The sequence below is a fragment of the Mytilus californianus genome, unplaced genomic scaffold (genome assembly GCF_021869535.1).
Source record: "Mytilus californianus isolate M0D057914Y unplaced genomic scaffold, xbMytCali1.0.p SCAF_13, whole genome shotgun sequence".
Lineage (NCBI taxonomy): Eukaryota > Metazoa > Mollusca > Bivalvia > Mytilida > Mytilidae > Mytilus > Mytilus californianus.
The window spans coordinates 31,074,743-31,146,831 of NW_026262615.1; the positions used below are offsets into that span (position 1 = coordinate 31,074,743).

Sequence of the window (72,089 nt, forward strand, 5' to 3'; positions counted from 1 at the left end):
AAAAAATTCATACAATTTTTGTTCGTTGTATTGACCAAAGGGGAAGACGAAATATGGTTTGTGCATGAACCACTGTTTTCTTGTTTAATTCTATCTCATCTATTAGAATGGTTTGGATAAAGAACCACATTTTGTTTCCGAAATGACTTATATAATTGAGCACACCCTTATTAGTTAAATAACTTAGACTAAAGTGTTACATGCCTGGTAAATAAATCTAGTTGTATCATCATTTCATTTTTCTACATTAATATTTATCAAACGAAAAACACACATAATTCAGGAAAATATATGCATAAATATTTTATTGATATCTCTCCTGAGGTACACAATAAATATCCTTTATCCCGCCGCAAGAATGACGAGTGTGTCGAATGGTTTAAAAAAATAAATTTTGTAGATTTTTTGTCTGATTGTTGATTCAAGTCGAGAAAATTGATATTTTTGTTCCTGATTGCTGCTTCTAGTATAGAAGATCGAAATATTTTTTTCCTTCTACTTATTGCTTCAAGTAAAGAGGAACGATAGAATTTTTTTTCCCTGATTGTTGCTTCAAGTACAGAAAACTGATAGATGTTTTTCTTCTTCTGATTGTTGCTTCAAGAAATGGATTATTTGTTTGATTGTGCTTCAAGTAGAGAAGATCGATTGAATTATTTTTTTTACCTACCATTACCAAATAAGGTTTCTCATTAAAACCGACCCATCATATCAGTATATTGCAATCAGTTCATATTATCGACCTTAGTATGCATGTTCGATAAATTCTATGCATGGTTATCTGACGTCTGACAGTTCTTTTCAAGACTATCATGTTGAAAAAGCATCGTATGTAATTCCCAACAGTGGCCGATATTAGAGTGTTAGAATGCTTGTTTTCCATGGCAGCTTATATATCTACAAATTTATCTTATAAAAAGTTTTTTTATGGACCTTGATTGGTACTGTGGGACTTTTATTAACGACTTGTATAAACTATATGCACTTCTTAGAACTTGGTTTAGTGTTAATCAAAGTTAAACAGTATATATTATTTGGCATGAACATAATTATTATTTACCAAATTGAACTTAATTATAAGAATCTGGAAACAAACTACTTGTATATCTCATGTTTGTTGCTTAAGTTGTCATATCAATCCATTTCCTAATATTACCAAGCACATTTTATATGTTAAATACTCATGAATTAGAATGTATTGAAATAAAAAAAATATTCCACTAAATGTAAAAAAAAGTAATAAAAACCCCAATCAGATGCGGATCCAGGATTTTGAACCCTGAACAGTTGGGGCAGGTATGGACAAAAGGTTCAAGCTTGGTACAGCTCTGAATTTTGATTGTGATTAAATATTTGACATGCACAGCACAGGTTTCTGCCACAGAATGAATTAATGTGGTCAAAGAACTGAAAAATCTGAAATTGGATTTTACCTTTTATGGTCCAATATCCAAAATCTAAATCCATGGTTAGAATCAGCATATCCAAATGCACCAAGAATTTAATTTATCTATTTTGTAATGGACCATAATATCCAAGTATACCAAGAATTTAATTATAATTCATTAATGGACAATACATATTCACTTCATAAAAAAAATCGTAAGGGTTCGATGGAACCCAGTGTCTTGCCTTCTTTTGTGGATAACAACAGAAAGAAGGATCGCTATGTTTCGCTTTTGCAACAAAAGTCTCAGGCTCACCAATAATGGGGAAAAATTTTGTTAAAATTTTCCTCTAGATTTTATCTTTTGATTGTAAGAAGCTTCTGTCCAAGTTTGGTAAAAATCAAGGATTGTTTATGAATCTTATAAATGTTTTGAAAAATTTAACTGCAGACTGTATGTAATATTAACTGGAACAAAACTAAGTCCATTCATAAGTTATATAGGGAAAAATAGGAAATACATTTTTACAAAATTTCCTTCTAGATACTAGCTTTTGATTATAAATAAGCTTCTGTCCAAGTTTGGTACAAATCCATGATAGTTTAAGAAATTAATCAAAATTTTTAAAACTTTAACCACAGAGTGAATGTAATGTTAACTGGCAAAAAAACTAAGCCCATTTATAGGTAAAATACTGATAAACCGGATTTTTTTTTTACAAAATTTACTTCTGGATACTATCTTATGATCATAACCAAGCTTCTATCCAAGTTTGGTAGAAATCCAGGATATTTTAATAAAAAATATTAAAGTTTTAAAAACTTTAACCACAGAGTGAATGTAATGTTAGCTGGCAGAAAAACAAAGACCATTTATAAATAAAATACAGATAAACAGGTTTTTTTTTACAAAATTTACTTCTGGATACTATCTTATGATCATAAACAAGCTTCTGTCCAAGTTTGGTAGAAATCCAGGATAGTTTAAGAAAGTTATTAAAATTTGAAAAACTTTAACCACAGAGTGAATAATTGTGGACACCATCGACAACAGAATGTAGGATCGCTATGTCTCGCTTTTGTGACAAAAGTCGCAGGCTCAACAAAAATGTATATATAAATTAATGTGGATCTATTTGATAATGGGGCTAAAAATTCAATACACTACAAACTGCTCCGAGTCTGAAAAGACCAGTTTTTGTGCTCGACCAGTAAAGTCGAGCACACATTTTACTCGACTAGTCTCGACATTGTCTCGACAGTACTTAACTGTACTTAATTGTACTCGACTAGGTCTCCACTTTACTTAATTAGTCTGATTCAGTACTTGATGATCTTGGTGTAGTCTGAAATGGTCTCGACCAAGGCTCGACCAGTCTCGACCTATCTCAACCAGTCTCGACTAGTCTCGATTCAGTCTCAACCAGTCTCGACCTGTCTCGACTAGTCTGGACCTTCAAATTTAGTCTTCACTGGTGTAAATCAGCTCATCTTACTAAATTATACACTGTATATAGATCTTACAAAATACCAGTCTATTTGGTAGTTTGATTCATTACTGTGAAATGAAAGAATTTAATTAATAGGTAAAAAAAAAGATTAAATTCAGATAGGCATCTATAATTTTTTTTTATAACTTTTTCAAATCAACTTGGATTTTCATCAAACTATGAAGCTATCTTAGTAATATATTGATCTTACTGAATCCCAGGTCATTATGTAGTTTGATGTATTGCTGTCAAATTTAAGATTTAAATTAATCTAGGTTAAAAAAGCTAGGATTTGCAGTTCGGACAAAATTCAGACAGTACACTTTAATATTTTTTATAACTTTTTCTAATCAACTAGGATTTTCATCAAACTATACAGCTATCTTAGTAATATATTGATCTTACTGAATCACAGGTTGTTATGTAGTTTGGTGTATTGCTGTTAAATTTAAGATTCAAATTAACCTAGGTAAAAAAAGCTAGGATTTGCAATTTCTGACAAAATTCAGATAGTACACTTTAAATTTTTTTATAACTTTTTCTAATCAACTTGGATTTCATTAAACTATACAGCTACCTTGGTAATATATTGATCTTATTGAATCACAGGTCCATATGTAGTTTGGTGTATTGCTGTCAAATTTAAGAATTAAATTAATCTAGGTAAAAAAGCTAGAATTTGCAGTAAGGACTATATTCAGATAGTACACTTTAATTCTTTTAATTACTTTTTCAAATCAACTTGGATTTTCATCAAACTATACAACTATCTTAGTAATATATTGATCTTACTGAATCCCAGGTTGTTATGTAGTTTGGTGTATTAATTGCTGTTAAATTTAAGATTCAAATTAACCTAGGTAAAAAAAGCTAGGATTTGCAATTTTGGACAAAATTCAGATAGTACACTTTAATTTTTTTTATAACTTTTTCAAATCAACTATGATTTTCATCAAACTATACAGCTATCTTAGTAATATATCAATCTTACTGAATCATAGGTCATTATGTAGTTTGGTGTATTGCTGTCAAATTTAAGGATTAAATTAAATTAGGTAAAAAAGCTAGAATTTGGAGTTAGGACTATATTCAGATAGTACATTTTAATTCTTTTAATAACTTTTTCAAATCAACTTAGATTTTCATCAAACTATACAACTATCTTAGTAATATATTGATCTTACTGAATCCCAGATTGTTATGTAGTTTGGTGTATTGCTGTTAAATTTAAGATTCAAATTAATCTAGGTAAAAAAAGCAAGGATTTGCAAATTCACACAAAATTCAGATAGTATACACTTTATTTTTTTTATAGCTTTTTCAAATCAACTTGTTTTTTCATCAAACTATACAGCTATCTTAGTAATATATTGATCTTACTGAAACCCAGGTCATTGTATAGTTTGGTGTATTGCTGTCAAATTTAAGAATTTAATTAATCTAGATAAAAAAAGCTAGGATATTTGAAATATATCTTTTATTATAATTTGGGATAAAATATATATGATATAGTTATATAATTTCTTAAATGTTTTATCCCTTTTTTATATATATAATATGAATATATCAAAAAGGGATCAAACTTTAAAGAAATTATTAAAATATTTTTTCTGATTAGTGGTGATGTATAAAGCAATACCTCCTGCTTGGGGAAACTTATTAAAAAGATCACACCTACCAGAGAGTTTTAAATTCTAAATAACATTCATTCAAATTGCAACATCCTGTTAAACTTAAATTGCAGGGCTTTTTGAATTCACTAGATAAGTAGTACACAAGTTTAAGAAAAGTAGGGCTTTCTTTTTACCTGTAAAACTCACTTGTACTGAGGTAATTAAACCATATTAAAGTGGTTCTTGTATGCCATGTCTTTAAATTTGACAAAAATTATTTTTAGATATGATTAAAATACATTTTTACTGTAAATTTGGAACACATTTCCTTTTTCAAAAGGTTATCAAGGATTGTTATGAAAGTTAATGATATGAAATTCTTGTTTTAACAAAAAAAGGTGTCTTTTTTTAAAATTTCATAACCTTTTTCAAATCAGCTTGGTTTTTTATCAAACTTTTCAGCTATCTTTATTATATATTTATCATGCAAAAAAACAGGTTGTTTTGTATATTGGTGTATTACTGTCAAATTTAATGACCTAGTTAATAGGTAAAAAAAGGCCAAAATTTTCAGTTTTGACAAAATTCAGATAGATACCTATAATTTAGATATTTAAATTTGACAGCAATAAACCAAATTACCAAATAACCTGTTTTTTTGGAAGAATAATATATAATAAAGATAGTTAAGATTTGGATGAAAATCCAAGTTGCTTTGAAATAATCTAAAGTGTACTATCTGAATATAGTCAGAATTGCAAATTCTAGCTTTTTTGAACTAGATTAATTTAATCCTTAAATTTGACAGCAATACACCAAACTACATAATGACCTATGATTCATTAAGATCAATATATTACTAAGATAGCTGTATAGTTTGATGAAAATCCTAGTTGATTTGAAAAAGTTATGAAAAAAATTAAAGTGTACTATCTCTATTTTGTCTGAACTGCAAATCCTAGCTTTTTGGACCTAGATTAATTTAATTCTTAAATTTGACAGCAATACACCAAACTTCTTAACAACCTGGGATTCAGTAAGATTAATATATTGCCAAGGTAGCTGTATAGTTAGATGAAAATCTAAGTTGATTTGAAAAAGTTATAAAAAGAATTAAAGTGTACTAACTGAATATAGTCCGCACTGCAAATTCAAGCTTTTTTGACCTAGATTAATTTAATCCTTAAATTTGACAGCAATACACCAAACTACATAATGACCTATGATTCAGTAAGATCAATATATTACTAAGATAGCTGTATAGTTTGATGAAAATCCTAGTTGATTTGAAAAAGTTATAAAAAAAAATAAAGTGTACTATCTCTACTAATTTTGTTTGAACTGCAAATCCTAGCTTTTTGGACCTAGATTAATTTAATTCTTAAATTTGACAGCAATACACCAAACCTCTTAACAACCTGAGATTCAGTAAGATTAATATATTACCAAGGTAGCTGTATAGTTAGATGAAAATCTAAGTTGATTTGAAAAAGTTATAACAAGAATTAAAGTGTACTATCTGAATATAGTCCGAACTGCAAATTCAAGCTTTTTTGACCTAGATTAATATAATCCTTCAATTTGACAGCAATACACCAAACTACATAATGACCTATGATTCAGTAAGATCAATATATTGCTAAAATAGCTGTATAGTTTGATGAAAATCCTAGTTGATTTGAAAAAGTTATAAAAAAAAATAAAGTGTACTATCTCTACTAATTTTGTCTGAACTGCAAATCCTAGCTTATGGACCTAGATTAATTTAATTCTTAAATTTGACAGCAATACACCAAACTTCTTAACAATCTGGGATTCAGTAAGATTAATATATTACCAAGGTAGCTGTAAAGGTAGATGAAAATCTAAGTTGATTTGAAAAAGTTATAAAAAGAATTAAAGTGTACTATCTGAATATAGTCCGAACTGCAAATTCAAGCTTTTTTGACCTAGATTAATTTAATCCTTAAATTTGACAGCAATAAACCAAATTACCAAATAACCTGTTTTTTAAGTATAATAATATATAATAAAGATAGCTATAGATTTGGATGAAAATCCAAGTTGCTTTGAAATAATCTAAAGTGTACTATCTGAATATAGTCTGAATTGCAAATTCTAGCTTTTTTGACCTAGATTAATTTAATCCTTAAATTTGACAGCAATACACCAAACTACATAATGACCTTTGATTCAGTAAGAACAATATATTACCAAGATAGCTGTATAGTTTGATGAAAATCCTAGATGATTTGAAAAATTTATAAAAAAAATTACAGTGTACTATCTGAATATAGTCCGAAATGCAAATTCAAGCTTTTTTGACCTAGATTAATTTAATCCTTAAATTTGACAGCAATACACCAAACTACATAATGACCTGTGATTCAGAAAGATCAATATATTACTAATATAGCTGCATAGTTTGATGAAAATCCAAGTTGATTTGAAAAAGTAATAAAAAAAATTAAAGTGTACTATCTGAATTGTGTCCAAAATTGCAAATCCTAGCTTTTTTGACCTAGATTAAATTTGACAGCAATACACCAAACTAGATAATGACCTTTGATTCAGTAAGATCAATATATTACCAAGGTAGCTGTATAGTTTGATGAAAATCCAAGTTGATCTGAAAAAGTTATAAAAAGATTTAAAGTGTACTATCTGAATATAGTCCGAACTGCAAATTCTAGCTTTTTTTACCTAGATTGATTTAATCCTTAAATTTGACAGCAATACACCAAACTACATAATGACCTATGATTCAGGAAGATCAATATATTACTAAGATAGCTGTATAGTTTGATGAAAATCCTAGTTGATTTGAAAAAGTTATAAAAAAAATGAAAGTGTACTATCTCTATTTTGTCTTAACTGCAAATCCTAGCTTTTTTGACCTAGATTAAATTTGACAGCAATACACCAAACTACATAATGACCTTTGATTCAGTAAGAACAATATATTACCAAGATAGCTGTATAGTTTGATGAAAATCCTAGTTGATTTGAAAAAGTTATAAAAAAAATTAAAGTGTACTATCTGAATATAGTCCGAAATGCAAATTCAAGCTTTTTTGACCTAGATTAATTTAATCCTTAAATTTGACAGCAATACACCAAACTATATAATGACCTATGATTCAGTAAGATCAATATATTACTAAGATAGCTGTATAGTTTGATAAAAATCCTAGTTGATTTGAAAAAGTTATAAAAAAAATTAAAGTGTACTATCTCTATTTTGTCTGAACTGGAAATCCTAGCTTTTTGGACCTAGATTAATTTAATTCTTAAATTTGACAGCAATACACCAAACTTCCTAACAACCTGGGATTCAGTAAGATTAATATATTACCAAGGTAGCTGTATAGTTGGATGAAAATCCAAGTTGATTTTTTTTACCTATTAATTAAATTCTTTAATTTCACAGCAATGAATCAAACTAACAAATAAACTGGAATTTTGTAAGATCTTTATTTAATTTAGTTATATGTGCTGATTCATACCAGTGAAGACTAAATTTGAAGGTCCAGACAAGTTGACAGGTTGAGACTGGTAAAGACTGAGTCGAGACTGGTTGAGACAGGTCGAGACTGGTCGAGCCTTGGTTGAGACCATTTCAGACTACACCAAGATCATCAAGTACTGAATCAGACTAATTAAGTAAAGTCAAGACCTAGTCGAGTACAATTAAGTACAGTTAAGTACTGTCGAGACAATGTCGAGTAAAATGTGTGCTCGACTTTACTGGTCGAGCACAAAAACTGGTCTTTTCAGACTCTGAGCAGTTTGTAGTGATATATGACTACACAGTTAGATTTGTTATTCTCATCAGATTTTGTCAAATGTCTTATCGTTTGTAGTTGTAAATCTTGTTTTTTTCTGATGTATTCATGTGTTATGGTAAAGATAATTAATCACCCAGTTTATTTATTAGATTTTAGTTTGGGTCAACTAAATTTATACGATATATTTGGTTTACAGTTTGATTTAGAAGAAACACCTACATAGCTAGATAATACAATTATTTATCTAATTACTACCACAATTTTATATTAATTAGTATTGTAATTTTTATTGTTATTAATAAATGTTATATGAGTATTACAAACCTAATCTTGAATTCTATCCTAATTCTATCCTATTTTGGGGAAATTTTTAGAAATTCAAATGTGACATCACTTTGTGCGTTGATTTCCTTGGCTAACTCGGCTGTAAATTTTTATGTGCTGGTTTATGTTGTTTTATGTATCCGTTTTTATTCTGTAGTTAGTCACCACTTCGGTGTTATCATGTATATCTATTATATAGTCATTTTTATAAATTTACTGTGCAAAAGTATGAATTATTCTAAATACTAAGGATTTTCTTATCCCAGACATATAACCTTAGCCGAATTTGGTACAACTTTTTGGAACTTTTGGTCCTCAATGCTCTTGAACTTTGTACTTGTTTTGGCTTTCGAACTTTTTTGATCTGAGCATCACTGGTTAGTCTTGTGTGGACGAAATGCGCGTCTTGCGTATTAAATTTTAAACCTGGTACCTTTTGTTAGCTATTATTCGTATGTTTCTCTGTCCTATATGTTCTCCCATTTATTTGTATTGTAGTCCTGTCATGTAATGTTGTCATTTTAATGTTATATTTAACATTGCCATAAAAGCGGGAGGTTTGGCTAGCCACAAAACCATGTTCAACCCACCATTTTTTTCTTAAAATGTCCTGTACCAAGTCAGGAAAATGGCCATTGTTATATTATAGTTCGTTTCTGTGTGTGTTACATTTTAATGTTGTGTTTCTGTTGTGTCGTAGTTCTCCTCTTATATTTAATGTGTTTCCCTCAGTTTTAGTTTGTAAACTGGATTTGTTTTTTTCTCAATCGATTTATGAATTTCGAACAGCGGTATACTACTGTTGCCCTTATTAAGATTCAGTATACCAAGGAACTCCATAAATTCAATTTTTGTTAAAATTTGGACCAACTTGAAAATTTGGCCAAAAATCAGAAATCTTAAGACATGTTTGGATTCAGTATATCTAAATACCATCAGAATACAATTTAAAAAAAAAAATATTAAGATTAGTAAGATTAATTTTGGACCTTAATGTGGACCAATTGGTAAACCAGACACATAATCCAAAATCTTAATTACATGGTTAGATCTAGTTTATCAAAAAATTTGTAAGGGTTCCGCGGAACCCAATGTCTCTCCTACTTTTGCTGTTGTCTATGTTTTCAGAGTGAATGTAGGATAGCTATGTCTCGCTTTTGCGACAAAAGTCGCAGGCTCAACAAAAATGGGGAAAAAATTATTAAAATTTTTCCTCTAGATACTATCTTTTGATTGTAAGAAACTTCTGTCCAAGTTTGGTAAAAATCCAGGATGGTTTATGAATCTAATAAATGTTTTAAAAACTTTAACTGCAGACTGTATGTAATGTTAACTGGAAGAAAAACTAAGTCCATTTATAAGTAATATAAGGAAAAACAGGAAATAAATTTTTACAAAATTTCCTTCTAGATACTAGCTTTCGATCATAAACAAGCTTCTGTCCAAGTTTGGTGCAAATCCAGGGTAGTTTAAGAAAGTTATTAAAATTTCAAAAACTTTAACCACAGAGTGAATGTAATGTTAACTGGCAGAAAAACAAAGTCCATTTATGAGTAAAATACAGATTAAAAGGATTTTTTTTTTACAAAATTTACTTCTGGATTCTATCTTATGATATCATAAACAAGCTTCTGTTCAAGTTTGAAGGAAATCCAGGATAGTTTAAGAAAGTTGTTAAAATTTCAAAAACTTTAACCACAGAGTGAATGTAATGTTAACTGGCAGAAAAACAAAGTCCATTTATGAGTAAAATACGGATAAACAGGAATTTTTTTTTACAAAATTTACTTCTGGATACTATCTTATGATCATAAACAAGCTTCTGTCCAAGTTTGGTAGAAATCCAGGATAGTTTAAGAAAGTTATTAAAATTTCAAAAACTTTAATCACAGAGTGAATATTTGTGGACGCCACCGGTGATGCCAGACAACAACGACAACGCCGGAATGTAGGATCGCTATGTCTCGCTTTTGCGACAAAAGTCGCAGGCTCGACAAAAACTCCAAGAATTTTATTTTTGTTGAAATCAAATAAAGTTTAGTTTGGGACCCGTTTGGACCTTAATGTGGACCAATTTGATAATTGGGCCAAAAATCAAATATCTGAATACACAGTTAGCAGTCTACACAATATACTTTTGAATCTAAAGGCCCAAAGCTAAATTTTAAGAAAATTGTAGTTAAAGATTATATTGGCCTGTGGAGATGATTTTTACAGGCCAGAAAGAAGTTTTATAAACCTGGGATGGTGGGCCTGTGATTGTTTGCGAAGATCAGGTTTGATCCAGCGTATACCAAAGAATATGAATTAATTCAATTTTTGTTGAAATGAAAAATAAATTTAATGTTTGACCCAAAATCAAAATCTAAATACATTTTTATATTCAGCATACCAATAAAAGCCCTTGAATTTGTTTTTTATGCCCAGCCTAGGGGCATAATGTTTTTTGGTCTATGCGTCCGTTCATCCTTCTGTTCGTTCGTATGTCCCTCTTCAGATTAAATTTTTTTGTCAATATAGTTTATGATATGAAGTTGAAGTCCAATCAACTTGAAACTTAGTACACATATGCATGTTCCCTATGATCTATCTAGTTTAAATGCCAAAGAGTTTTGACCCCGATTTCGCGGTCCACTGAACATAAAAATGATAGTTGGTAGTACACATCTTTGTATTCTGGACACATTCTTGCTTTTTTTTTAAAAATCAAACTTAATTTTGGACCCTTTGGACCTTAATGTGGACAAATTAGGAAGCCAGGTCCATAATCTGAAATTTTAATTACATGGTAAGATTCAAAGAACCCCAAAAAATCAATTTTTGTTAAAATAGAATAAAGTTTAATATGGACCCTGTGGACCAATTTAAAGGTAAAAAATCCAAAATCTAACAACATGGCTAGATTCAGCATATATTAAAGATCCCCAAAAATTTAAAACCCCATTGAAATTGCTCAAGAAATAAGCAAAAATGTTAAAAAAGAATTGTTTTCAGCTCCTTTTCAACCCTCAAAATCATTCCTACCATTCCTTTTTTGTTATGGAACCTGTTGTACAATTTCATAAAGATCCATAGACTTTTGCTCAAGTTATGTTCCCCAAACATGAAAATCCTAGTTTTTGCCTCTATTCCTAAATGGTTTGGGCCATCACCCCCAAATTCAATCATAACCTTTATTTTGAAGTTTGGAACAATTTCAGAAGAACATTCACTTATACATCAGTTTTTGTCCTGAAATAAGAAAAATACTTGTTTTTGGCCCCTTATTCCTAAACAGTTAGGACAATAACCCCCACCCCCCTCTCCATTTTAATCTCTAGCTTTCTATTGTGGTATGGGACCTTGTGTGGTCTATTTCATAGAGATCCATACATTTATACTCGAGTTATTGTCTGGAAACCAAATGACCTCGGACGACGACACTGACAAGGCGATAACATTATACAACCGCATTAATTTAGAGGTTGCATGAAAGCAGGTAGAGTCAGATGCATCGAGATGTATCTTCAAGACACAAGCTTTACCCTGTTTTATAGAATAAAAATTAAACTATAAAAATAAATAATACAACTTATGATTCCCATTAATATGAGTCAAATGGCTGTGAAATGAAAATTCCAATGGAGACATTTTAGCAAAAAAAAAAAATGCATCTACTGTACATGTACATGCAGCTGTAGCCTTTTGCTAAAGATGTTCATTGCCAGCATGATTTTCTGTTCTGCTAATCCACCAATCGTCTATGGAACTTTGCTGTATTATGCATACCAGTGGATTGAGAAAAGTGCAGCAGATTTTACAACAATGCATGCTGACTGTCACCATGCTCAAACCAGTGAATTTGCATTTCATTGATACACAAAACTTCAAGTCTCACTCTGTTGAAAAAATTAAAATCATCATTATAAACAACTTATATACAATTAAAAAAAATACTGTAGAAGGTTCTATTTGTACATGTATAACAACAACACTTTAAGGAATGCTCCAGTAATTTATTGAGATCAACATGTTTTGATGGCTAGACCACCTTCATTAGGATAAAAACAAATAATAAAATCCTGCTGATGTACAAAATCAGGTTGAGAAATTAAAACCTCACAATCTTGCTATGGTGAGTAACGATATAAATAGCAATTGAAAGAGAAAGTGAAAGTAAGTTAGTATATATGGAAGTAAACTATAAAAAAAAAAAATATAATGTTTTTGTTGTTAAAATGTTTTTTAAAATTATTCTGCCATCAGTGTGTTAGCACTCTTGCACAGTGGAACGAATAATAGAATTATTATCAGTTGTGTTCTGTGTAAACTTTGTATTCAATTAATGTCTTTATTTCCAAATATCATGAAGATAGACAACATTTCATTACAATTTAGACTGGCTTCCCTTGGCCAGAGGTACTACTCTCAACGTGTCTGGATTGCTGTAAAAGAGGGACGAAAGATACCAGCTGAAAGGACAGTCAAATTCATAAATCGAAAATAAACTGACAACGACATGGCTAAAAACGAAAAAGACAAACAATAGTACACATGACACAACATAGAAAACTAAACAATAAGCAACACGAACCCCACTAAAAACTAGGGGTGATCTCAGGTGCTCTGGAAGGGTAAGCAGATCCTGCTCCACTTGTGGCACCTGTCGTGTTGCTCATGTTATAACAAATCTGGTAAATAGTCTAATTCGGTAGGTCACATTCATGAAAGGGAAGGGGATTGTAGTTACAACGTAAGAAACGTATCCGATATCAACTGTGAAATGGTTATTCCATAACGGTCAACCAACTCGTGATGGCGTCTGTAAAATTTACGAAGGGATGATTTCAACTTCATGGAAGGGGGGATTTTCTATTTATCTATTTTTACTTCATTATAAAGCCAGGATATACATGTATATTCATTTTCTATAGTGCTTCTTAATAAGGTGCTAAATATAATATAATGTGCCAACATACACATGATACAGGTAGTCTAGCTATGACTGCAATTTTATGAAACATTTGTTTAATGATTTAATTAAATGAAAATGATGAATGTCTTGTGTGTGTTGTATAAAATGTGAGTTTTACTGTGTTTGTTTGTATTTTTCATTGGTATTATATATAGTGACCGTATATTGGGCATTTTTGGGAAGGTTGACACATGGTTGAAATCTTACAAAACATGTTTAAACCCACCACAATTTTTAATTCTAGTCAAATCGGCACCTGGTTAAATCGGCACCTGGTCAAATCGGCACCTGGTTAGGCTGGTATAGTCAAATCGGCACCTGGTTAAATCAGCACCTAATGTAGTCATTTCGGCATCCATGTAAAATATGTGGAATATGCCTATTTTTTTCATTAAAATGAAGGTGTTATCTACAAATATTGACTTTAAAACATCTTTGTGGATTTTAATATGTTTTTTTGTTGTTGTTCAACTTAATATGTCTTCAAGGTATTGGATATTTGTTATGCATGTTTTGAACAGTTGAGATCTTGCATGGCTGTTGGTTTTAATGCTGTTTAAACCTTCCTGACAGGGAAATGTAGGTATAAGAATTATTCATTTTGTCCGTTTTATTTAGAGATGAATATTTTGCATGCTCTTTGGTTCATGGTTAATTGAACTTTATAAAAGTTCCAACTTTTAGTTGAAGGGGATGTCACCCGTATTACAGGTTCTGTGCTACCAGCCTGAACATTTTTCACACTGTATTGCCTCTTGTCTTGGCCTAACTACTTTGGTATACTTAATACAGCCGTCGTCTGACATTGTGATAGTGATGAGGGGGGCTCATAGTTTTCCCTTTTATTGGTTCTAATTTTCTCATGATTTAATAACAGCTTGGGTAATGGCTTTATTGTTTCTTATTTAAGTTTTTGAAGAAAAAACATCAATAACTACCTGTTTAGAGTTAAAACAACAAACATGTTAATTGTTTAATTGATAAAAGTTATTACTTAATTAATTAAAAAGAAAACTAATCAAAACATCAGTCAAAGAATGTTGAGAAAACTTCAAACAAATTAACTTATGTATTCTAACTGCTTAATGATTAACATGTGATGATTTTTTTTTATCGATTTAATCACAGGCACTCGTCTCAGAAAAAAATTCCTATATACCTTTAAATAACAAAACGTACTTAACTCACGATTTAAAAAATGTCAGCCGGAGATTGACATACTTGGGTAGGATTGCTATGGATGATTCCGACAACAAAAGTAGGCGTGTTATACACCATTGTGAAGATAAATCAATTTAGATTTACGACATAACAAGTTTTAGTGGGGTTGACAGCCGAGAAATTGGCATATAACGGAATTTCGCACCGGCTGACATTTTTCTAAATCGCGAGTTAAGTACCTTGTGTTATCATGGTTATATAAAGGTATATAGGAATTTTTTTTCTGAGACGAGTGCCTGTGGATTTAATTGATGAAATAAATCCCACCTAAATTTTGTTAAACCTAATTAGAAATTGAGTTTATACATATGAATAATTATTTATATTATATCAATTATTATCTGATGCAGATTTGACTTTGAATAGTGCTGATTTGACTTTAAATAGATGCCGATTTGACCAGGTGCCGATTTAACCAGGTGACGATTTGACTTTTTCTTTAGGTGCCGATTTAACTTGTATCCCACAATTTTTTGTCTGTCCCAAATCAGAAGCCTCTGGTCTTTGTGAGTCTTGTATGATAAGTTTTTAATTTTGGTTCATTTATGTGGCATGTGTATGTTTTGGAGTTTAGTGTGACGTCCATTTTGGCTAAACTATCACACACTTTTGTTTTGCCCGCCTCTGGATTTGCGATATTTGACATGTCTGATGTCTATGCCAATAACTAACAGTTCACTTCAATACACCTTATAGCTATTCCCGGCTGACCCTAGAATCTGTCCCACTTGAATTATTGACGTCAATCGTCATACAACATTGTACAACAATCACTTTTACATTTTGCGTCAAATATTTTGTATTAGGTCAAAATTTTACTGGAACCTGTGTGTAGTACAGTAATGGTGGACAAATAGCGATAAGGTATATGGTTACATAAAGACTATAGACTTTACAAAAGTGAAGTTCCCAAACTTCTTTCCCCTCCTTGTTTATCTTTTTTGGTACCTTCTCATGATCAGTTCTTGTCACTAATATTACATGTAGTGAGGCTGCAAAAGTCACAATGGGTGTGTATTTTGAGGTGTAAAAAGCTCCACGTGGACATTAGTCATTAAAAAATTATCATACATACATGTACTATAAATCATTTTCATATGAAAATATACGAACAGCCGACTGATCTTGAAATGTTTATTCCCTGCATCTAAAAATTATAGCTCAGACGATCACCTAGTCTTCTTTTAAATTGTCTACAGTTATAATTCGCAGATATACAAGCTCCATGTTGTTCCTCTCAGATCCAATCATGAAACTTATTCAACTTATGTGATTGCATCCAAAGGGAAATAACTCGAAATGGTATTACAATGTACTAAAAGATGGCTAGCAGAACCGATCTCAAATTACGACAATGCGTTTTAGCTATAAAAAAATCAGAGAGGGGGTATAACAATTTACATTTATTTCCCGTGCCTGAGTGATATATGAGTTTGTTTACCCAAGAAAAATCATATTTCACGAGGGCATTGCCCGAGGGAAATATGACTTTTCGAGGGTGAACAAATCTTCATATCTCACGAAGCCAAGGGAATTGAATGTTTTATTCCACTGCCTATACTTTTTTTTTACTTCTGAATATAAAATTTACATGATTGTTTTCTTATTCGTTTTGTTTAACTAAACACAACATACACAATGATAATGAGTACTGCTTTAAAGTTAATTAATTAATTATTTATTCTATTCTATTTGTTTTTAGATTTGAAATATTTTTTTAAATAAACCCTATCAAAATAATTTATTTAAACACTAATCGCAGGTAACGTCGCATAAGGCAATCCCGACGTTCAGAGGGGAATATGAAGTTTTGTTCGACATCACGTGTGATAGTTTCAACCAATCAAATGTTGATTTCGCTATCAAAATCAATATGCAGTGGAATAACAACATTTATTATAAAATACAAGTCATGGTTTCTAAATTCTAATTCAAAGCCAATTACAAATTGTAAATAAATCATGTACTCCTTGATAGTATCAATTATTGCATAAACATGTATAATGTAAGGGAATGACCATTCAACTTTAAAGGAATAAAGAGGTGGAGATGGGGGTATTTGGGTGTAATGTTTTTTTTCTTAAAAAATATATTCTGATCCCCAATATGATAGCTACAAGTACGTTGAAGCTAAACAGTAACAAAACATGATTGTTTAATTTCAGTTCAATTGTCAGAATGCAATTTAAGATCAGCAACCATAAATTACATTTATCAAAAAATTGTTGACTCCTGTCAGCAAATATTAAAAATAGAGTTTGTTTCGCAAAAAACTTACGATTAAGATTGATCGTAAGTCATGAACAATTCAGTATACTTACAAAGTTTTTTTTGTGAAACTGACTCCTGGCTTGTATAATTAGGTCTTTCCATTTTTCTGTCGAAAGACCTATTGTATTTGTTCTGATTATTTTTTTTTCTTTCTTCAGCCTAATTTTGTTCTTGCGATAAATATTTGTTTCGCAATATGTTGCTTAGATATTTGTATATGATATCGAACAGTTTATGCACCTTTGAAATTTACCCTGCGTAAAAAAATACTTTTCTTTGTAGGAGTTATCTCCCCGAACAATGTTTTCCTTGTGACTGCATCTCCTCCATAACCGTAAAAGAAAGCGACAAATTTATTTTATAAAATTGCTCGTTATATCCTTGGCATGATTTGTCCTAAGCGATATGAACACTCCATATGAGAGTTATTTCCCTTTATGTATTTGATATAAGTGATATGCATTTCTATCTTGTAAACCATAAGTGATAGAGACCTAGGATCTTTTGATTTGAGGTTCTTGGTCCAAAAAAATGAAAATTAGGTCAAGGTAAAAGGTCAAGGTCATATTCTAATTTTTGAATTTGGCTTATTTTCACTTATTTCCAAAAACCGTATAAGATATAGACAAATTAGTTTTACTAAATTGTTAGTTGCGACATGTCGTAACACGTAAATTTCGATTGCAATGGTACGTTGAACGTAAAAGGGAGTTTTCTCCCCTCTTGTATTTAAAAATATGCGTATCGTGATATAACTCATTAACCAAATATAATTAAGACCTATGGTCTTTCGATTTGAGGTCCTTGGTTAATGACCTTGAAATTGATCTCAAGGTCATAGCTTAATTTGACGTTCTAGATTTTGACCTTTGCTTTTACTTCATATGTTTATATGATGAAGCCATGAGACTTTTTGCAGTAGGTTTCAAACCATTTAACCTTGAAAAAAAACAACCGGATGTGACCTTGTGTTAACCGGAAGTAGTTTTTTTTTGTACTTTATTAATATAAAAGTATATAGAACCAGATATTTTTGGAATCAGTGTCAAGTAAATATTCAAATAGAATCGGAAGTAACATTTTTCAAACCGGAAGTAACAAATTATCTCCCTTATTTAAAAAAAAAATTATATAGAAACCATATATTTTTGGAATAAGCGTACAATAAGCTATCATTTGACGATTGAAATGACATTTTAAACCTAATTTTACTACTTTTAATATTAAAATACATGGTTTTTGGTGGAAAGACCTTCAATTGTTCTCTGAACAATTGGTTTTTAATTATGTTGTGCTTTTCCATTTCAGTCATAGGATATTGAAAGACAAATTGAACCGTACATGAGTGATGGACATTAAATAGAGAATCTAAGCAGACAACATAATACCACTTCATATGTTTCCGACAAAACCATTGGAAGAAAACATAACAGTTTTGAAGATAAAAAAGCACTTTTCATCCAAAACATGGCAGTAACTGAAAGATTGCATTACATTCAAAAGAAAAGAGGAATTGTTTGGTGTTCAAAACCGACATTCACTAGCTGCCACATTGCAGTGTCATTTGTTTGCGATTGCTGCCTTACCAATAAATAGTGATCCTTGGATATTAAAAGATGAGTTGAAACTTATACCAGTAATGGACAGTAAATAGAGAATCTTAGCAAACAGCATAATACCACATCTTATGTTTTCAATAAAATGTTTGGATGGAAACAATACTATTTGGAGGATGAAAAAGTAATTTTCATCCAAAGCAAGGCAGTTACTGAAAGATATAATTAAATCATAAAGGAAAATGGCAAAGTGAAATGTTTGACTTGCAATTTAACCTACATCATGTACTGCCACATTTGTATCGGTTGTTCGTGATGACTGTCATTCCAGCAAATATTAAAACATATTATTTAGTAACCTATCTATAACGTAATTATTTTATGTTTTAATAACGTTGGTTGTTGTTGTGAATTTTAAGTAAAATTTTTAATTTACATGCAGCGTCATAATGATAAAATTGGTATTTGAATGAATTTATAGTGTTTAATTGATATGATAGAGTTTTTACCTAAATATCATTTTTGAAAAACATTAGTTTTTATAATATAAATTTAATGTTTAATAAAATCAACATATACTAATTCAATGTTTAATTACTACACATTCTATAACTTAATGTCCCACACTTGTGGCATTATTTTTTAACCAATAAACTAAGATAGCATTCATTTACAAGTTGTCTTATGTATAAATGCACAATGAAATATTTCCGCATTTTGATTTGCAAAAATAAAAAAAGTTAAGTAATAAGTAACACTGGCAAACTAACTCATTCAGTTGTATAAATATGCATTTCTTTCAAAATGTCAATCCTCATTACCTTGTTCTTATGTTGGTGCATAATTTTTTTTTATCTTTCAACATACAGCCATGTAGGTTTTTATGACTTATAAAAGAAGAAATTATGTACTCACTATGCTTAAAGTCTGCATTTTTTAACTCCCAAAGTATTCCATGATGCTTAAACACATTACATACATTGTATTAGTTTAAAATGACACAAAAAAACTTAAAATTTTTATGTTTTAATAACATAAGTGTAAAATTAAATTCATAATGTTTTATTAGCAATGTTGATCTGACTTAACCAAATGTAACATTAAAATATTAATTTTTCATTTATATAAAATTATTACTTTTTAAAAAATAGATTGACAAGTTCAACGACTAAATAAAGTTTTTTTTAAATATATTTTTAAAACAGTATGTCCCATCTTAAATAATAGTAAATCACACACTTATTTTGAAAATATAATTTTAAAAGCAAAATTTACATCAACTTGGGGAGATAATAAGCCAATTTCAGTATACCAAAGTCACCTTCAGTTTCAAATAATAGCTAACTTTACACTGATTCCAAAAATATATAGTTTCCATAACCTTTTTCTTCAAATAAGGGAGATAAGTTGTTAAAAGGTTACATCTGGTTGACATTTTCAATGTCATATGTCTTCCAACCTTATTTTTAAGACCCAATGGCTCTATCATGTATAAATAATGAGATAGAGTAAAGGTCAAAATATAGAACGTCAAATTTACCTTTGCCCTTGAATACATTTCATGGTCATAAAGCAGGGACTTTAAATCAAATGACCCCAAGTCTCCACTATAATATCGGAAATGAGTTCTATCCCAATACAGCTAATTTTAAGTATAAGAGGGGTGGAAAGTCCCATCAAAAGTTAACGCACCCTTTATAACTAAAATAACATTTTGAGACATGCTGCAACTAACAAAATAAGGAGAAAAAATTGTCCATACCTAATCATGCTTATGCGGTTTCTGAAAAGAAGCAAATTTAAGCCAAAATCAAAATTTATAACCTGACATTGACCTTTGACCATGAACTTATTCACTGAAATAGGGCAATAACTCCTTAAGTGGTCAATTGACAATTTTGGTCATATTAACGTTTTTGTAGATCTTACTTTGCTGAACATTATCGCTGCTTACAATTTATATATATATATCAATAATAATATTCAAGATAATAACAAAAAACTACAAAATTTTGTTAAAACTACCAATTCGGTTGCAGCAACCCATCAATGGGTTGTTCGATTCGCCTGAAATTTTCAGAGCTGATAGATCTAGACCAATTGAACAATTTCACCCCATGTCCGATTTGCTCTAATAGATTTAGTTTTTGAAATATAAGCGAAAAACTGCATTTGACCCCTATGTTCTATTTTTAGCCATGGCGGCCATGTTTGTCAATGGATCAAAACTTCGGATACAATTTATAAACAAGATACCATAAGGCACATTTATTTAAAGTTTGAAGGTAATTGGCCCAGTAGTTTCAGAGAAGATTTTTAAATGTTAGCAAGCTTAATGAACAAATTGTGTAAAATTGTCTTTAACGGGCAATAACTCCTTAAGGGGTCAATTGACAATTATGGTCATATTAACTTTTTTGTAGAACTTACTTTGCTGAACATTATTGCTGTTTACAGTTTATATCTATCTATGATAATATTCAAGATAATAACACAAACCTGCAAAATTTCCTTAAAACTACCAAATTTAGTGGCAGCAACCCAACAATGGGTTGTTCGATTCGTCTGAAATTTTCAGAGCTGATAGATCTTGACCAATTGAACAATTTTATCCCAGTTAGATGTGCTATGAAAGCTTTAGTTTTTGAGAAATAAGCCAAAAACTGCATTTGACCCCTATGTTCTATTTTTAGCCATGGCGGCCATGTTTGACGATGGATCAAAACTTTGGATACAATTTATAAACAAGATACCCTAAGGAATATTTAGTTTAAGTTTAAATGTATTTGGCCTAGTAGTTTCAGAGAAGAAGATTTTTTAAATAGTTTACGACGACAGACGACGACGACAGACGACGGACGACGACGGACGCCAAGTAATGGCATAAGCTCACTAGTTGCCCTTCAGGCTCTGGTGAGCTAAAAAAGCGTATTGGAGATGGGACAAGAAAAACAAACAATAACAACAATTTTGTCTCAATCATTTTCAGATTGATCATACGCATGTGTCCCCCCTTTTTTGTAATTGTTTATAGACAAGATTCGCCCCCATTTTATAGATTGTTGCCTAACTATTCAGGCTTATACATATATTGATGAGAACAATATATATTTTAATTATCTAACACTGAATTATCAATTAGAATGGATATAAAAGTCGTAGGATACAGATGTCAGGCAATTGTTAACGACGATCGTTGTTTCTTCTTTCAGGAATACTTTTGTTTGTTGAAGTCGTTATTTCATATAATTGAATAAAAACTTACATTAATTTACGTATTTCAATCATTGTAAACCATTATCCGACGGCTAAATGATGATATAGGTCATCGCTTGGACATCCTCCATTTTGTTTTAAAACGAAAACAAACATTCAAATGCCCGGATGTGTATATCTTTTTCAAGCCGATCGAAAACCATGCATATATATGTCAGGATCGATTATATATCTTAGACTATTTCTTAACGGATAAGTTCCGATGCTTGTTTGAAGTATCAAAAAATGAAAGATATATTAAACTATCATTTGAGTGCAAATTTCATAACATATATATGGGGGAACCAATAATTAATCGTGATTAAAGTTAGTGTACACTTTAACTCGGTTTGTACCGATTTGGTGCAAAGTGACATATATAGAAAAATGGGGGTATGTCACTTCAGAAATCAATATCTTTCTTATTCCTCAATAGTTTTTAACCACCAAGACCGTTTTGTGATCGCAATATATCGATCCTTCGTGTGGCATTAGTTTGACATTGCTAATATTTATACTTTTTTTTTTACATATACCTAAAGTTAAGGTGTACAGCTCAACTGTACAGTATACTGAGGTGTACAGTTAATGTCCATTTGTACCCCCGAGGTGTGCATCTTACTACCCAAATGTAGGTATATATATATATATATATATAAGTCTAGAGATTTGCACAACGATACTTATATAAGATGGTATTATAGGAAGATGTTGTTATTAAATCGTGTTGACAAATATTTCGGCTTAACAAATAGCCTGCTTCAGTGTCAATTATTTTAACAATACTGATTATATGTATAAAAAACAAACAATCATTGCAAAACTTAAAAACAAATTTGAGGAATCAATTATTCTTGGTATTGCAAATGAATCATACATATAGGATATAATTTTCAATACGGTTTTATTAGCAGGGAAATTTTTAATTTGGAAAGAAAGGAACATCATTAAGTACGAAAAGATGAAAAAAAAAAATCAAAGAATGTACGGAAATATTTCAAATGGCAAGCATACAAAACTATCATTCTACGAACCTAGATTACATTTAAGTTTAACATGTTTAAGTTCATCATACTCTTTTAATTTTGTATGTACTTTGTATATTCAATGTATAATTTCTTTTTTGCTTTAGTATGACTTATCATCTTTGATCGTAATGTTTATAATCCCTTCTGTAGGTCTGTGTATTACAAACGATTTATCAATTAAAAAAAAAAACTATTCTATTAATCACACTCAGAATTGCGTGTAGAACCCCCACCCCTTCATGTGTATAATAATTTTTACGCCGAATGTTTTAAGTTGCTCTTTCTTTAAAACCACTGTTCAATGCATTCATAACTTTTTTAAGGGGTGGATAATTTACAGCTTGACACATTTTCTATTGTTAAGGCAAAATGCAATAGTCCCAGAATTACTGTTTCATGTATATTAGATTCCGGGAAATGGAGTTATTTGCGGGTGTTGTACCTTATAAGAGGGTTTGATGAGGACTGAATTGCACAATACTTACCAAACACAATCGTATAACCACGCTTTATTGTTTTTTAAGTTTCGCAGCCTTTTCCACTGTGAATGTTTTTTTGTGCACCAGTGACAAATGTTACAACTTTAATACAGAGTTAAAGGTAGACTAATTTGTTAATGTATTGATAACTTTCAAGACTATACTGTTTATGGAAAAAAGTCAACCATTTCAACATTTTCACAATCAAAGGTTTCATTAAATAAAACGTTTACTATATATTGTTTTAATTGTTGGTAATTGTAAAAGTTTTTTATTAACCTTAAGGATACATAATTATATCGATTTAATATATGTAAACAATGACTATTGTCTGTTCCTTTTACATTTGTCCCTCTATTAATTATCAAAAAGGAATACTGTGAATTCATTATTATTCGTTGGATACCAATTTTCGTGGATTTCGTGGTAACCTGGAAACCACGAATGTTAATGTCCAAAGACTTACAAATTTTCAATAAGAATGTATGCAGACTTTGGCAGAACCACGAGATCAAATATCCACGAAAATGCAAGTATTCCCCAATCCACGAAAATTGGTACCCACGAAAATAAATGAAGCTACAGTACACGATAGGAATAATACAAACGAAGAGAAAAATTTAACATACGGGAATACGACAAATTAACAGAAGTATAAATAATAGTCATTACCATATAGAGTAACAAACTGACAAATTTATTGTTTTTAATTTATTTCTATATTACTTTTTTATTGTCTTTCACAATCCTTGATTTAGTTTCTCGTTTCATTTGTTTTAGAAATTATTGTTTAGAGACCCCAAATACTGAGATAACACGAGTGTTCATATCAATTATCAACACTCTTCCAGATAAAGAGCTACTGCATGTGGACATATTAAAATCATATTATTTACCGGAAATTTCTATTTTCAACTGGTTCACTTTGCTTGCTGCATTTTAAAAATGCCTTGGATCAATAACTTCAAGTTACTTATTATCTTATGTATTTGTCATTAAGTCATTTTAATTGTGAATATTTGTTTTGATAATCGATAAAGTATGGAGTGGATTGAAGATAAATATACATCTATCGGGTTTGCTTTTCTGATTGAGTGATTTACCTTACAAGAAGGCGGACACATTAAAGTTAGAAAGGACTTAACATCAGTTTGATTAAGTTTAACGGGGGCTTGGCTTATTAGTTTGACTGAGATTAACCGGGTCTTATAATAACTTAAATGACCGCAAGGGAATCTATTTGACTAGTATTAAAATAGTTTAAAATGGATTGAATAAGATAGAAACCCGTTTGTAAATTTTTGTTAATCTGATTCAAGATTTCAGTAATCTTTTTTAAAGATGGTTAATACCTTTTTGGCCGATCAAGCTAATTTCCGGTTACTAGTGATATTGTTGTCACTATAATGGAATTATATGCGAGTGTCATACGTTTGAGAGGTTTATATAGCTATAAAGCCAGATTTAATCAACTGTTTTCTCCATAAGGTAATACATATACTTATTCAGCAATATAACAGTTCGTTTGACATTTTTGAAGATGATTTAACTTTTGATTGTGAGTGTGTTTCCGTTCTGAAATTTTCCTTGGCGTTCGGTAATTTGTTTTATGAATTTTTCAAAGCATATGACTTATGCTAGTCTTCCGTCTACTTATGATGGCCGTTTTGTGACATTAAATTGTCTACATATATGTCCTTTTTCGCCTAATAAAAGTTTCTCAAAGGCAATCAAGCAATGTCTCCCTATTATATCATTTGTATATTGATGTCTGAATTTTTTCGATTGATGTAATTGAGCTTTTTTCAGTAGCAGCTTAATGCAAAATTACTTGTTCTATTATAACTTGTTCAAGGAATTTTTCTGTGGAGTTTTTCCTTGATTGTGATATGATAATGTAACGAGTGTTTAAAAAAAATTTGTCTTTGTCAAATACGAAATGTACTTTGATGGCAGAAGTTTTATGTATTCTGTGTTTTATTTACATCTGTTATATGTTAAACTATTTCTGTCTTTATTTGGGTATATTTTTGCTTGACCTATGACCGTGTTTATTGTGACGTCCACATGTCGTCATCTTGAATAATATTTTGTATTAAGTTAACTATCTAATAAACGTCCTTCCCGATTCATTTGTCATTTTTTTTTTCAAGAATGCTAAGTGTAAGGAACTTAAGCTTACTTTAAAATTAACTTTGAACTATATCAAGACAATTTCTTTAACAAAAGATTGAGCGAAACAACCACTTTAATATTGTTATATGAATTGTTTATCTGAGTTACGTTTACACAAATAAATCTTTGATATTGATATGTGACCTTTATTCATTTGAACATCGTTGTATATGTGTTAATTTGCATAAACATGTGCTTAGTATTTTATTATTTCATCAGTGCATTAAAAATGCTTTAATTTGATGATAGCATTCATTTTTTAACATAAAGTTTGTCATGCACCTGAACTGCAGAGTTATCCAGATGGAGTAACAGCTTTTGATGCAAGTGATAAGTGTGGCACAGCTGGTCTTGAAAATGATCCTTTAGTTTTGAATGAAATATCAGAATTAGATGGTAAAGAATTTTGGACAGCATTGGGTATATATATAAAGTTAAAACCTTGGATAGAAACTCTGGGTAAGCTATCTTATTGAATCGTTTCTAATTATGCATCCAATGTGTTAAGACAAGGTTAGCATGATTAATGTGCTGCATGACCTTTCATATGTATATTCGTGGTTATACGTTTGATTATACAATATGACAAGAAACTAAAATTGTTTTGATGCATAATATGAATTTTTTTCTTTCTTTTACAAGGAACCATGTTTCCTTTCAAGAGTTCCATTGTTCAGCAGCAGCCTCATTGCAACGTTTGTCATAGTACTATTTATTCAGTTTTCAGTCTTACAAAAAAGTGTGTGTCTCTTATGATCTGTGTAAACCTACAACAAAAAATCATGAAATGAACTTTAAAAAGTTTAAATCATTCAGGACTACTTCTATTTGGCATGTATTGTCAAATACAAAATGACACTTGAGATGAATAATTATAGAAATTTTTGAAATATTAAACATCTTTATTTAATGCAAACAATCAAGTGTATTCAAGTGTTACAAAACAATAAGATTACAGATTCGACGTCTATTTTGGTATCTAACGATCAAAGACCACGATAACAGATATCTTGTAATTTGAAACGCGGACAAATCGTATCGTTTGAGGTCAGTCAATCTGTGATGGTGACTATAAAATATGGACTTGAATCGTTCTTTCTCATCACCCAACTATGTACATATATGCGTAAGGAACACACCCGTGTACTTGAGTCAATAAAATCTGACACGAGTAATGTGTCACATAATATAGTAAAAGTCATATTATTGAGCTGAAGTTATGATACTGATAAAGAAATAGAAAGTTGACAATTGGAAAGCTGATATTATCATGTTTACCATAGTTCCCAGTTATACGTCGTCCATCTCAAGAAATAGTATTAAGATAGTCCTCTAGTTTCAATGAATTGGGTCAGTAGTGGTGGTATGTGCATACAGTTCTTAGAAAATATCAATATATGAAACAAATGTACCCATTATGATTTATTGTCAAATGTTACAACACAAGACATATTATATGATCATGACTTTTACAATAAAAACAAATTTATATCGGGGTACCTCTGACGACGATAACAAAGCTTATTTAAGTAACAATAGGAACTGATATCAAATATATTTCAGGTTGTTTTCTGCTGAGTATGCGGCCAAGTACTGTAAGCCTCGTACCATCAGTCGGATTGTGTCAGCATGAATGCTTAACTGCATATTTCAGTTATAATGTAAATATTATATCTCATCATATTTGTAATGACTTAAGTTTGATTTAAAATCATCCAGGAAAATAATTGTTTGCAACATTCAGTGTTGTTTAGTAAATGGCGTTCTAAAACATTGGTGTAGAAAGTCGGCAGAATCGCAAAAGAGGGGCGAAAGATATCATAGATCATAGATCAATAGTAAACTGACAACGCCATTGCTACAAAAGAAAAACACAAACAGACAAACAATAGGACACAAAACATAATAAAGAAAAATGAAGACGAAGCAACACGAACCCTACCAAAAACTGGGGGTGATCTTAGTTGCTCCGGAAGGCTACGTTTTGTTTAAGGATGTACATTAGGCGAAATTTAAAATTGATACTATAAGTCGTAAGAGCATTATTTAAGGAACAAAATAAGCTAAAAAGATTGATAGGTCATTTTCGAGATATTTGATTTTTTAAATATGGCGGAAAAAGGCCGACTCGGACTTTTACCTTATATTTGCATTGGTATTATTTGGGTCTCAAATCAAAAGAAAAGAAATCAAGAATTTGCTTAAATTTTGGTAAATGACCTTTTTTGAGCTATTTAGTCTTATTTGAAAATATATGTGGCACAATTTTTACCTTGTATCGTAGGGAAAAAACCAAGAAGTCCGATCATCTGACACAAATTCAAAAAAATCACCTAAGTTCATTCTTAAGTACACATTTCATACTTGAATTTTGCCTTAGCAATGACGTTTCACTCAAAACAGTCCGAAAGGTCGAATCAGTCACGAAGTCGATGATAATAAAAAAAAAAAAATATTTGCCTATGGTTAAAAATGATGGTGTTTCAAATGGTCTGAATGTTATGAAATGGTACGTACGTAGAAGACTGTCTAATGTTAATTTTATCATGTCTTAAAAATACAAACATTTACTCATGCTGGTAGAAAAAAAATATTTCATTCAGCCCAATAATATTTATAAATGTTTACCTCTTAGAAAGAAGACAATACATGTTCCTGTTTAAACATTACCGAAATACAGTTGGACAATGGTGCAAACCTTTCATCGTGCCCAATAACATCTGCTAAAACAGTTTTAGTATATAAAAGTAAGTATTTTTTCTCTTGCTTGCTTATCGAAAGTAAGTCATACAACATCAGTTTTGATATCTAGTAAGATATTTTTCAAAGAGTATATGGATCCTGTATTGCTCAAAAAAGGTAGTACTCTTTAAAATTGAAAATATTGCGTGTTTGTTAACAGCAGTAAACCTTTCTTGACTGCCTTTAATTTAGAAAAAAAGTAAAATAGCAAAAACTCAAAGGAAATTTCAAAACGGAAAGTTCCTTATCAAATGGCAAATCAAAAGCTCAAACACACTTGGTACATGTATTTCCTTGTGTATAAAATGGCGTATAAAGCCTGGTTTTATAGCTAGCTTCACTTAAGCTAATTTGGCATAATAGCACTTCAAAAATGTGTTGTCTCTGTTAACCAATTCAAACAATAAATAGAACAGTGACAGACAAAAATTGCACTTAAAGCACATTATTCAATGACACCGTCTCTATGATAAAGACGTACATAAGGATTTTGCCTTTCCCGAAACGATATATTTAGTAATTTGAAAGTGCAAAACTTATTGTATGTAATGAAAACACTTGCAGTATAGAATTGAAAGCCAACACGTTGGTTGTTCATACCGTTTGAATTACGAATCAACGTGTACATTTTTACCACTTACCCGTTTGAATGATAACCAATGAGTTGAAAGAGAAATGAACGCTTTGAAAATTAAGAACGGCATGTTTATACCGCTAATTACACGAACAGACACTCATATATAACAATCTTTCAAGATCTTGGATACAAAATGAAATGCTTTCACCAGATTAATTTCTAATCCCTCCTGGATTGCTCTCAACGGAGTTTATAAAGATACAGCTTCAATATCCAAAAGTACATGTAACTTACCAAATACGTCATTGTGTGGGTATTTGTAAATAATGAATCATATACATTAAATCTTTAGGCTACATACTTTAAAAGGTAGGATTTGTTTATTGATAAGAAGATAACAAACGGCAATATGAGTCATACCACTACATTAAACTTGTAACATACAATTACGGCCCGTTGAAGTTGTAATATCTAAAACTGTCATCCCTAAGAGCGCAGCTCGAATAATATATACTGTATACGGTTGACAATTTTGAATATTCCTTGCATTTGTTGGTCCATAATTATTTTATTATACCGAACTTACATTGGAAAGGTCTTTTAAACCATTGAAAACACTCATCCTTGTGGTAGTAAATGATTGTCATAACAGCGTCTTATGTAAGAAAGTATTTGGTGTCTCAACATATCTAGTATGTACAACAAAAGAAGATTCTTTCTGTGGAAAATCGATTGCCCTGAAATTGGCCATTTACTAGAGACATTCCTGGCACTAGATGAATTTCCAAGCCTTGCTTGATCTTGTATTCTCGTTACTTGACAGTCTTCTCACCTGGTCTTTGCCATTTTGTTTCCAGGCGTCAAATACTTCATGTTATAGGAGATAACTAGTGCAAACATCTAGATGCTGGTTATATATACCGGTGAATAATAGGGTTCCTGGAATTGCGATGAAGTTAAACGAATTATTCCATGTCATGTGATAATGTATCAACCAATATAATGGTTTGTTATCTACTTCAGGTATAATAATACGTTTTTAAAACATTTAGACATCACAGTTGAATCAATCAGAATATGTCAGAAATGATTAAATAATTAATAGAAAATGAAAGGATATGGAGTAAATGTACATGGGACAAGCATTGTATCATCCATGAAAGCTGTAATACATGTGTAACCAATCCAGATTGACCATCTTTATATTTTCACTTTCTATTATACGTTTCGTGAATCCTCTGTTTGATATCAACTCATTATACGTTTTAAACATGTTATACTTTTGGAATTAGTATTACAAATTGATTACTGTCTTCCATTTAAATTCAAACACAGAAAAACAAATTATGTGTTTTCTAGTGTAAAAAAGCAGGAATAATTGCAGCGGATATCGATTGATTAATATTTCGTATGATAATTTCGTTAAAGCAAACTATTTTTTTAGCATTATAATGAATATGTCGATGTTTCTTTTTAGTTTATACTGGAAAAAAAATAACACTTGGAGACAAAAATGGACTTTGTACAACATTGACATGTACTCCTCCAGATGCTGTATATCTGAGAGCAGCCCCCTGTTCAGGCGTTAGCAATATAAAGAGTTTATGTGGTAAGTGTTATAATAATATCTCTCCTTTAAGATTACAACAGAATTATATGACCTCAAGCAACAGAATACTTATATATTTATCACTATTACTCGATCAATATTACTGTATGGTAGCTTTTAAGTTTTGTGGTTATTAAAGGTACTACAAGTACACAATACTTCAAAGTGTCGAGACAAATATATTTGTATCACAAATGTTCACGGTATCACGTCAACAGTTGATATTATGTAATGAAATTGCTTCTGACATACTGGAAGTTCTGTTTCTGAAATACACGAAGTTCTGTTTCTGACAAACTAAAAAGTACTTGAAGTTAAAATGATCTGATCAGTTATTCGAAAAGTGTTTTGATTGTGCTTTAGGCTTATACAAAATGTAGTATGGTTGCCAATGATACAACTCTCTACCGGAGACAAAAGGACATAGAAGTTAACAGCTTAAGATCACATTACAGTCTTCAATAGTGAGCAAAACATAAACCGTATTGTATTCAACAAAAGGCCCTGAAATAAAAAGTTGGAAACAATTTCAACGAAAAAACGAACGCCTGATTTTAGAAAAAAATAATCAATGAAAAAAAAGGATATACAGCAAAAACGACAACCACTGAATTACAGGATCCTGACTTAAGATATGCACATACAGAATGTTACAGGGTTACACATGTCCGATTGTGCCAAATTGTTTCACATACATAGGGCAGAAGTGCCAAACTATCAAATAAGAACAATATTAAAAAATCATTTCAAAGCATGTTAACACATCAGACCGATAAAAACCCTAATCACAAAAAAAAAAAAAAAAAAAAGTACAGAAAAGAGAGAACTTGCAAGTACTGAACGCAAGTTCAAGGCCAATAAAAAATTAACAAAAGTTCATGTGTCTTAAACTTGATTATCAATCAGCACACATCCAACTTCCAATGGATTTATTGTAAAGACACCTTTGACAGTCAGAGAAGAACATGACATATTGCAATGTCAAAAACAGAGGTGTCGATAGATTGTAGAATTGTGAATGTACATGCTGTTTATGCATTACAATACTACTAAGTTTGGTTTTTATTTACTGATAACCAAATAACTGAGATGAGAATGTTTGGATTTCTGTTTCGTTTTTTGTTGTAGTTTTTTTTTGCATCAAGAGTATATTTTCTAGAACTGTCGTTGCATAAACCCTTTTCGTATGGTCATTGCATTCATATTGCATGTCCTTATTATGCTGTTATAGAAATAAAATAGCAAAATTGTATTAAGAAGCATGTTTTGTACTTCAAACATAAAGTAGCGTTTGGTGTGCGCCGCTAAAGTGATGACGTGTCACGAATCCATAACTAAGTATGTGTATTTCCCCAAAAAGAGTAACACTTTAACAGATTTAAATACCAGGGGAAATTAGTTTCTCTGGACGTACATGTGTTTTATATATACACATGAATTGGTCTGATAAAATTGAATTTGACCAAATGTCGAATACCTAAAAAAATAGTTTGAAATTCCTAATCGCCATGCGTTAGACACAAGTCAAAATAAGTTGTAGACAACATGACTTTTGATTTTATTGGCGATGAAAAATTATGCTTACGGTTGGACTCATTTAAGACGTATGCATTGTTAAGTGTTAGTAGATATAACCGTTGAATACAGATCCGACACCTTCGTCAGTAAAAATGTAATCAATGACATGATTATCGTGTCTACAACCGGTTTCTTGAAAATAGAGTATAATGCACTTCAACTTCGTGCTTGTTTTTGCAATTTAATTTTCTATTAGATAATGAGTCTTTTGTGCACGAATCGCGAGTCTGGCGTACACATTTTGTCCTGGTATCTTTGATAAGTTGTGATTGTTTCTTTCATTAGATGAACTCATGCTAATAGTTCTAGAAGATAAATCACGGCTTAAATATATGGTATAGGGTTATCCTTTTTTGGAATTTAAACCTCGTTGTTAGAGCTTCTATGCTGCGAAAATATGAATTCGTTGTTAGAGCTTCTATGCTGCGAAAATATGAATAATATTTGACTATGATCAATACGTTCTATGTATATTGAAATCAATTTGAGAAAAAAAAATACAATTTTCTTGATGTAGATTGATATTCACGACTGTCATCCTGAATTTAATTTGAATATATCTGATTGTGAACTTGTATATTTATTTTTATACATTGTTCCTTTTTTATTTCTTATTTTCAAAAGAAGATGGAATGCCGTCTACGTCACACTCGTGGAGTCTTTCACAGAATCAAGCTCGTGCAAACTGTTGGAATAAGGACAAATTATTATTGCAATCAAATGCCTGCCAACATTTTGCACTCAGTCTAACAGCGCCTGCTTGGACAAATGTTTTCAGGGAAGAAATAGAAGTGGAACAATCATTAGGTTATTATTGTCAAGTCTAAACCACAAAAAAGAAGGGTTTAATGTGATTGAAGCAAGATGATTGTTTCACATTTATATAAGAATATATACCAAGAAATTTGTTTTCCATGCACACGTATAAAAATTGCGGTTTTTATCCAAAGCAATCATAGGTTTGAACGTTGTTTTCAATATAGACTTGTTTATATTTTTTCGTTTGGGCTTGTATTATATTTTCCTTCTGGTTTATATGATCCGTTCATCCTATTTCGACTCTTTAAAATTCAAGAGTCTATCCTAAATTGAGGTAAATTATATGGCCTTCCAAATACCGATTCGATCCCTAAAATCACTGAACAGACATTAATTGTCGAAATCCGGATATGGTGTACATATTTTTGCACCTCATGTTTGCGGAATACCATCTTCTCCGCAAGTTTATTGTTTTTTCTGTTTGGTATTAAATTTATAATTAAGATCCATGTTACATCTCGTGATCAATTTATTTGGCAATCGTCAATGGCATTCAGCAGGGTTTAAGAACATCAGTTGTTCGACCTGTTAGTCAAATGCGATTTGTTAAAATATACTTTTCACTTTTTTGGTCTTTTGGAAAATGTTGTTTGTGCTGTTTTTAGACCCCTCTAACAAGAAATTTGTTTTACATGCACACGTATAAAAATTGCGGTTTTTATCCAACGCAATCATAGGTTTGAACGTTGTTTTCAATTTAGACTGTATATCTATATATATATATATATATATATATATATATGTTGTGTACAAATTATCATTTTGTACAAATTATAATTTGTACAAAACAATTGTACAAATTATAATTTGTATTTTGACTTTGTACAAATTGTAATTTGTACAAAAAATGCTTGTACAAATTACAATTTGTACAAAATTTGACTAAAATCCACTTATAACTTGTACAATAATTTATTGTATGGATTTTGTTATAAAAAACATTGATACAAACTATAGATTTTTTATTCAATGACCACACGATAAACCTTATTTACAAAATTCAAAAATACCCAGATGGAGACAGGAAATGTAATTGATACATGCATGCCAGTTTATTCTGATAGTACAATAAAAGTTGGCCCAAGTGACAATTCTGATAGTATAATAGAAATTGGCCCCAGTGACAATTCTGATAGTATAATGAAATTGACCCCAGTGACAATTCTGATAGTATAATAGAAATTGGCCCCAGTGACTGTTCTGATAGTATAATAGAAATTGGCCCCAGTGACAATTCTGATAGTATAATAGAAATTGGCCCCAGTGACTGTTCTGATAGTATAATAGAAATTGGCCCCAGTGACAATTCTGATAGTATAATAGAAATTGGCCCCAGTGACTGTTCTGATAGTATAAAGAAATTGGCCCCAGTTTCAATTCTGATAGTATAATAGAAATTGGCCCCAGTGACTGTTCTGATAGTATAATAGAAATTGGCCCCAGTGACAATCAGGATGACACTGACTTTGAAACACCAATCATACGTGACAGGAAGCGTGCGGTGTCTATCCAACAGATCCAAGCCGAATATCTAACCAAGAAAACGAAACAGAAATTATCAGAACTTGCTGTTCATAATGTCATTATACCAATTCCTCAGTGGGATCTTGCCCAAACTGATCCTCGAAATATCTTAGGCGTAATTATTGAATCTCGAGAATTTGGGTACCGCATAGGAACAGCTGTAGAAATTTGAACAGGATATTTGTTGAGAAATTCAAATTGAAGCTGTTAAAGACACATCTTTATTCGCAGCAATGGTTTCTGAGATTCAACTTTCGCTACAGTACGTGAAGCATTTAAAAAGCTTCCAAAAACTGGTGGTCAGGCGTTCCTTTAATGTAAATGCAAAGGGATGTGCAGCACTTCTAAAAGTAAATGTAAAAAGCAAAAGATGTTGTGCAATTCCCGATGCCATAATTCACTCGAATGCCCAAATAAATGATACAGAACTATTTTTTGTATTTTGTAAGTAAGGTTTATGGTGTGGTCATTGAATAAAAAATTCTATAGTGTGTATCAACAAAATCCATACTATTAATTATTGTACAAGTTATAAGTGAATTTTAGTCAAATTTTGTACAAATTGTAATTTGTACAAGCACTTTTTGTACAAATTACAATTTGTACAAAGTCAAAATACAAATTATAATTTGTACAATTGTTTTGTAAAAATTATAATTTGTACAAAATGATAACTTGTACACAACATATATATATATTGATATACTTGCCAAAGTGGGTTCCATTTTTATCTACTTTACCGATTAGTTTTACTTATTATTTTTTGAGACATGTATTATAAAGATCATTATTCTTTGACAACATATTACAGATCTTAAAGTTTTAAATATAAGATTTGTTTGTGTTTTCATTTATCTGAATAATTATCAGTTACATACTTTTTTGACAATTTCCCCATACTATCGATTATCATAACATGATAATCTACATGTTTCTCCAACCATTCATTTTAATTATTAGTAATGAAATGTGTGTATATATATACTAGTCATAAATGAAAAATCATGCAAAATAGAGAATGGAAATTTAGAATATGTCAAAGAGACAATAACCCGACCAAAGAGCAGATAACATCCAAAGGTCCCCAGTTGGTTTTCAACGCAGCGAGAAAATCCCGCACCCAGAAGTGCGCCTTATCTGGCCCCTTAGTAAGAATGTGTACTAGTTCAGTGTAAATGGACGATACTAAACTCCTAAATATATAAATGTACTAAATTAAAAAGCATACAACACAACTGACTAAACAATTCAAACAAGCAAACAAAACAATACATGTATATTGCTCGCCGCTGCGTAGGTTCAATTGTCAGCTAGATCAGTCATTATACGGACTTGAAAATTGATATTTGAGTTTTTCTGATTTACATGTCATTTAGGACATTTGTGATATCGGATATGTTCCTTATGTCTTGACTACAATCCCGTTCCCTTTTCACGAATGTGACCTTTCGAATTAGACTATTTACCGGGTTTCTAATAAAATGAGCAACACGACGGGTGCCACATGTGGAGCAGGATCTGGTTACCATTCCGTAGCACGTAAGATCACCCCCAGTTTTGGTGGGGTTCGTGTTGCTTAGTCTTTAGTTTTCGATGTTGTTTCTTGTGTAATATTATTTGTCTGTTTGTATTTTTTTCTTTTTTAGCCATGGCATTGTCAGTTTATGTTCGATCTATGAGTGTAAATGTCCCTCTAGTATCTTTCGCCCCTCTTAGGAGTAAAACCAAACACTAAGTGTCCTAGGTTCAAGATAATGGGATATGTTAGAATGATATATGTTAGTTTGGGCTGTAATCTTCTTAACTTAACAAGTTACAAGTCAACATGGACAATCTGTCTAGGACTTATGTCTAGTACAAATAGAATATTAGTATATAGGCAAAGTATGACATTATGCTGGTAAAACGTGGAAAACAGCAAGTCTTGATGTATGCATCTTTGTGTTTATATATTTTGTAAGATATAAAAAAGAAGATGTGGTATGTTTATATATACTTGTCCTTGTTATTGCAGATCAGCATTCATCTTTTATATAAAACTTATTTTTATATCAAAATCAAATCATGTTGTAGGTGACAGAACTGCTGTACCTAAATTTTGCCTCTCTGCAAACATTTTGGATAAAAGGAAACAGATTTTAAATAAACATCGGCGAAATTGCTCAACAAAACTAGAATGGTTTGTTTGCAAAAATGGTAAATATGTTTTCCTATGATAGGATGATTGTATCTTTACTTGGTAATTTTCTTCTTTTTTTTATATGTTGATGCCTATTGTATCGGGTACTGATTAAGCATGTTATTATAATCATTTGGATTTGACAGGCACTTGAAGTAGTGGCTATATTTGAATATTTTTGTGACATTATACTTTTTTCTATCTCGATTTGTTGACTGACGAAAGATGCAGTACTATTTAGTACACGAAAAGGACATTTATCTATGAATACGTTACAATTGGTATAAAACTACTAGTTAATGAGAAAAAAAAGCATTGTTTGCACTTTGGGCACATTTCTGGATTGTATTTATCAGCAATGCTAAAACGCAACAATTTGAAATGCAATTATGCATGAACGTTTAAATGAACAACAAGAACATGATCGTAAAAGCTATTTTTATCAATGGAACCTTCGTTTCTAATTAAATTCTCAATATATCAACAGGGAACTTTAGGCATAAATTATTTATGATGTCAGTCCCGAAATGCTGATTACAGAGCTGATCATTCTCTCGGGAAACTAACAAGTTAATACAAGTATCAACCAAGTGCTAGTGCATGTATAAGCAATTCCTTGAATTCGAATCGCTTTCTTGATAAAACTTCATCAGGAACATGCAAAACCAACATTTGAAAGCCACAGACATGACAGATGTGTAAATACAATTAATATTATCATTAATCATTTCAAACAGTATAACAAATGTATCCAGTTACTGAAATTGATATAAAATCATGTCTTTATACACTTAAATTGCATATACGGTTTCATCAAAATCATCTTAATGCACTTTAACAATGCCCAGGACTAGAAACACTGACATAATTTAAGGTCAACTCGAAGTATTGTCAGATCTAGTATACAACTAACACATATTGAATGAGAAATCGCAACAATTATATGTTGATCTGTTTTGTACTTAACAATATACATGAAATAATAGTTTAAAAGGAAATGTTATATTCGTAACTATTATAGATTTTGTGAAAAATACAAAAAAAATTTTTGTATGAAATAACTCATATATTCTTATTTTGATATACATTCGCTATTTCCTTCAGATTCAAAAACAGGTGGAAACACATACCACACACATGTAGCAACAGATCCAAATTATAGTAAAATTTATTTTTATATCGTTCGTTAGGATTTAAAAAGAGTTAATTGACGAAAACATTGCGTGATTAATCTCTAATGGTGGACATTAACGGTGCCACAAGGCACATTAAGAATGCAACAGGGTTAAACATGATTTTTAGCAACAAATGTCTCCTGTCCCGTAAATTTAACTGCACAAAAATAAGTATGCACAAACCCGGATTTGTTTTTATCTCTATCGATTTATGAGTTTCGAACAGCGGTATACTACTGTTGTCTTTATTAACATATATAGTATTTCATTTTGTGTCTTTTTTTTTCAGAAAATTATCGCTAATCATTTAATTAATAACATAATATATAAAATAAGCAATTTTGGCATTAAATAAATCAAGACTCGTGATTTAAGACAGCGATAACAATCGGTTTACCTGTAGAGAAATTAGAATATTTTAAATGATATATCTGATACCCTACAGTCTAATTTCTCAAATAAGAAATAATTCCTTTATGTCATGCTCTATGCTCATTTTAACATGGATAGGTATTATATTTTTCGATATTTTACACTACTCGTTAGCGAGGTTTAAAGAATGATCAAATGTAATGCGAATCATGTTAAAATGAGCATAGCTCATGACATGACATGAATGAATTATTTCGATTGTAATAGAACAAATACAGTATTTTTAAAGGTCGAAGCGTGCGACAATACCTTAGCATTTTTTGGCTGTTCTCGATTTCTTCCAGTGCATTCTGTACATTAAATTTTCATATTTAAAAAGTTTAAAAACTAAAAACAGGGAAATATATTTTTTTATAAACAATATCTAGAAAGAGTTTATGTTAGCTATTATAATGTATTTTAATTATAATAACATTAAAATAACGAGAATAAAAACAGTAAATTTGGGCGCATGTGTCAAACATATTTTGGGCTAATAGAACACGGCTTTGTATACAAAGTGTAATAAGGACGGATATGCAATAAATACAAATCTGTGGAACCGTACCAATTGTTGAAATATTTCCGAAAATAATCAATAAATGTTCCGCTAAATTCTATCAGATAAAATATATAAACGTATGCATTGCTCAAAATATCTAATCAAACATCAATTACCTAAGATAAATAGCATTGATATTAAGCGTGGGACGAACAAATTAATACCAGTTATATGGAACTTAGAGATGTATACATTCCTTGCGTTTAAAGCGCTGTTTATTTAGAAAAGTTCACCAGGAACGTGCAATCCAAACTTTTGAAACTCACGGATGTGTAAATGCAATTAAAATTATCATTAATCATATTAAACCCTCGCAGTTACTGACATTAAAAAATCGTGTTATCCTACACTCTAATTTATTTTTTTGTAATTTACTTCATACAAAAGATCACACAGCATAGTAAAAACCAGTACAAACTTGAGCAATTCGCAGAACAAATTCTACAGAAATAAAAACTTTATTTGTATCGACATGTCAAATTTATCATACAATTTAACCTTAATAAATTAAAAAAAGAAAAACATTATCTGTTATATTATATGTATCGTTATTTCATTCAGATTCCACTACAGCTGAAAACACATACCGCACAGATGCAGCAACAGATTTAAATTATGGTAAATGACATGTTATAAGTTAACTCAGTTTTATATTATCAGCAGAATGTTTTTAAAACTAACAGATTATAAATCCCAGTGTAAAATCATTTGTGAGTATGCGTACATGAGATCTATTAGAGAGCAATTACGCATTATGGATCTGATTCAGATGATTGCAGTGTATACATGTAGTTATCGGCAAAAATAAACAAATTAATAATGATGATGATTGTATTTTCAAAGTAATTGGGTTGTGTAATGTCGTCACATGTCATCTTTATTGTTTTGTACACGTTTATTTTTCAACTTCGCGAACTATTATTGTTTTGAAGTGTGTACTTCACAATCGTTTAAGCAACGCACGTGTTTAAAGCATAGTTTTAGGTCTCGACTTTTACTTTTAACAATTTTTTTGGAACAGAAGCTATATTCTAAAGTAGAAAAAGCCCCGTTACTAAACTGTATTCGTTCACTTTGTCGTTTTACGTCTCAATATAATCTTTTTTATGGTGCTCGAAAAAGAAAGAGTTAGTATAAGGAAAAATAAGAAATAATAAGAAAACAATCTGATTTTAGTTTTCATTTCTTCGGGTAGAATCTAATTAACCTATTGAAGGTGAACCCCGTAATTCCAGAGGTCAAAATTTGTATTTCATTACCAATATTAAAATTGTACAGTATCTTTTAATAAATTTTTTTTTTTAAATTATTATTTAATGTTTATTTCTTACAACATAGATTGAGTTTTTTTTATATTGTGAGAAAGAATGAAAATATTAGTAAAACAATGATTATGATAGTTGGCGATAAAAAGAAGAAAGTGGCGACAAATATATTGTAATGGCAAAAAAAGTGGCTAAAAAGAAAAGTAACAGTGTTTACCGTACTGCGTCCATCAGTAAAAAAAAACATATCGCTTAACAGTTAAAGGTACCAAAATAACCATTCAAACTGACAGCCTGGTCTCAAACAAAATAACAACTGTAGGTCACTTTACGGTAATTGACACTGTTCAAACCCAATACCGTAAAGCGATCTATAATAGAAAAGTAAAAACAAATCAAACAGGAAAAATAAACGACCTGATTTAGTTATAAATCAACAAACGAGAAACAAGTAGCTATAATGTAACAAACGACAACTACTGAATAACATGCTCCTGACTTGGGATCTGCACATACAACAATACTCGGATGAAAACTGTTTGTGGACGCCAATCCCCGTATTGGTAGATTTTCTTGTTAATCGTGTCAATTGAGATTGCAATCATACACTCAAAGGCTCTTGGTGAAACTTGTTTGCTCTACAGATTCGATTTTCGATCTTTAAACAAGTTTGTTGGTATTAAAGCTTAAAGACAGTTTTCATTTAATTAGTTTTCAAAGATACCAGGCTCATAATTTGATACGCCAGACGCGCGTTTCGTTTACGTAAGACTCATCAGTGACGCTCAGATCATAATAGTTAGAAAGCTAAACAAGGATAAAGTTGAATAGCTTTGAGGACCCAAACACTCATTTGTATTACATGTATATCCAAAACTTGCTCTCAAATCTATTTAACTAACACAAAATATATTCTGCGTAATTATATTCAATATGGTATTGCTAATATTTTTGTTCCAGGAGCCATTGTAGGTGGATCGGTTGGTGTGGTCATCATTTTACTGATAGGTGTTACTGTTACTTTGTGCAAACTCAGGTAAAATCTATAAAAACATATATATATTATGTAATAACATAAACGCTAACATTTTTTCTGCACCAGACGCGCATTTCAATGTCAGTGATGGTCGAGGTCCAAATAATTGAAAGTCCAAAGTGTATTTAAAGGATGAAGAGCTATAAACTAAAAAAGAAAAAAAAAGTATAACCAACACCGGGCAAGGAATCAGAGCTTTGCATGAGGGAGATACATTTCAAATAATTTCAAAAATGTTTTGTAACAGCAAATTTCAATAACACAAAATCCATATTTTCATGTCAGTACCGAAGTACTGGCTACTACGATGGTGATACCTTCAACGACTATCAGTCCACCAACCGTGGCATCGACCATGTGGTAGAAATAACATAAGTAGTACCAATTTTTCAATTTTCAAGTACGATGCGAAAGTGATCGTATACTACAAATATATGCAATAAACGTAACCGAAGCGATCATATCATGTCTTTGTCCTCACTAGTCAAAGGTGATTTCCTGAATCAAATTATAGAAATGTTACTTTAGTTGCAAATACAAATCTTTCAAACAGCAAATAAACAAGATGGAGAAGTAAAACAGGTTCTAAGTCACGTGATCTGTCAATAAATTTTAGTTCAGTTTCAATTTATGTTGTTTTTAAAATACAAGGATACCATATTGTTTTGTAGGCGAGTCGGAGTTTTCAAAAAAAATAATTCAATGAAATCGACAAATGTAGCATTTACGAAATCATTGAGTGGTGAAGCAACCAGTCAACAACACGTCAATCAGGGTTATGGATTGGTATATCAAGGAAAAGAAAAAAATATCAAAACAAACAATGCATATGCACAAGTGCAGAAAGTCAAACGAGTAGAGGATACTCATATAGAGAGTTCAAATGTAGACTATGATCATTTACATAACATTGATGGACGAAAACCAAAAGCTGGTGAAAATACCTACGATAGCAATGCAGGAGTCCGAAATCGTAACGATCCCACATATGATACTGCTACAAGTTCTACTGGAGTAGATATGGATACGTACGATCATTCCTTTACAAATATGAAAACATACTCTGAATATGACGTTTCAGATTCAGGTTTGCAAATCGATAGAACAAACTATGACGTATATGATCAGGCTTGTTAACAAGATTTGGATCAGTAGTATTCACCAGAAACCCTGAACATCTTATTTTGGTTTTATATCTATTAATACGTGCATAAACATTCGCAATCGAAAAAAAGAATGACAATGGAAATTTCCATTACTCATATGAAGAATGTGTTTCTGTCCTTCTCTGAATTCTACATTTATGTGTTTGTCAATGACGAAACGTTATATATAATAGGTGGATTAAAATCTGTGTTCCCTTCTGGATTACTTGAATCTAATTTTGATTTCCAATTAAGTTCTGTGGTTTTGAATTCAGAGTTGCATTTTATTGTTTTGTGTCTTGTCTAGGTTTTTATTAGCGTAGTTTTTTTTCCATTGAAACCAATGTCTTATTTACTTCAAACTCCCGCATTATTTTTACTTTGTTTGAAGGGATTACTTTTTATTTTGCAGAGTTATCATATCATGATTTGAGATCTTGTCGCAGAGTCATCTTTAGAGTATTTGGACATGACTTCACGACGAATGTTCCTATCAGAAAAGAGGAATGGAAACCCCTTCTGATGAAGAAATTTAAGAGATATATACATGTACCAAATGTACATTTAGGTTATCAGTCGAAAATAAACTGACAACTATTTATTTTGTATTATCGGTAAGCATGATTGTATTAAATGCAGTTGCGATGGCTCATAAACAAAAGACTACCAAACAATTACAGTAACACAAAAACAACACAGAATATTGAATACTGAGCAACACGAGCACCAGCTGCAACTAGGGGATATCACATGCTCTAAAAGGGTAAACAGATTATGTTCCATATGTGGCATTTGGCATGTTTCAAGTACAAATCCAGGGTATAAGCCTCATATCGTAGATCATGTTCCAGGAAAAGGGGACGGAATTGCTGTTACGAAGCTTTCTGTGTCGATTTTAGTTTACTGTTGTGTGTCCTGTCGTTGGATCTTTTAGTGATTGTCTTTCTTCTACATATTGCACTAATTTTTTTTTAATTTTGTTGTCAGTTATCAAAAAATTGAAAACAACACGTTTAATAATTGTATGCGTCCGAAGCGCTTTTCTGGATTAAACTTCGTTAGGAACGCTCAAAGCCAAATATTTGAAAACCGAGGATGTATAAGTACCAAAAACAGTTGAAGAGCTATATGACAAAAAATACTTTAAAAAAAAGCCAAATCCATCTAAGTCAACTTTGCCTGAGGGAGTTGAAACCTTAGTATCTTTAAAGTTTCAAATTTTATAAACGAACAAATTTAGAAAGGTTTGTTATAAATCATGTCAGTACTGAAATACTGACTACTAAGCTGATGATACCCCCCGGGGAATGATAGTCCACCAGCAAAGGTATCGACCCAGTGCATTAAAAATTGAAAACACCACGTTTAATAATTTTATGCGTCCGAAGCGCTTTTCTGGATTTACCTTCATCAAGAACGCTCAAAGCCAAATATTTGAAATCCGAGGTTGTATAAGTACAGAAACAGTTGAAGAGCTATATGACAAAAATTACCTCAGCAAAAGCCAAATTCATCTAAGGTCAACTTTGCCTGAGGTAGTTGAAACCTTAGTTTCTTTAACATTTCAAAATGTATAAACGGACCAATTTAAAAAAGTTTGTTATAATTCATGTCAGTACCGAAGTACTGACTTCTGAGCTGATGATACCCACAGGGACTGATAGACCACCAGCAGAGGTATCGACTCAGTGCTGTTAAAAATTGAAAACAACAAGTTTAATAATTGTATGCGTCCGAAATGCTTTTCTGGATTTACCTTCATCAGGAACGCTCAAAGCCAAATATTTGAAAGCCGAGGTTGTATAAGTACAGAGACATTTGAAGAGCTATATTACAAAAAATACTTAAAAAAAATGCCAAATTCATCTAAGGTCAACTTTGCCTGAGGGAGTTGAAACCTTAGTTTCTTTAAAATTTCTAAATTTATATCAATGTGTAAAGTATCACATATATTTTTTGTCTGCTTTCTAACCTAAAGAAATAAAAGTCGGAATTGGAAAAATAACCGACAACAGTTTGAACTATCGTTAATTTACACTAAATAGGTGCTGCTAGAATATTGAGCTTATAGGTGGTTTTGCTGTTACAGAAGAAATTAAAAGTCAATTGCATCCAGTGCCTAAAGAATTTTGGATTTGCTGCTTTCTTGATAATCCAAATAATGCCTTTTGTATAATGAAACATATGTTAACGGGTATTCTTATATATACCTTTTGTCTGATACATTTACAGTACCTAAAAATATTATTGTTCGTATATGCGTAATGTTTATGAGTGAAGGTATTGGGCAAGGGGAGACTAAAATTTGTAGAAATACAAGAATTTGTAGTGCAAACATTCGTTTCGAATAACATAGAAAAGAGTGAAGACTAGACGATGTGTAGCATATTATTCAGAAATATTCGTGACTAAAAAATGCGTGTTATATTTCAATCAAAGCAACTTGATAAAGCCAATTGATATATGTTAGAAGAAAAACAAGTTATTTCACAATATATTTAAACTTGAATACATTAACGGACGCCATCATGAGATGGTTGACCGTTATGGAATAATCGTTTCACAGATAATATCGGATATGTTCCTTATGTCGTTACTACAATCGCCTTCCTTTTTCACGAATGTGACCTACCGAATTAGACTATTACTGGGTTTGTAATTACATGACAGATGCCACATGTGGAGCAGGATCTGCTTACTCTTCCGAAGCACCTGAGATCACCCCAGTTTTTGGTGGGGTCCGTGCTGCTTAGTCTTTGGTTTTCTATGTTGTGTCTTGTGTACTAGTGTTTGTCTGTTCGTCTTTTTCTTTGTTAGCAATGGCGTTGTCAGTTTATTTTGGATCTATGAGTTTGAAATTACCTCTGATATCTTTCGCCCCTCTTTTAAACCATTAGAGTTGCCTAAATAATTGTAAGGCTCCCACGCAGACACACAACGTTCACGTGTTATATAAGAAAATCATAATCTGTCTTTTCTCTTTGTGCATATTATGTACATGTTGAACGAGGGGTATACACGAGGGGATTGTTTACCAAAAAAAAGTTATTCCAATATTATGACTTATAATAATCGTGTTGAGCCGTAAAACAGTGTAAACGTCATCCAAGTGAAATAAAAAAAAATGTCATGGAAAACAGACAATGAAATGATTGAAATATCAAGCAACAATACACTCTTGTTTGCCTTGAATGGTTGTTTTGGTCTGAATAACATCTCTAAACAGTGAACCTGAAACGTCATGTCTTGGTTAAACTTGAAGTCATTTTTCAGATATTTTCTTGCTGCCAACCCAGCAACGTTCAGACATTTTGCTATTAACCCATAGCTGTAATACATTGAGTATTTTGGTATTTCTGTCTAGTAAATATCAACAACAGGACAGTCTAAACGTCGACATAACTATTCCTGTGCCGGCTGGCATATAAGGCTGATACCAAACGTCGACTTAACTGATCTAAATTGATTGCAAGTAAATTTTCTGATCAGTACGACTTTTACCTAAAGAGATAAGCCTGAAAAATAACGGTAAGACCGAACATGCTTGAACAATTTATTCTTCAGTCTTTTACGAGTTGTTTAATTCATGATTGATTAACAATTGACCCCTCCCAAAAACAAAAATGCTACATCAAACTGGATCTTAAACGACGACTTCACTTGATTTTTTTAAAAATAATTGCTAGTCACAAAACTATTCTCTTGTTAATTTTCAAAAATTAAATTGTCTTAATATAACAATTATAGAACGCATATAATCAAAGACAATCTTACACCCTCAAACGAGTCAATTATGAGGTTTAATTCACAGCAGATGGCATCGAAAATACTGAACTGACTATCAAACAATTGAGTTACCGAACATACTACCTATTTTATTGAGAAAACACTTCAACATTAATTAGATGTTCAATTTATACATCATTATTGGATCACCCAACTTTAGTCTCAGTCTAAGTCATGGGTTACTAAGAATTGACAGATGTTGATTTAATAGAAGAATGAAAGAAACATTTTTATTTCAAAGCTGTTTTACAATGAATGGTATACATAACTTGTTACTTTAGGATAATGTATTCAAACATTACAAGCACGCAGCGTTGACATTTGGAATATAAAAAAATATAAGAAACATATAGATAAAATCAGGAATGTTATAATAAATTCAGCAGATATCCTGGATGAATCATCAACGGTACAAGTTTGTCCAGTCGCTGTCGTAGGCGAGGACCTCACCCATATTTTGTCCCCAATAACTAGATTGATGATTCCAAAATTACTTTCACTGCTGTGCTGATGGTACTTTGTACCCGAACAAGACATTGTCACTACCACTTTATTGTTGTTTCTTACCAGTTCACTATAGCATAACTGGTTGTAATATTGTACTCTTATGTTGAAAAGAAATATGTACAATCCAGAAACATCAACTGTAAAAACACCAGAATGGGCATTGTATCCTCTTCCTTCGTTTGTTAAAACACGATCAAATATACCTGTATATGCGATAGGTACATTGTAGAAAACTTTTGAGTTTTGGACAGTGAATGCTCGAATGGCTAAAACATAAAATGAGCAGAATATACTTCGATGGATTTATATATCGTATATTAAAAAAATGATAAAACTTTCAACGCCTGCTAAAAACGTAATTCTAATATCTATGTTTGTTTAGTAATGAGGGATTTTTGTGTATCTGTGTATTCAAGCATATCCTTTTTGATTTCTGTTTGCAATTTATCACGCATATGGGAAACCATTATCACTGCACAAGATCCGCATTTCGAAAATGACACACGTTTTTTTAAATAACAACGGATATGTTCCATTATTTATTTTTTTAACATCACTGGGTCAATACCTCTGCTGGTGGACTATCAGTCCCCGAGGGTATCATCAGCTCAGTAGTCAGTACTTCGGTACTGACATGATTTAACAAACTTTTCTAAAATTGTCCGTTTTTAAATTTTGAAATTATTAAGAAACTAAGGTTTCAAATCCCTCAGGCAAACTTGACTTTAGATGAATTTGGCTATTTATTTTAGGTATTTTTTGTCATATAGCTCTTCAACGGTTTTGGTACTCATACCTCCTCGGATTTCAAATGATTGGCTTTGAGCGTTCCTGATGCAGGTAAATCCAGAAAAGCGCTTCGGACGCATGAAATTGTTAAACGTGTTGTTTTCAATTTTTTTCATCACTGGGTCGATACCTCTGCTTGTGGACTATCAGTCCCCGAGGGTATCATCAGCTCAGTAGTCAGTACTTCGGTACTGACATGATTTAACAAACTTTTCAAAAATTGTCCGTTTATAAATTTTGAAATTATTAAGAAACTAAGGTTTAAACTCCCTCAGGCAAAGTTGACTATAGATGAATTTGGCTATTCATTTTAGGAATTTTAGTCATATAGCTCTTCAACGGTTTCGGTACTTATACAGCCTCGGATTTCAAATGTTTGGCTTTGAGCGTTCCTGATGAAGGTAAATCCAGAAAAGCTCTTCGGACGCATGAAATTATTAATCGTGTTGTTTTTAATTTTTTACATCACTGGGTCGATACCTCTGCTTGTGGACTATCAGTCCCCGAGGGTATCATCAGCTCAGTAGTCAGTACTTCGGTACTGACATGATATAAAAAACTTTTCAAAAATTGTCCGTTTTTAAATTTTGAAATTATTAAGAAACTAAGGTTTCAACTCCCTCAGGCAAAGTTTTCTTTAAATGAATTTGGCTATTTATTTTAGGTATTTTTGTCATATAGCTCTTCAACGGTTTCGGTACTCATACCTCCTCGGATTTCAAATGTTTGGCTTTGAGCGTTCCTGATGAAGGTAAATCCAGAAAAGCGCTTCGGACGCATGACATTATTAAACGTGTTGTTTTCAATTTTTTACATCACTGGGTTGATACCTCTGCTTGTGGACTATCAGTCCCCGAGGGTATCATCAGCTCAGCAGTCAGTACTTCGGTACAGACATGATTTAATAAAATTTTCTAAAATTGTCCGTTTTTAAATTAAGAAATTATTAAGAAACTAAGGTTTCAACTCCCTCAGGCAAAGTTGACTTTAGATGAATTTGGCTATTTATTTTAGGTCTTTTTGTCATATAGCTCTTCAACGGTTTCGTTACTCATACCTCCTCGGATTTCAAATGTTTCGCTTTGAGCGTTTCTAATGAAGGTAAATCCAGAAAAGCGCTTCGGGCGCATGAAATTATTAAACGTGTTGTTTTCAATTTTTTACATCTCTGGGTCCATACCTCTGCTGATGGACTATCAGTCCCTGTGGGTATCATCAGCTCAGTAGTCAGTACTTCGGTACTGACATGATTTAATAAACTTTTCTAAAATTGTCCGTTTTTAAATTTTGAAATTATTAAGAAACTAAGGTTTCAACTCCCTCAGGCAAAGTTGACTTCAGATGAATTTGGCTATTTATTTTAGGTATTTTTGTCATATAGCTCTTCAACAGTTTCGGTACTCATACCTCCTCGGATTTCAAATGTTTGGCTTTGAGCGTTCCTAATGAAGGTAAATCCAGAAAAGCGCTTCGGACGCATGAAATTATTAAACGTGTTGTTTTCAATTTTTTACATCACTGGGTTGATACCTCTGTTAGTGGACTATCAGTCCCCGAGGGTATCATCAGCTCAGCAGTCAGTACTCCGGTGCTGACATGATTTAACAAACTTTTTTAAAATTGTCTGTTTTTAAATTTTGAATTTATTAAGAAACTAAGGTTTCAAATCCCTCAGGCAAAGTTGACATTAGATGAATTTGGCTATTTATTAAAGGTATTTTTGTCATAAAGCTCTTCAACGGTTTCGGTTCTTATACATCCTCGGATTTCAAATCTTTGGCTTTGAGCGTTCCTGATGAAGGTAAATCCAGAAAAGCACTTTGGACGCATGAAATTATTAAACGTCTTGTTTTCAATTTTTTACATCACTGGGTCGATACCTCTGCTGGTGGACTTTCAGTCCCCGAGGGTATCATCAGCTCAGCAGTTAGTACTTCGGTACTGACATGATTAAAAAAAACTTTTCTAAAATTGTCCGTTTTTAAATCTTGAAATTTTTAAGAAACTAAGGTTTCAAATCCCTCAGGCAAAGTTGACTTTAGATGAATTTGGCTATATATTATAGGTATTTTTGTCATAAAGCTCTTCAACGGTTTCGGTACTTATACATCCTCGGATTTCAAATGTTTGTCTTTGAGTGTTCCTGATGAAGGTAAATCCAGAAAAGCGCATCGGACGCATGAAATTGTTAAACGTGTTGTTTTCAATTTTTTACATCACTGGGTCGATACCTCTGCTGGTGGACTATCAGTCCCCGAGGGTATCATCAGCTCAGTAGTCAGTACTTTGCTACTGACATGATTTAACAAACTTTTCTAAAATTGTCCGTTTTTAAATTTTGAAATTATTAAGAAACTAAGGTTTCAACTCCCTCAGGCAAAGTTGACTTTAGATGAATTTGGCTATTTACTTTAAGTATTTTTGTCGTATAGCTCTTCAACGGTTTCGGTACTCATACCTCCTCGGATTTCAAATGTTTGGCTTTGAGCGATAAGAGATAAGCCTGAAAAATAACGGTAAGACCGAACATGCTTGAACAATTTATTCTTCAGTCTTTTACGAGTTGTTTAATTCATGATTGATTAACAATTGACCCCTCCCAAAAACAAAAATGCTACATCAAACTGGATCTTAAACGACGACTTCACTTGATTTTTTTAAAAATAATTGCTAGTCACAAAACTATTCTCTTGTTAATTTTCAAAAATTAAATTGTCTCAATATAACAATTATAGAACGCATATAATCAAAGACAATCTTACACCCTCAAACGAGTCAATTATGAGGTTTAATTCACAGCAGATGGCATCGAAAATACTGAACTGACTATCAAACAATTGAGTTACCGAACATACTACCTATTTTATTGAGAAAACACTTCAACATTAATTAGATGTTCAATTTATACATCATTATTGGATCACCCAACTTTAGTCTCAGTCTAAGTCATGGGTTACTAAGAATTGACAGATGTTGATTTAATAGAAGAATGAAAGAAACATTTTTATTTCAAAGCTGTTTTACAATGAATGGTATACATAACTTGTTACTTTAGGATAATGTATTCAAACATTACAAGCACGCAGCGTTGACATTTGGAATATAAAAAAATATAAGAAACATATAGATAAAATCAGGAATGTTATAATAAATTCAGCAGATATCCTGGATGAATCATCAACGGTACAAGTTTGTCCAGTCGCTGTCGTAGGCGAGGACCTCACCCATATTTTGTCCCCAATAACTAGATTGATGATTCCAAAATTACTTTCACTGCTGTGCTGATGGTACTTTGTACCCGAACAAGACATTGTCACTACCACTTTATTGTTGTTTCTTACCAGTTCACTATAGCATAACTGGTTGTAATATTGTACTCTTATGTTGAAAAGAAATATGTACAATCCAGAAACATCAACTGTAAAAACACCAGAATGGGCATTGTATCCTCTTCCTTCGTTTGTTAAAACACGATCAAATATACCTGTATATGCGATAGGTACATTGTAGAAAACTTTTGAGTTTTGGACAGTGAATGCTCGAATGGCTAAAACATAAAATGAGCAGAATATACTTCGATGGATTTATATATCGTATATTAAAAAAATGATAAAACTTTCAACGCCTGCTAAAAACGTAATTCTAATATCTATGTTTGTTTAGTAATGAGGGATTTTTGTGTATCTGTGTATTCAAGCATATCCTTTTTGATTTCTGTTTGCAATTTATCACGCATATGGGAAACCATTATCACTGCACAAGATCCGCATTTCGAAAATGACACACGTTTTTTTAAATAACAACGGATATGTTCCATTATTTATTTTTTTAACATCACTGGGTCAATACCTCTGCTGGTGGACTATCAGTCCCCGAGGGTATCATCAGCTCAGTAGTCAGTACTTCGGTACTGACATGATTTAACAAACTTTTCTAAAATTGTCCGTTTTTAAATTTTGAAATTATTAAGAAACTAAGGTTTCAAATCCCTCAGGCAAACTTGACTTTAGATGAATTTGGCTATTTATTTTAGGTATTTTTTGTCATATAGCTCTTCAACGGTTTTGGTACTCATACCTCCTCGGATTTCAAATGATTGGCTTTGAGCGTTCCTGATGAAGGTAAATCCAGAAAAGCGCTTCGGACGCATGAAATTGTTAAACGTGTTGTTTTCAATTTTTTTCATCACTGGGTCGATACCTCTGCTTGTGGACTATCAGTCCCCGAGGGTATCATCAGCTCAGTAGTCAGTACTTCGGTACTGACATGATTTAACAAACTTTTCAAAAATTGTCCGTTTATAAATTTTGAAATTATTAAGAAACTAAGGTTTAAACTCCCTCAGGCAAAGTTGACTATAGATGAATTTGGCTATTCATTTTAGGAATTTTGGTCATATAGCTCTTCAACGGTTTCGGTACTTATACAGCCTCGGATTTCAAATGTTTGGCTTTGAGCGTTCCTGATGAAGGTAAATCCAGAAAAGCTCTTCGGACGCATGAAATTATTAATCGTGTTGTTTTTAATTTTTTACATCACTGGGTCGATACCTCTGCTTGTGGACTATCAGTCCCCGAGGGTATCATCAGCTCAGTAGTCAGTACTTCGGTACTGACATGATATAAAAAACTTTTCAAAAATTGTCCGTTTTTAAATTTTGAAATTATTAAGAAACTAAGGTTTCAACTCCCTCAGGCAAAGTTTTCTTTAAATGAATTTGGCTATTTATTTTAGGTATTTTTGTCATATAGCTCTTCAACGGTTTCGGTACTCATACCTCCTCGGATTTCAAATGTTTGGCTTTGAGCGTTCCTGATGAAGGTAAATCCAGAAAAGCGCTTCGGACGCATGACATTATTAAACGTGTTGTTTTCAATTTTTTACATCACTGGGTTGATACCTCTGCTTGTGGACTATCAGTCCCCGAGGGTATCATCAGCTCAGCAGTCAGTACTTCGGTACAGACATGATTTAACAAACTTTTCTAAAATTGTCCGTTTTTAAATTTTGAAATTATTAAGAAACTAAGGTTTCAAATCCCTCAGGCAAAGTTGACTTTTGGTGAATTTCGCTATTTATTTTAGGTATTTTTGTCATAAAGCTCTTCAACGTTGTCGGTACTTATACATCCTCGGATTTCAAATGTTTGTCTTTGAGTGTTCCTGATGAAGGTAAATCCAGAAAAGCCCATCGGACGCATCAAATTGTTAAACGTGTTGTTTTTCAATTTTTTACATCACTGGGTCGATACCTCTGCTGGTGGACTATCAGTCCCCGAGGGTATCATCAGCTCAGTAGTCAGTACTTCGGTACTGACATGATTTAACAAACTTTTCTAAAATTGTCCGTTTTTAAATTTTGAAATTATTAAGAAACTAAGGTTTCAACTCCCTCAGGCAAAGTTGACTTTAGATGAATTTGGCTATTTATTTTAGGTCTTTTTGTCATATAGCTCTTCAACGGTTTCGTTACTCATACCTCCTCGGATTTCAAATGTTTCGCTTTGAGCGTTTCTAATGAAGGTAAATCCAGAAAAGCGCTTCGGGCGCATGAAATTATTAAACGTGTTGTTTTCAATTTTTTACATCTCTGGGTCCATACCTCTGCTGATGGACTATCAGTCCCTGTGGGTATCATCAGCTCAGTAGTCAGTACTTCGGTACTGACATGATTTAATAAACTTTTCTAAAATTGTCCGTTTTTAAATTTTGAAATTATTAAGAAACTAAGGTTTCAACTCCCTCAGGCAAAGTTGACTTCAGATGAATTTGGCTATTTATTTTAGGTATTTTTGTCATATAGCTCTTCAACAGTTTCGGTACTCATACCTCCTCGGATTTCAAATGTTTGGCTTTGAGCGTTCCTAATGAAGGTAAATCCAGAAAAGCGCTTCGGACGCATGAAATTATTAAACGTGTTGTTTTCAATTTTTTACATCACTGGGTCCATACCTCTGCTGATGGACTATCAGACCCCGAGGGTATCATCAGCTCAGTAGTCAGTACTTCGGTACTGACATGATTTAATAAACTTTTCTAAAATTGTCCGTTTTTAAATTTTGAAATTATTAAGAAACTAAGGTTTCAACTCCCTCAGGCAAAGTTGACTTCAGATGAATTTGGCTATTTATTTTAGGTATTTTAGTCATATAGCTCTTCAACAGTTTCGGTACTCATACCTCCTCGGATTTCAAATGTTTGGCTTTGAGCGTTCCTGATGAAGGTAAATCCAGAAAAGCGCTTTGAACGCATGAAATTAATAAACGCGTGTTGTTTTTTATTTGTTCATCACTGGGTCGATACCTCTGCTGGTGGACTTTCAGTCCCCGAGGGTATCATCAGCTCAGTAGTCAGTACTTCGGTACTGACATGATATAAAAAACTTTTCTAAAATTGTCCGTTTTTAAATTTTTAAATTATTAAGAAACTAAGGTTTCAACTCCCTCAGGCAAAGTTTTCTTTAAATGAATTTGGCTATTTATTTTAGGTATTTTTGTCATATAGCTCTTCAACGGTTTCGGTACTCATACCTCCTCGGATTTCAAATGTTTGGCCTTGAGCGTTCCTGATGAAGGTAAATCCAGAAAAGCGCTTCGGAAGCATGAAATTATTAAACATGTTGTTTTCAATTTTTTACATCACTGGGTTGATACCTCTGTTAGTGGACTATCAGTCCCCGAGGGTATCATCAGCTCAGCAGTCAGTACTCCGGTGCTGACATGATTTAACAAACTTTTTTAAAATTGTCTGTTTTTAAATTTTGAATTTATTAAGAAACTAAGGTTTCAAATCCCTCAGGCAAAGTTGACATTAGATGAATTTGGCTATTTATTAAAGGTATTTTTGTCATAAAGCTCTTCAACGGTTTCGGTTCTTATACATCCTCGGATTTCAAATCTTTGGCTTTGAGCGTTCCTGATGAAGGTAAATCCAGAAAAGCACTTTGGACGCATGAAATTATTAAACGTCTTGTTTTCAATTTTTTACATCACTGGGTCGATACCTCTGCTGGTGGACTTTCAGTCCCCGAGGGTATCATCAGCTCAGCAGTTAGTACTTCGGTACTGACATGATTAAAAAAAACTTTTCTAAAATTGTCCGTTTTTAAATCTTGAAATTTTTAAGAAACTAAGGTTTCAAATCCCTCAGGCAAAGTTGACTTTAGATGAATTTGGCTATATATTATAGGTATTTTTGTCATAAAGCTCTTCAACGGTTTCGGTACTTATACATCCTCGGATTTCAAATGTTTGACTTTGAGCGTTCCTGATGAAGGTAAATCCAGAAAAGCGCATCGGACGCATGAAATTGTTAAACGTGTTGTTTTCAATTTTTTACATCACTGGGTCGATACCTCTGCTGGTGGACTATCAGTCCCCGAGGGTATCATCAGCTCAGTAGTCAGTACTTTGCTACTGACATGATTTAACAAACTTTTCTAAAATTGTCCGTTTTTAAATTTTGAAATTATTAAGAAACTAAGGTTTCAACTCCCTCAGGCAAAGTTGACTTTAGATGAATTTGGCTATTTACTTTAAGTATTTTTGTCGTATAGCTCTTCAACGGTTTCGGTACTCATACCTCCTCGGATTTCAAATGTTTGGCTTTGAGCGTTCCTGATGAAGGCAAATCCAGACAAGCGCTTTGAACGCATGAAATTATTAAACGTGTCGTTTTTTATGTTTTACATCACTGGGTCGAGACCTCTGCTGGTGGACTTTCAGTCCCCGAGGGTATCATCAGCTCAGTAGTCAGTACTTCGGTACTGACATGATATAAAAAACTTTTCTAAAATTGTCCGTTTTTAAATCTTGAAATTATTAAGAAACTAAGGTTTCAACTCCCTCAGGCAAAGTTGACTTCAGATGAATTTGGCTATTTATTTTAGGTATTTTTGTCAGATAGCTCTTCAACGGTTTCGGTACTCATAACTCCTCGGATTCTATATGTTTGGCTTTGAGCGTTCCTGATGAAGGTAAATCCAGAAAAGCGCTTTGAACGTATAAAATTATTAAACGTGTTGTTTTTTATTTTTTACATCACTGGGTCGATACCTCTGCTGGTGGACTATCAGTCCCCGAGGGTATCATCAGCTCAGTAGTCAGTACTTCGGTACTGACATGATATAAAAAACTATTCTAAAATTGTCCGTTTTTAAATTTTGAAATTATTAATACTGGTTCTTTGTAACTATTTAAACTTTTACATAGGGAGTGTGGCACGCATGGTCATGGATTTTCTTCAAACTTCACACACTAACTAGTCTTGATGAAACAAACAAAAAATGGCAAAATTTTGATTGCTTAGCATATCCGTTGCCATAGCAACCGATGACCAGTTTTACCTCTTCTGGATATCTATGATCCTAAGCTGAAAATGGCTATTTTCAACATAATTTTTCCTAATAAAAGACTAATTTTTTATAATTTTATTAAATATAAGCATTTTATTAATGTAATTGAATAACTGATATTTTCATATTCATTTTCAATCATAATCACATATACCCCCCTTTTTATGTGGTTTGCATTAGGTAAAAAATACCCTTTTGAGGTCATTTTTGAATGCTCACCATAATTTTTTGCGGACACCTCAGTTAAAGTCAACCATGAATTCATAAATGCCATAGTCATATCTTATCAATGATGCGAAAAAGTAATGGGGAAGTATGTTTCATTTTTTTGTTACCATGGATACAAAATGCTTAGTTTTCATTTTTTCAGAAAAAAAAATTTTGAAAAATTTTGAAAAAAAATGTTTTAAAACCTAATTCTGCAGTCAGAAGAAAAAAAATATATATTTTGTGGAAATTATTGTTATCATCAAAATTTTAAACATATTCATTTATATAGGTATAATAGTTTTAACTCTGTTGCTATGGAAACAATTTCATGATGATACACAAGTTTAAAACAATTTTGAAAAAGTTTCAGTTAGTTTCTTAAATGTGCACAAAAGTAGAAAACTAAAACACCTATTAAGTTTCACTGTATTCACACATGTGTATGTATAAATAATTTTGCTAGTATAGTATATCAATAATGGTGGTACCACTTGAAGGAAACAAATACAATTTCTCTAATATGGATAAAATTGCTGATTATGAAGAAATTTCTTTTTTCATGATCATGAAAAATATACAAGAAAAACTAGAAAAAATAAATACTAGTAAAATCATTTAAAAAATTAAATACTCAATTGTGCAATATTTGGGGCTGGAAAGATTTTGTAAAAAAGAAATGATCGATTAGTTGTGGTTTGCTTTATGTCCAGTGTCAAACATCTCATGCATATTTCAGAAGAGAACAAAATTTAATAAGAACATTGTAAGTTCGGTGCTAGTCTACTGACCAAAAATTAATTAAAGTCAATAATTTGATACAATTCAACACAATAAAAAATAGAACCAAAAGAGTCAGACGTTGATCCTCTAAATAAATGATAAATGACCATCTAAACTTTCTAAAAAGGAAAAAATACCTTTATTATGAGCTGTTTATTTTTCTTATTCATTCTTTTAAACTCAATGTTGAAGTGGCAAAGCATGCATAGCTATACGTTTTGAATAATATTGTATTATTGGATGATGAGTATCTACATGAAGATAATTTTTGAGGTGAAATTATAAAAAAATAGAAAATTTCAAAAAGGTCCTGCAATAGGGCTAGGCTGGGATGAAGGCAGACAATTGAAAATATCACTGGAAATCGGGATCAATTGGACAAGGACAGAAATTATAATAGGTTAACTAGGGAGCCCCTAAAAGAATAAACACAAGAGTCCTTTAGCAAACAAGCAAGGGCGGTTATAGTCGGCTACTCGATGGTCCCTGCTATCCACCCGACACATTTCTTGTTTGACGTTCTGGCTGGGGAGAATTTTCGAGATTTTCAAAAAAAATACGGTTTCCCTACGAGGACCCTCGGAAAATCTGACAGTGGGTGACTGCGGGTCTTAAAACGAGCAACAGGGGAAAAATATACCATCAAGACAATTTTCATATAAGGGGTCCCACTGACTGTCTTAAGAGATGGTCTGCTACATTCATGCTTCAGTGATTCCATACGTAATTAACAAAATGTTCCAATGAAAGAAGGGGCTGGCCCTCAGGGCCCCTTGGATCCGCCTATGGTAGCACTATATTAACATTACTAATAGGCATTGGATTATTGAAATAACAATTATCTTCATGGATTTTTAGCAGCAAATTAAAAAATATGACAATATGATAACTCTAGATCTTTACACAGGGTAACTTTGAAAGAATTATATACATGTACATATACTTTGATTTTCACTGAAAGCCCATTACAGAAAGATGTTTCTCAAAATTAGCATATTGTCTTTCTTTTAACAAAAAATAAAAACATTTTACTTTGAAACAGGAGTCAATGTTTATAAATAACAAATTATACATGTGACTTTCTGTCCGCGACTTTTTGTCTGTGACTTTCTGTCCTTCATTCTGACCGTTATCATGACCAGGAAAAATGACTTTATACCTATTTATATGTAATAGGCTTTGCATCAAATTTATAGAAACACTTAGATTGAACCATTATTTTTTTTCAAATAAGAAAATATAAAATGCTTACAAACATATTAGCAAACGATAAATGGATTGACTTTCGGGAAAATTTAAAACTAAGACAAGGCTCTGGCAACCCTCAAGTAAAGTCCGCGAATATGTATACTTATATTTTATGAAAATATTTTAAACTACCAGGATATCGTGCATGCAGGGGCTCGGATATACCGCAAGTAGTCCGCGAAATGTTTATTTGTTTTTTATGAAAATATTCAAAACTACCAAGATATCCAACACAAGGCTCGGGCATGCCTTAAGTAGTACGTGGAAATAATTATTTACTGTAAGAAAATATTAAAAAACAAACTATATTGGATTTATCAACTTACATGTATTTATGCATGGCCTACTTCAATCACACCTTTTGTGTGTTACTTTATATTTGTGATCAAACGTGTCAAATTATAACCAGTAACATACAACATAATTTACAACACAGTTAAATAAAATATACTACTCAATACCATAAAAAGTTTAAATAATCCAGTGCTCGTCAAAGTACCCTAAACTGTTTTCCCCAGTTTTTTACCATTCAATCTTAATGTTAACTTTTCATAAATTTTAAGCAAATCCTACTTTTTTGTCCTATAAGATATAAATATGTTTTAGGTAGTACAACGACCAGGACACAGTAAAACGTTGGTCAGGTTTACCCAAAAACCTATTGTTTTCTCTGGGTTTTTTTAATTATTATAATATTAAATAACACAGAAATTTTCATCGGTCAGGTCATTGCTGTTGTTGGTCAGGTCATTGCTGTTGTTGGTCAGGTCATTGCCAACGTTAGGAAGGTAACGTTTTCTGAATTTTTTATTATTTTTTTCAATATTTATTCATTAATTTATATATCAAATGATCAAATTTTATTATATTTCAAATTTAACATAAATCCCTTAAGAAATAAAGAAGTTTGGTCCTGTCATTGTCAGCGTTGGTCAGGTCACGTTTTATGAAGATTTAAAAAAGTTTTCTATATCTTTTTTTATATTTATGTATGGAATGGTCTAAATTTATAACAATTTAAATTTGACATCAATCCTTTTAGAAATAAAAAAGTTATTAGCATTTTCGTTTTGGTCCAGTCATTAGAGTAACCCACCAAAAGGAGATAATTCGTATTGTGAGGAATATTGCACAATGATCATATTTTAGAAATTAATTTCACATGTTTCTAGGTAGATTAACCGTAACTTTTTTTATTTTTGACTAAAACAAGACTGAAATTAATTGTTTTTGTGTTTCTTTTTAATAGATGTAGCCGCATAATTTCACAACACTACACCAAATATTGTATTTTTCTCAAAAATCCCAACTTTCTCTGCTGTTACCATGGTAACCAACCAATATATATATCGGTTGGCATTATTTTTCTGAGAAGTCTAATAGGATCTACATATCAGCCAATTTTCAGGAAGATCGGTGACTTTGTGTGCCGAAAAAGTTTAAGTGGTTACAGAGAACGAGTATTAAGAAACTAAGGTTTCAAATCCCTCAGGCAAAGTTGACTTTAGATGAATTTGGCTATTTATTAAAGGTATTTTTGTCAAATAGCTCTTAAACGGTTTCGGTACTCGTACCTCCTCGGATTTAAAATGTTTGGCTTTGAGCGTTCCTGATGAAGGTAAATCCAGAAAAGCGCTTCGGATGCATGAAATTATGAAACGTGTTGTTTTCAATTTTTTACATCACTGAGTCGATACCTCTGCTGGTGGACTATCAGTCCCCGAGGGTATCATCAGCTCAGTAGTCAGTACTTCGGTACTGACATGATTTAACAAACTTTTCTAAAATTGTCCGTTTTTAAATTTTTAAATTATTAAGAAACTAAGGTTTCAACTCCCTCAGACAAAGTTGACTTTAGATGAAATTGGCTATTTATTAAAGGTATTTATGTCAAATAGCTCTTCAACGGTTTCGGTACTCATACCTCCTCGGATTTCAAATGTTTGGCTTTGAGCGTTTCTGATAAAGGTAAATCCAGAAAAGCGCTTCGGACGCATGAAATTATGAAACGTGTTGTTTTCAATTTTTTACATCACTGGGTCGATACCTCTGCTGGTGGACTATCAGTCCCCGAGGGTATCATCAGCTCAGTAGTCAGAACTTCGGTACTGACATGATTTAACAAACTTTTCTAAAATTGTCCGTTTTTAAATTTTGAAATTATTAAGAAACTAAGGTTTAAACTCTCTCAGGCAACGTTGACTTTAGATGAATTTGGCTATTTATTTTGGGTATTTTTGTCATATAGCTCTTCAACAGTTTCGGTATTTATACATCCTCGGATTTCAAATATTTGGCTTTGAGCGTTCCTGATGAAGGTAAATCCAGAAAAGCGCTTTGGACGCATGAAATTATTAAACGTGTTTTTTTTAATTTTTTACATCACTGGGTCGATACCTCTGCTGGTGGACTATCAGTCCCCGAGGGTATCATCAGCTCAGTAGTCAGTACTTCGGTACTGACATGATTTCCCAAACTTTTCTAAAATTGTCCTTTTATAATTTTTGAAATTATTAAGAAACTAAGGTTTCAACTCCCTCAGGCAAAGTTGACTTTAGATGAATTTGGCTATTTATTTTAGGTCTTTTTGTCATATAGCTCTTCAACGGTTTCGTTACTCATACCTCCTCGGATTTCAAATGTTTGGCTTTGAGCGTTCCTGATGAAGATAAATCCAGAAAAGCGCTTCGGACGCATGAAATTATTAAACGTGTTGTTTTCAATTTTTTCCAACTGTCCTGTCCCAAATACCGTTCCTTTTCTTCGAATGTTATATAGTGAACTAGACTTTTCATCGCGTGTGTACATACACGAGCAACACGATGGGTGCCACATGATTCGCATACGCACTCGAAAAAAAGACATTTGTGGTTGGGTTCGTGCCGCCCAGTCTTAAGTTTTCGTCATTGTGTTTTGGGTATTCGGATAAAAAATCGTCTGCGCTTACAAAGGTTTACGATCTAGTATCCCCCCCCCCCCCTCTTCATCATGAGCAAATGAAGCCAGCATTTGTGATTACAATGCTGCGCCTCTTACCAGGAGATAGAAGTCACGTCCTTTTGCATCGTTTCAACTCTCTTAACTGTGAGGGAGTACAAACTGTTGTGTGTAGTGTTTACAAATTTCGTTAAGCAGTAACAGGAAATAAATGTTGACCACATTCCAACATTTGCTCGAGAAACATACTTACAAATTGTTACTCGATATCGTCTAATGTTTAAGGGATACAGACTGTGGTGCACACTCTACAAGTGGTAATTGATTATTTACATTTCCCACATTTACACGTGATCATCTAAATGGATCAATTTTTGATTGGATGCAGCCAGTTACAACTGTGAATAATCGAAATCATAACCTCTTAGATCCGAAATTCTATCTTAATCCGCCATAGGTGGAGAAGAGGGGACTGTGTCGTTACCCATGGCTAGCGAAGATGAATAAGAAACCAAATTTGTTTCGGAATGATGATGTTTCAGTTTGTAGAATTTGCGTAAATATTTCATATCATTCTGAATTGCTGATACTGTTGATGAAAGCTTTTGATTTGCCTGTTCCAAGTATTGCATGTCATTTTTCATAACAGAAATCTGTACGCTGTTCTTTTGGTCAATGTTTTCTAATCTGTTCAAAAGATCGGTATTATTTACTTCAAAATTTGCCATATTTGCTCTTAAATTTTCTGAAAAGAACAAAACATGAAAGTACTTGCATTCATTTAAACAACATGCATCCGAGTTTTTAAATTATTCAGATGTTTTCATCTTATTTATTTCATCTTGAAGCAAAATGTGTACTACTATCAAAGAACTTCTTATTAACTTTTGTAATAGAGCTTATGTATTTAATGGTATTAATTATTTTTGGAGTGTTTAAAATTCTTTAGAGGTTTAAGATAAAAAAAAAAAACAAAAAACATGGTTTTATTGGTCCTATTAATTCTGTTGACAGTTATGATTTTTCTACTCTATAAATTTCACTTCCACACAATCTTATTTTAATCTAAATTTTTTCCTGTTACTCGTTAAAAGCCTTTTTCTGGAACGAAAATGGAAAGTATGCTAGATACACTTAATGGAAATGTGAAGATATGATTGAAGCTTTAAATTTTCTCCTGGACACCATATATGTACGTGTCAGCGATAAAGTGTATCGACAAGTAGTAGGTATATGCCTATAGGCACTCACTGCGCCCCTTTAATAGCAGATTTTATTCCCGTATTGCTATGAATCTCAGTTTATGACCAAACTCAATAAAGACACGTCATTGTTACATTTAGTTGATACATTCAACAATACCTACCGTTATTTGGATGATCGTTTTTCGTTAAATAATCGCGAGTTCTCTAAATATACAACCTAAATTTACCCTAAAGAACTTACTTTGAAGAAATCTAACATAAACAGCAGTAATTGTCCTTTTCTAGATTTAGACATTTCAATTTCTAAAGGGAAATTCCATACTAAAATTTACGACAAAAGAGACGATTTTACATTCCCTATTGTTAAGTTTCCTTTGTAGACGCCGCTGTTCTTTTGGCTCTATCATACGGTGTTTTTATATCCAGCTCGTTCGTTATGCCCGTGTGTGTAGTGATGTCATAGATTTTAACGAATGTAATCAATGCATTACTGATAAATTATTAAGTCAAGGATTTCGTTACAATAAATTACTTAAATCTTTTACTAAATTCTTTCATAGATACGAAGATTTGATAAGTAAATTTGGCTGTTCCTGTAGAAAACTTATTAAAAACGGTATTTCAAATCCTAAATTTTACGGTAACATTGTACTAAAAGCGCGAAAATCACTACTTGATCATTGTAAACTCGTCGAACCTTTACACAAACTTTTTTGTAAAGGTTATCTTACCAATGTTGTAATTAGATCTTTGAATATAGTTATATTGACACTAATATCGATTTTGTCATCAACAAATTAAAACATAACTAAATTTGTAATCTTTTCAAACGGGATTTATAAAGACACACCCATGTGATTTTTTTATCTATTAAGAGGTTAACTATCCTACTGCCTGTCGATACATTTATTTTTGGCATTGCACAATTCATGTCTACTCTGACTGTCCATGATGTTAAAATACTAAATTCCTGGGATGTGTTTTAGTTGATTTTAGTCTCCGGTGCATGATTTTTTTATTATTTTTGGCCTTTAAACATATTAAATAGCTGTTAGTAACTGCGGGTACTCTCAAATCGTACTTTTTTGTTAATTTGACCTATTGATACTACGTACATGACGTACTTGAAATGCTTTTTTGTTATTTAATGTTTACTTATTCGGGGTTATATCGGTGTTTGGTATGACTTTACATTTTCACTTTTTCGAACTATGAGGATCAAAATTATTTATTTTGTAAAAATATTTCCTTTCTCCTTTTAAACTGTATACATAACAACACAATTATTTTCATTTACCTGTGTATAATATTATTGCAAATGGCGAATTTCGGTTCATGTTTATTGTTAGTTCTTTTCTGAAACTGTTCCACTTTTCTCAGCGGTATAGTACTATTACTTTAATTATTCATCCCTTATTTTCTTGATTTTGTATTAACATTAGATCATAGATCAAATATATTCATTCAGTGTATGTTTACTTGTGTTAATATGTCTTTTGATTGGGTTAAGCCATTTCAATTGATATTTTATAGTATGTATGTCTATGTTGTGATGTTACACAATTGTTTCAGATAAGGGTGAAGGTTTGGTACCATTAAACGTTTAAAACTGCTGCAATTATTTGCATCTGTCCTGTTAAGAATCTGATGTTTAGTAGTTGTCGTTTGTTGATGTGGTTCTTAAGTGTTTCTCGTTTCTCGTTTTTTACATAGAATACACGTTGGGTTTTCCCTTTGAATTGTTTTACACTAGTAATTTTTTGGGGCCCTTTATAGTTTGCTGTGCGGTGTGAGCCAAGGCTCCATGTTTAAGACCATACTTTGACCTATAATGGTTTACTTTTATAAATTGTTACTTGGACAGAGAATTATCTCATTGGCACTCATACCACATCTTCTTATATCTATATATGTGAACAGCACAACCATTGACTTCAATTCACTTACATGTAGCAGAAAAACAAGTAATTGACTTGTCGTTCATGAAGTCTAGAGGTACCCAACTGTTTACGTATAGCTTAGAAATGCTTATCCACATAGAAAAACAATTTTGTAATACTTACTTTGAATTATTGTTTTTTTATGTACTCCAGATTTGTCACAGCAACTTCTGCAGATTTTTGCTTTACAAAATTGAGAATTTTAATTTTTCAAATTTTGTCAGTATTATACGCTAAATCCAAACATGCCAAAATAATTATCTTGACCAAAACACCTATGTCAACCTAAATGTTTATCAATAAGGAAAACATAACCCATACAACATGCAAATATGACCAGTAATGACAATATCTGGGAATCATAAACCTAAAGTGATAATTTTGTTTCATTTGTATACAATACTTTTATCAAAAATATCCAAGAATTTGCAAACCTTTATCTGTACCAACAGAATAGCATTCGTACTTTCAACTTCGTACTTTATTTGGCCTTTTAAACTTTTCTTGATTCGAGCGTCACTGATGAGTCTTTTGTAGACAAAACGCGCGACTGGCGCAAATGAAAAATTTCAATCCTGGTATCTACGATGAGTTATTTCCATATATAATATAATTTGATACATCGTACCAAGGTAAATAATTGACCAATTGGTCTAATATTTACAGAGTGTTATTTTCCTACCAAAATCATTGATTTAGTCAAAAAAGAGATTTTTAATTGACATTTTTTTTTCAAAACTTTTTTTTCTCACTCAAATTCAAAAATCGATATGAGGACTTTAAAACTTTACACTTTGGAATGCCTTTGCAGGTATTTGAAAACTTAATTCTGGACCTCGAAAGAAAGTGCCTACTTTTGTCATTATTTTCTGCAAAATGAATTTGACCCGTTTGTTCAATAACTCTATATTTTCTTCCTTTTCAATTTTGTCAGATTATTTTTATCATATTCACTTGTTTGGCAAATGAATGCTTTTCTTTTGATAATTTGAAGTTTTTCCTGTTTATTTTACTTAATGATAAATTTGAGTTCAAACTTGTATCGTTACTTATGTTGACTAGAATATTTGATAATTGCAGATTTTCGCAAATTGTGACTTTTTTGTATTTTCTGAGCACAAAACTACATCTGCTAACATATAATTTGATGGTTTCAATCAATCAGTAAAGTTTTAAAGTTACAAATAGTTGATTGGTTCTGCAGTCTAAAGCACAACAAGTTTTAAAACAATACAACTTCCTCAAATATTGTTGATTTATATATACATGCAATCAATTTGTTTAGGGATTGGGTATTCTACTCCATTACTCGATAATTTTGTCAGAACAATTAAGTTCTTGTATAATGTGAAAGCCAATACATATCTGTATCTTAAGAGGCTATCACATTCTGTGTTACAGAAGTTTTCCCTTCTCATAGAGATTTAAAAGGGGGATAGTCGGGAAAAAAATGAAAATCCGAAAAGGGCTTTGCTTATCTGTAAACTTAGGCCTTGATTTGTCTATTTTTTTAGATTTTGGCTAAACTTTGCAATAGAAGGGGTAGTTGTTTTGCTTTTGCTTTTAATTTTTTATGAGAAAATAATTAAGCTCTAGGGTATAAATGGCGTAAAACACTTTGTGACATTCGATAAAGCCAATAGATGTCGAGTTAACAAAAGTATGTTACTATATAAGGATATTTCTGACATTTTTTTTTATATGAAAAACTCGCAAATCCGACATTTTCGTTTCTTTTCTCTGTATACAAATATAGTTTAGCATATATGTACTTTCTCAAATCAAATTATTATTTCCGGAGGTTTGTTATGTCTTAATTAGATGACTTTTATCCTTTTTTAGAAAAAATTTGCTTGGATAGGGGTAATATGTTTCCATTTTAATTTCATGTATGATTACATAATATATAACTTTGGTTAATAGTGAAATATCTGCTCCATTCCTTCACTCTGAAAGGTCAATATTACATACGTATTTTGTATTAAAAAGCATAAATATAAAAGTTTTTTTGAAATTTGAAAAGTCTGAAAATTCAAAATTGTCCCTTTTTACAAATGATATTCATGTATCATAACTGTTTCCAAATATTTCTGTTGGAAATAATTTCTACCAGATATTGCCAGATTATACTTCGGTTGCATTATTTTAGTCCTGCAATTGAGAATATAGTAAATTTGAAGTTGAAACTGTTGAGAGGTAAGGGTTATATTTTCCTTATTTGTAGTATTAATCCTTTGAAAGCTACTAATTATATCTTGTGTCTGTGTGAAAGTGTTTAAATAATTTTACGATTGAGATCATCCGTGTGTCCCTATTACATAACAAAATGTATGACTTCGGTAAATATTGAATAATCTGTATTTACTGTTTATAAACGTTTTGCTCATTTGAAACCCTTAGGTTCTTCTACACGCAGTATATATATCTTTTGTACATTAAAGCACATTCTTTTCCGATTTAGAATTTGTTCAAATGCATTTCAATTTTGCCTTTGAGTTGGCCTTCCTGCATGCAGTTTTCGAGTGCCACTAATGAGTCTTATGCAGATGAATCTTCAGATCTGACATATGACTTAATCGAGGAATTTAAGCTATTTGTTTGCTTTCACAAATTGTTTAGAATGTATGCGTTGTACTTATAACATTCACTGTTGATTAAAGTGTTTGTATTAACCTACAACATAAATACAACCAAAAAATGCAATGCCTATATAAATATACTGTTTAGTTTACATGACACAGAAGCTAAGGACATAAAATGAGTGTATCTTAGTTGTTTTTGTAAATTTGGTACTTGAGAAATATATGTAGATTGCATCATTACGTGGTTTATTTATTTGTATAGTTTCTATTGATCCTTTTAAGCCTAACATTTTTGTTTTCAAATATTTCCTTACAAAAGCTTTATACGCTGACGTATAAACATGGCATGCAACTCTTTAAAAGTAATAAAAGGCTTGTCTCAAATTAAAAGCAAATGCATGAAGTATACAAGTGTTGACTGTCATATCGATTGATTGATTGATTGATTGATTGATTGATTGTTGGTTGCTTAACGTCCAGTGGCAAATATTTCATGCATATTCAGGACGAGAACAAGTTCACAATAAATACAATAGGTAGGTTCTGTAATAGATTAAGGGATTAAGGTCGGAGAAATTTAGACTACCACGGGAAATGAGGGTATATTGGATAGGGACAGAAATTAAGCCTTGCAACAGGTCACCTACGGACCCCTCAAAGAGTTGTTGCAAGGGTTCTTAACGTGCAAAGAGCGTGGCACTCTCTTTAAACGAGGCATCGGATTTAACGTCCCCATTCTGACCGGACGTGGCTGCAAATTTGTACATCCCGCACAGCCAAACGGACGCCCCACTTTAGCACGGGTTTTACTGCCGGTCGGAGGAAGACCAATGGTGACCATACTTCTATTCCCCAGTCACCCTTGGAGATCTGTCATATCGATATTTATTTTATATAATCATGAACTTTTATGCCAAAACTGAACGAACGACATAATAAAATCATGAACCTTTATCGAATTTTGTTTTAATCTGTTCAATGAAAAGGCAAACAATACATAAAGGACAAATATATAAACACTCTGGCGATACACGGAATTTAAACATAATTTAAAATGGTACACATGTCGTCAAATAGTTCAACAATTTCAAATTCATTTTGTTTTCTTAAGTTACAGTGCAACAGATAAAAACTAAGTTGGTCATGCTTGTAATGAAAACAAATCAATTTTCAAAGTAGAGAAAATTCAGGAAAAAAGATATGTTTAGCATTGATATATTAATATATATATATAAATGTATAAACAAGTCTTAATCGAAAAATAAATCGTTCAAAACTACGATTGCGTTGAATAAAAACCGCAATTTCTATACATGTGCATGCAAAACAAAGTTATTGGTCGAGGGGTCTAAATACAGCACACACAACATTTTCAAAAAGACCACAAAAGTGAAAAAGTATAATTTAACAAAACACATTTTACTAGCAGGCTGAACAACAAATATTCTTAAACCCTGCCGACTGCCATTCGCGATTGCAAAATAAACGGATCACCGATGTAATACATGGATCTTAATTATAAATTTAATACTAAACAGAAAACAATAAACTTGCGGAAAAGATGATATACCGCAAACATTATCTGCAAAGGTTTGTGTACACCCTATCCGGATTTCGACAATAAATGTCTCTTCGGTGATGTTAGGAATCGGAAAGGGTTTAAGAACATTTGTTGTTCGACATGTTAGTCAAATGCGTTTTGTTAAAAAATACTTTTGGATAATATTGTTTGTGCTGTATTTAGACCACTCTAACAAGACATTTGTTTTGCATGCACTCGTATAAAAATTGCGGTTTTTATCCAACGCAATTATAGGTTTGAACGTTGTTTTCAATTTAGACTTGTATATATTTTTTCGTTCGTGCTTGTATTATATTTGCCTTCGGGTTTATATGATCCGTTCATCCTATTTTGACTCCTCAAAATTCAAGAGTATATCCTAAATTGAGGTAAATTGTATGGCCTTCCAAATGCCGTTTCAATTCCTACATCACTGAAGAGACATCAATTGTCGAAATCCGGATATGGTGTACAAAAATCTTTGCACCTTTTGTTTGCGGTATCTCATCTTTTCTGCAAGTTTATTGTTTTCTGTCTAGTATCAAATTTATAATTAAGATTCATTTATTACATTGGTGATCCGTTTATTTGGCAATCGCCAATGGCAGTCAGCAGGGTTTAAGAACATTTGTTGTTCGACCTATTAGCATGATTAGTCAAATGCGTTTTGTTAAAAAAATACTTTTTCACTTTTTTGGTCTTTTGGAAAATGGTGTTTGTGCTATATTTAGACCCCTCTAACAAAAAATTAGTTTTGCATGCACACGTATGAAAATTACGGTTTTTATCCAACGCAATTATAGGTTTGAACGTTGTTTTCAATTTAGACTTGTTTATATATTTTCGTTTTGGCTTCTACTATTTTTGCCTTCGGGTTTATATGATCCGTTCATCCTATTTTGACTCCTCAAAATTCAAGAGTCTATATTATATTGAGATAAATTGTATGGCTTTCCAAACACCGTTTCGGTTCCTAACATCACTGAAGAGACATTAATTGTCGAAATCCGGATATGGTGTACAAAAACCTTTGCACCTTTTGTTTGCGGTATATCAACTTTTCCTCAAGTTTATTGTTTTCTGTTTAGTATTAATTTTATAATTAAGATTCATTTATTACATCGGTGATCCGTTTATTTTGCAATCGCCAATGGCAGTCAGCAGGGTTTAAGAACATTTGTAGTTCGACCTCTTAGTCAAATGCGTTTTGTTAAACAAATACTTTTTCACTTTTTTGGTCTTTTGGAAAATGTTGTTTGTGCTGTATTTAGACCCTTCTAACAAGAAATTTGTTTTGCATGCACACGTTGAAAAAATGCGGGTTTTAATCCGACGCAATCATAGTTTGAACGTTGTTTTCAATTTAGACTTGTTCATATTTTTTCGTTAGGGCTTGTATTATATTGGACTTCGGGTTTATATAATCCGTTCATCCTATTTTGACTCTTTCAAAATTCAAGAGTCTTTCCTAAATTGAGGTTAATTATATGCTATTCCAATTACCGTTTCGATTCCTAACATCACTGAAGAGACATTAATTGTCGAAATTCGGATATTGTGTACAAAATTTTGCACCTCATGTTTGCGGTATACCATCTTTTCCGCAAGTTTATTGTTTTCTGTTTGTTAATAAATTATTAATAAGATGTATTTTGTTACAACTTGTGATCCGTTTATTTGGCAATCGCCAATGGCAGTCAGCAGGGTTTAAGAACATTAGTTGTTTGACCTGCTAGTCAAATGCGTTTTGTTAAAATATACATTTTCACTCATTTGGTCTTTTGGAAAATGTTGTTTGTGCTGTATTCAGACCCCTCTACCAAGACATTTGTTTTGCAGTCATTTTATATATATATATAAAATGACTGAATAATAGCCAACGATCAATCTAACGGGGCGATGGATCATATAAATATGATACAGTACACTACAACATATAATATATAACGTCTAAAAGGGTACATCACTAAAAAATAAAAAAATAAAATGAACAAATGTTAATTATTCAGGATTACAGATATCCTTCATCAGTATGAAGGGGATGTAAATGAATCTATTCTGATTATAAAACTATAACAATCTTGAAATTTATACAATAAAACAGTTAAACCCGAACATCATAGAAACGCTTGTACAATTCTAATTTTTTTATGTAAACAGCTATTGACAACAGTGTGCAAAGATATGCTTTAAATAAAAATAGTAATGTGCGAAATGAACTGGTGCAATTCTAAAATTTAAAAGGTGACGACATTTTCGATGTTACAACGATGGAGTGGAAATACATTCCCAATAAACAGGACTGACCGATCTAATCTAGAATAATATTTCAAATTTGATAACGGTAGAGTATTTATAACAGAGACTGCGTATTTAAACATCCCAAATAAATAGCAGTTTGATTATTTAGAAAAAAATAATAGTAAATTTTGACTAAGATTAAATAATTGAACGTCACTGCGTACTTGTACATCCCTCCCAAATGAATAGAACCCTGTAATTTAAACTGGTATAATTTAAAAAAAATCATTAAACCTTTAAGAGTCCAGTACGGAAGCCTAAATTACTGGAAACAAGTGATGGTAGGGAAAATGGTAGGGAAAATGAGTGACTCATTCTATGTTTTTTCATTGATGCCCTTTGGGGAAACTGTCATCAACTTTCCTATCCAAAACCTTTCCCAAGCAAGTCTGTCGGCCCTTGATCAACCCTCGTTGTGGTCTATGATTGTGATGGTAAGGTTTATGAGATCAGCTTGGGCTTGCAGGTGTAGTCACTTCGATGACCATTCATGCGTTTGTTGAATGGCTGTTCTGTCTTGTCAACATTCTGCATGCCGCATCGACACTGAAGAAAGTATACTACATTCTGGGTTTTGCAAGTTACATTGCAATATATAGAGTACACAGACCCAGTGAAGTAAATGTTTGAATATTCAGTATATATATATATAACCAGTCTAAAAGGGTATAACATCACATAAAAATAACAATACAATGAACAATGTTAAAATTGCAGAAAACAGATATCCTTCATCAGTATGATCACGATGTAAAATGAATCATATCAATTTATTTTGATTATAAAACTATAACAATCTGGAAATCTATACAATAAAACAGTTCTACCCGAACATCATAGAGACGCTAGTACAATTCTAAAACTTCCAAACACGACGCAAAGACTGCAAAGAGATGCCTGTAATAAAAAATAGAAATTTGCGATATGAACTGGCACAATTCTAAAATTCCATAGGTGACGACAATTAAGATGGCACAACAACTGAGTGAAAATACATTCCCAATAAACAGCAATGACCGATCTAAGCTGGTATAATATTTCAAATTTGACAACGGTAGAGTAATTAAAACAGAGGCTGCGTGTTTAAACATCCCAGAAAAATTGCAGTGTGATAATGATTATAAAAATAATAATAAATTTAGACTATTGTTCAATAATTGAACGTGACTGCGTACTTGTACATCCCTTCCAAACTAATAGGACCTTGTAATTTAAACTAGTATAATTCAAAAATTCCTTAAACCTGTAAGAGTCCATTACGAAAGCCGGAGTTACTGGAAACAAGTGATGGCAGGAAAATTAGTGATGGTAGGGAAAATGAATGACTGTTTCTATGTTTTTCATTTATGCCCTCTGGGGAAACTATCCCTAGATTTCTTATCCTAACACCTTTCCAGGGCAAGTCTGTCGGCCCTTGATCAACCCTCGTTGTGGTCTATGATTGTGATGCTGAGGATTTTGAGATCAGCTTGGTCGTGCCAAGGTGATCTCAAATGACGTCTTACGAGGAGGTCGGGCTTGCAGGTGTAGTCATTTCGATGACCATTCATGCGCATGCGTTTGTTGAATGGCTGTTCTGTCTCGCCAACATACTGCATGCCACATCGACAATGAAGAAGGTATACATTCTGGGTTTTGCAAGTTATATCAAAAGATATAGTGTACACAGACCCAGTGGAGTGGCAAGTACATTTATCATAAATGTTTGGTTATGCAGTATCCGTTGGC

At 31.9% G+C, this 72,089-nt stretch overlaps 1 long non-coding RNA gene across 1 annotated transcript; it reads left to right on the forward strand.

Annotated features, from left to right (window-relative positions):
• Nucleotides 1-36,475: 36,475 nt before the first annotated feature.
• Nucleotides 36,476-42,358, forward strand: LOC127723510 (uncharacterized). The gene is made up of 4 exons (XR_007992116.1): nucleotides 36,476-36,586; nucleotides 39,279-39,335; nucleotides 40,943-41,018; nucleotides 41,690-42,358. It is a non-coding gene; the product is annotated as an uncharacterized LOC127723510 (long non-coding RNA).
• The last annotated feature ends 29,731 nt before the right edge of the window (nucleotides 42,359-72,089 follow it).